The 72,089-nt window shown below is 43.9% G+C and overlaps 2 protein-coding genes and 1 pseudogene across 2 annotated transcripts; 1 reads left to right on the plus strand and 2 right to left on the minus strand.

The window, feature by feature from the left end:
* The first annotated feature begins 24,216 nt into the window (after nucleotides 1–24,216).
* On the plus strand, nucleotides 24,217–38,025 carry LOC133052902 (histone-lysine N-methyltransferase PRDM9-like). Its single transcript, XM_061137716.1, has 11 exons — nucleotides 24,217–24,285; nucleotides 24,690–24,813; nucleotides 25,122–25,229; nucleotides 29,201–29,250; nucleotides 30,991–31,147; nucleotides 31,980–32,081; nucleotides 32,297–32,568; nucleotides 33,108–33,175; nucleotides 34,252–34,445; nucleotides 36,129–36,567; nucleotides 37,833–38,025. The coding sequence occupies exons 1-11, from the start codon at nucleotides 24,217–24,219 to the stop codon at nucleotides 38,023–38,025; spliced, it is 1,776 nt and encodes a 591-aa protein (XP_060993699.1).
* Nucleotides 38,026–53,338: 15,313 nt separating this feature from the next.
* LOC133052362 (large ribosomal subunit protein uL11-like) lies at nucleotides 53,339–53,891 on the minus strand. Its single transcript, XM_061137202.1, has one exon. It carries the CDS (start codon nucleotides 53,874–53,876, stop codon nucleotides 53,379–53,381), a length of 498 nt encoding a protein of 165 aa, XP_060993185.1. The 5' UTR covers nucleotides 53,877–53,891; the 3' UTR covers nucleotides 53,339–53,378.
* A 10,863-nt stretch (nucleotides 53,892–64,754) lies between these two features.
* On the minus strand, nucleotides 64,755–69,206 carry LOC133052903 (PI-PLC X domain-containing protein 1-like; annotated as a pseudogene).
* Nucleotides 69,207–72,089: the final 2,883 nt, after the last annotated feature.

A 72,089-nucleotide genomic window follows, 5' to 3' on the forward strand; every position in this document is an offset into this window, starting at 1 on the left:
CACCAGGCACCGCCGTCCCTGGGATTCTCCAGGCAAGAACACTGGAGTGGATTGCCATTTCCTTCTCCAATGCATGAAAGTGAAACGTGAAAGTGAAGTTGCTCAGTCATGTCTGACTCTTTGTGACCCCATGGACTGCAGCCTACCAGGCTCCTCTGTCCATAGGATTTTCCAGGCAAGAATACTGGAGTGGGTTGCCATTGCCTTCTCCAAATGTAGGATGGATACTATGCAAATTTGAGGACAATATGGGGGGGGGGGCAGGCTGTAACATCAATTCTACCAAGTGTGCCCAGAATAATGAAAAATAAACCAAAACTAAGAAAACAGGACTGAATTAAACCTAAAAGCATTTGCATAGCAAATGAAACCCTAAATGAAAGAGAAATACAGTCCTCAGAATGGGAAAAAATATTTGCAAACAAAGACATCCATAAGGAATAAAGAAGATGGGGTACATAGACATGATGAACCGTCACTTAGCCACAACAATCAGGAAAGAATGCCATGGGCAGCCTCAGGGAAGAAAGTTGACATGATCATAGCAAGTGAGGTGAGGGGGACAGGGAGGGATATTAGCATAAGACATCTCTTGTAGCCGGGATCTAACAATGGATACAGATGATCTTCTTTAAAAAGAGAAACAGTCTCACAGACTCAGAAAAGAATCAGTGGTCCCCAGGAAGAAAAAACAAAACTGTGCGACAGGGAGTAATGAACTAATTCAGTCTAACATAGGGAGGCTAATATCATAAAAAAAAAAGTATCCACCAGAAACCACTGTGTAACACAGGAATCCTATCGAACACCCTGTAACATCCTATATTGGAAAAGAACCTGGAAGAGAAGATATACACATCTATGTACAAGTGAATCAAGTTGCTGTTGATCCAAAAGGAAAAAAAAAAATCCTCAAACCTTGTCATTCAACTACATATGCCAATTCAAATTAGGGAATAAAAGTACAAAAAAGGAATCAGAAAGGCTGACTCTATTGCTCTCAGGCCATGGTGACCCAGATGGTGTCACATCCCTGGAGCCTGAGCTGGTTTCAGTCCCAAGCCTGGAGGGTCTCATTGCACATGGAGCTGGGAACATGTGGCAGGAAACGTGACCCCAGAATGGACCTGGGGTGCCTCCTTCCCTCTGCATGAGCACCCAATCTCCAGATGCAGGTGGAACCTCCTGCAGAGAAACCAAGCCTACATCACCCAAGAACTGGTGGAGCCTCTGGGCTGGAACAAGTTTGCAAGGTCCCCTGGCCAGTCTATGTCCCCTAGGCTGGGGTTCCTACCTCCAGCCTCCATCCTTAGGGTCACCCCACCTACAGATGACAGCACCCTCTGCAGAGTGTGTTCCAAAAAACTGGAATGTGTCCTGGGGACACTGGGTAAGGGGGAAAGAGAAGAGACTCAAGCCTTGGGTGTTTCTTTTGGCACATTCCACACTAGCTGACAATACCATGAAACAGAGTTTTCCATGAGACTCAACGCCTGAGGACCACAGTGGGGCAGGAAGCAATGCTCTTTCCTTAGGGCCATCTTCTAGAACAACTGTAAACCTAGTGCTGTTGGGCTCTTCATATTCACAAGGCCTGTGGGACTGTAAAAGACCCCTCCTGTCCAGTCATGTCCTGGGGTAAAGCATCAGACAGGAATTCAAACAGGGCCACCATTCAAGAAGACAATTTCAAGAGGTAAACTCTACTCACACTGTACAATATCGAAAAGCATGAGGAAAATTCCTCCAGCTCACTATGTATCCAGTTCAGTTGCTCAGTTGTGTCCTACTCTCTGCAATCCCATGGACTGCAGCACAGCACTATGTACTGAATCCATGCAAATCAAAACCCCCATGAAAAATCCCCTCCCACAGGTCAGAGTGGCCACCGTCTAAAACATCTACAGAGAATACAGGCTGCAGAGAAGGGAGGCAAAAGGGAATTCTCCTACACTTTTGGTGGGGGTGTAAATGGGTGCAGGAACTATCAAAAACAGCAAGGAGGTTCCTTATCAGATAAACATCCAGAAACCACATGGCCTGACAATCCCAAGTCTGGGATCAGAACCAGAAAAAAATCACAAATCAAAGTGACCCATGCACCCTTGTTTTCAGGGCAGCTTGACTGACAATGGCCAAACTAGAATGGTTGCTGGCCAAAAACTTGGCTTTCTCTGCCCAGTGAAGCCAAATAAAAAATACAGAGACAGAGTTTGAAGAAAATACAAAGATGGCTTTTATTCTCCAGCCAGTGGAGAGGGGAATACAGTATGGTCATGCCTCAAGGACTGTGCCCCCCACCCCGCCCATGAAGAGTCTGGGGCTTATATAAGGCAAAGGCTCACATTCAGGAGTCAGTGATGAGTAACAAAGGGGATAGGATCTAGATTTCTTCCTCATGCATTTTTTTCAAAACAGTCATAGACTTAAGTCAGTAACCCAGGAACTGACTGGAAGCTGGGGTGGCTCTGCAGCCTTCTTTCTGATATGTAAGTACAAGGGGAAAGGTGTTGTAAGGGTAAACACCAGACAGGGGATGTATTTAGCATAGAGCAGAAGGAAAAAATGTTAACCATAGCTCCTGCAGAGTTAGGGGGCAGAAAAGCAAACTTAGTTACAGACATTCAGAGTTATGAGTAGTTAAAATAAAAAAAAAAACAAACTAGGAATATTCAGGCCTGCTCACTGTTCTCTTTATCCCCTTTGCTCTCAAAAAACAGAAAGAATAAAAAATCCATTTCTCTTTTTTTCCTTTGCACACGTTCTCAGGTGCTTCAGTCATGTCCAACAGTTTGTGACCCCGTGGACTGTAGCCCACCAGGCTCCTCTGTCCGTGGGATTCTCCAGGCAAGAAGACTGGAGTGGGTTGCCTTTCTCTTCTCCAGGGGATCTTCCCCACTCAGGGATTGAACCCGCATCTCTTGCATTGGCATGTAGATTCTTTATTGGCTGAGCCACCAGGGAAGCCCTTTTTTCCTTCTCCCTGCAACAAATTCAACCAAGTTATCCCCTGACAGGAAAATGAAGACAGAATGGTGCACCTCTACACTGCAATGCTACCCAGCTCCGAATCAGAATGGAATAATGCCAATAACAACAGTGTGGATGGATAAAGTGGTTACCATACTAAGTAGAGGAAGGCCGAGAGAGAAAGACAAATATCACAAGGTATCACTGACAGGTATCTTCTTGAAATTAATGCAAATGTAGGATATTACACAGAATAAACAGATTCACAAACTTAGAAAACTAACTTCTGATTATTTAAGAAAAAAGAGTTAGGGATGTGGGATAAATGAGTTTGCAAGGAACAAACAGACATTAATACACATCAAACAGAGAATCAGGGAAAAAAACTGTTGAACAGCAAAGGGCAGCATACTCGAGACACTGTAATCCTCTGGAGAAAAGTGAAAGTGAAGTCGCTCAGTCATGTCCAACTCTTTGCGGCCCCATGAACTGGGGCCTACCAGGATCCTCCATCCATGGGATTCTCCAGGCAAGAGTACTGGAGTGGGTTGCCATTTCCTTCTCCAGAGGATCTTCCCGACCCAGGGATCAAACCCAGGTTTCCAGCATTGTAGGCAGATGCTTTACCATCTGAGCCACCAGGGAAAATGAACCCCAAAAGAATTGATAAACGTCTGTGTATCACTGAATTAAGCTCCCATACTCCTGAAACAAACACAGTATCAGAAATCAACCCTACTCCAAAATAAAACAAGGAATGGATAGAAAAAGAAATAAAAAGTGGAACATGAAGAAATGCTGACGCCTTGTGGCCACTCTTTATAATGGCAATTCTACAGCTGTGTCCAGTGCAGGTTGGTTGTGTCTGACTCTTTGTGACGCCATGGACTGCAGCACACCAGGCTTCGCTGTCCATCACCAACTTCCAGAGCTTGGTCAAACTCATGTCCATTGAGTCAGTGATGCCATCCAACCATCTCATCCTCTGTCGTCCCCTTCTCCTCCTGCCTTCAATCTTTCCATGCACTTAATATTCACAAGGTCCGTGGGGCTGTAAGTGAAAAACAACTGCCCTCCAAAAGTCTCCCAGGGATGGTCAATGAACAAGAATTCAAAACTTGGCAGATGATCACAGAGCCAAGTTGAACAGGTACCTTTAACTCACATCCTTTAAGAAAAAAAATCACATGAAATGATGTCAACATTGCTAAATATTGGGGAAGTGCCTGTCAACCCTGCAATGAGGTGTTACCTCAAGCCGGTCAGAATGGCCATTGTCAAACCCTCAAGTGTTGTAGATGCTGTGGACAAAAGGGAACCCTCCTCCTCTAATGCAGGGAATATAAGTTGGAGATAGCCCCTCTGCAGAACAATGTGTGGGTTATTTGAACAATGAAAACGAGAATGAAATTTAAAAAGTCCCCAACACCGTACACAAAAATACACTCCAAAGAGAAAGATCTAAATGGGAAGATGGAGACTATGACATTCTTTTTTTTTTTTTAATTTTTATTATTATTATTATTTTTTTTCCAGTGGGTTTTGTCATACATTGATATGAATCAGCCATGGATTTACATGTATTCCCAATCCCGATCCCCCCTCCCACCTCCCTCTCCACCCGATTCCTCTGGGTCTTCCCAGTGCACCAGGCCGGAGCACTTGTCTCGTGCATCCCAGCTGGGCTGGTGATCTGTTTCACCATAGATAGTATACATGCTGTTCTTTTGAAATATCCCACCCTCACATTCTCCCACAAAGTTCAAAAGTCTGTTCTGTATTTCTGTGTCTCTTTTTCTGTTCTGCATATAGGGTTATCGTTATCACCTTTCTAAATTCCATATACATGTGTCAGTATGCTGTAATGTTCTTTATCTTTCTGGCTTACTTCACTCTGTATAATGGGCTCCAGCTTCATCCATCTCATTAGGACTGGTTCAAATGAATTCTTTTTAATGGCTGAGTAATATTCCGTGGTGTATATGTACCACAGCTTCCTTATCCATTCATCTGCTGATGGGCATCTAGGTTGTTTCCATGTCCTGGCTATTATAAACAGTGCTGCGATGAACATTGGGGTGCACGTGTCTCTTTCAGATCTGGTTTCCTCAGTGTGTATGCCCAGAAGTGGGATTGCTGGGTCATATGGCAGTTCTATTTCCAGTTTTTTAAGAAATCTCCACACTGTTTTCCATAGCGGCTGTACTAGTTTGCATTCCCACCAACAGTGTAAGAGGGTTCCCTTTTCTCCACACCCTCTCCAGCATTTACTGCTTGTAGACTTTTGGATAGCAGCCATCCTGACTGGCATGTAATGGTACCTCATTGTGGTTTTGATTTGCATTTCTCTAATAATGAGTGATGTTGAGCATCTTTTCATGTGTTTGTTAGCCATCTGTATGTCTTCTTTGGAGAAATGTCTGTTTAGTTCTTTGGCCCATTTTTTGATTGGGTCATTTATTTTTCTGGAATTGAGCTGCAGGAGTTGCTTGTATATTTTTGAGATTAATCCTTTGTCTGTTTCTTCATTTGCTATTATTTTCTCCCAATCTGAGGGCTGTCTTTTCACCTTACTTGACTATGACATTCTTGAGGAAAATATACGCAGGACACACTTTGACATTCATCTTGGGAAATTCATTTGGGCTCCAGATCTTAGAATAATGAAATATAAATCAAAAGTAACAAAACAGGACCTAATTAATCTCAAAGCATCTGCACAGAAGAGGAAACCCTAAACAAAAAACAACAACAAAAAAGACGACTCTCAGAAAGGGAAAATACATTTGCAATTGAACATACCCACAAGGAATTCATGTCCAAAACATAGAAAGGGTTTGTGCAGTCTAATGTCAAAAAACAAAAAAAGCAACCCAAGAAATCAAAGGGCCCAAGATGGAAATGGGTATGTCTTCCAAGAAGGCATACAGATTCCCATAAGGCACATGACAAGATGCTCATAATCTCGAATTATTACAGACAGGACAATCAGAAGTCCCTGGGTTTGGAAGATCCCCTGGAGGAGGACACAGCAACCCACTCCAGTATTCTTGCCTGGAGAATCCCATGGACAGAGGAGTCTGGCAGGCTACAGTCCATGGGGACACAAAGAGTCAGACATGACTGAAGCGACTTAGCATACACTTAGCAATCAGAATCCACTGACAGCATCGTGGATGGACAGACTGATCACGATACTAAGTGCAGGAGGTCAGAGAGAGAACGACAAATGTCATAAGATATCATTGACAATTATACTCTAGAGATTAAGGCAAATGAAGTATCTTACCCAGTTAGAGGGCTTCCCTGGTGGCTCAGAGGTTAAAGCGTCTGCCTGCAATGCGGGAAACCTGGGTTCGATCCCTGGGTCGGGAAGATTCCCTGGAGAAGGAAACAGCAACCCACTCCAATATTCTTGCCTGGAAAATCCCATGGACAGAGGAGCCTGGTGGGCTACAGTCGATAGGGTCTCAAAGAGTCGGACATGACTGAGCGACTTCACTTCAACCAGTTAGAAACACTCACAAACAGAAAACCAACTTGCGATTATCAAAAAGATGTTAGGGATGAGGGATAAATTAAGAGTTTGCTAATAACATATACATATTGGGGTATACTTAGTCGCTCATTCATGTCCAACTCTGAGATGCCATGGTCTATAGCCCACCAGGCTCCTCTGTCCATGGGGATTTTCCAGGCAAGAATACTGGAGTGGGTTGTCATTCCCTTCTCCAGGGGATCATCCTGACCCAGGGGTTGTAGCTGCGTCTCTTGCGTCTTCTGCGTTGGCAGGCGGATTCTTTACCTCTAGCACCACCCGGGAAGCACACGTACATGTTATTAATATACACATTATCATTTATCAAATAGGTGATTAAAAGGGACTTATTGAAGAGCACAGGGAATACACACTGTCATCACCTATATAGAACAAGAACCCAAAGAAAGAAGAGACAAACGTCTGAGTATCACTGAATCAAGTTCCTGTACATCAGAAACAAACACAGTTTCAGAAATCAACTCTACTCCAATGGAAAATAACAATGAATGCACAGAAGAAGGAAAAACAAAACAAAACAAAACTGAGCCCTGAAGAAATGCTGCTGCCTTGTGGCCACTTTTTTTTTTTTTTTTTAGGTTTTAGAGTAATTTATTATGCATAATAGAAAACTAATACAGAGAATTTCAATATAATTTAGGTCCATAAATATTATAGAAATCTTTTGCTAAAATCAATTGATAAATTGTTAACTTGATGGATGATGCTCTTTTTCTTTCTTTTTCATTTATTTTTGTTAGTTGGAGGCTAATTACTTTACAATATTGTAGTGGGTTTTGTCATACATTGACATGAATCAGCCATGGATTTACATGTATTCTCCATCCCGATCCCCCCTCCCACCTCCCTCTCTACCCAATCCCTCTGAGTCTTCCCAGTGCACCAGGCCCGAGCACTTGTCTCATGCATCCAACCTGGGCTGGTTATCTGTTTCACTATAGATAATATACATGTTTCGATGCTGTTCTCTCGAAACATCCCATCCTCGCCTTCTCCCACAGAGTCCAAAAGTCTGTTCTGTACATCTGTGTCTCTTTTTCTGTTTTGCATATAGGGTTATCATTACCATCTTTCTAAATTCCATATATATGTGTTAGTATGCTGTAATGTTCTTTATCTTTCTGGCTTACTTCACTCTGTATAATGGGCTCCAGTTTCATCCATCTCATTAGAACTGATAGCCAGGACATGGAAGCAACCTAGATGCCCATCAGCAGACGAATAGATAAGGAAGCTGTGGTACATATACACCATGGAATATTACTTAGCCATTAAAAAGAATTCATTTGAATCAGTTCTGATGATGCTCTTTCTGTCCAAGGTTCTTTGATGGTTGTCACATCGGGCTGTGACTTGTGATAGTTTGTCCAATAATAATCACAAACAAAAAACAGTAAGACTATTTGATAATCCTTTACAGAACATTCAAGTTATTTTATTACTACAAATAACATTAAAGGGACATTTCCAGACAGGCTAAGAATTTCTAATTCTAGAAGATAATATTGAAAATGTTTATTTTCTGTTTGTGCAAGAAATATCATTTTCTGAGAATTGTCTGGAAAAGACTTCATTACTTGGTGGTGGTGGCAGTAGCATTGTCACTAAAGATTTAATATTTGGAAATGCCACTTTTTCTAATAGCAACTCCAAGAGCTCTGTTGCCTGCGTACACACTAAGACTCTGTGACTGCATGGACTGTAGCCCACCAGGCTCCTCTGTCCATGGGATTCTCCAGGCAAGAATACTGGAGTGGGTCACCATTTCCTTCTCCAGGGGTTCTTCCTGATCCAGGAATTGAACCAGGATCTCTTGCATTGCAGGCAGATTCTTTACTGACTAAGCTACAAGGGAAGACCCTATTATTCTTAGAAGGAACATTATCCTTTTTATGGCAACTCTGATAATCCTGAACACACATTTCACCTTAGCTAGCACAATACCCATTGTATTGTTACTGTTTAAGGGCTACAGTGTCACTTGGGGAAAATGAAAAGATCTTGGAGATGAATGGTGAGGACATTTTTACTACAGTGTGAATGCAGTTAATGCTATAGAAGTGCATGCTTAAAATGACTCAAATGATAAATATCTTACATTGTTAATCACAATGAAAAAATAATATATGTTACAACATGGAAAAGCACTGAAAATATCCTCAGTGAAAGAGACCACACAGAAAAAGCCACCCAGATCATACTCTTCTTGTACACTTTAAATCCATGAAGGTTTTTTAACATGAGGGAAAGCCTCAGTGGTGGTCCCAGAAAAAGAAACCTAGATTAGATGAAAAAATATATTTGCACAAAGCTCAGGCAGCTGGTGAAAGCTGAAGTGGTCCTGTGGATAGGATTACAATGTGGAAACCATAATTATCCTTCCTTTTGGAGTCAAAAAGCGACAGTTTTGGGTAAAACACACGGCAGTATTTGGTGTGAATGTAGAAAACTTTGTACTGCTATTTAAAGTTGAAACAATTGAAATTTACTAGACAGTAAATTACCTTTCAATACAACCATGTAAGTCACATGCCAGAAAATCAGAGATAACATCAAACATTGCTATAGTGGCCAAGACTTAACCAGACCAAATGCAACTAAAATGGTGATGCCTTGTAGAAGTCCACGTGGTATTAAAAGGCACCATAGGAAGAGTGTATTAGTAGCCACCATTCTGGTGGCTCAGACTGTAAAGCATCTGCCTGCAATGAGGCAGACCCGGGTTCAATCCCTGGGTCTGGAAGATCCCCTGGAGAAGGAAGTGGCAACCCACTCCAGTACTCTTGCCTAGAAAATTCTATGGATGGAGGAGCCTGGTGATCTACAGTCCATGGGTCACAAAGAGTTGGACACAACTGAGTGACTTCACTTTCTTTCTTTTTTCTTTTCTTTTCTTATGTGTTGTGTGCTGTGGCTGACCCTGATAGAGCTGAAAACATGAGATTTCTGATTTCTACTTTCCCACATAAAACTACAAAACAACTATCAGAACTAAAAAGTGAATTCAGGGAGTCCCTGGCAGTCCAGTGGTTAAGACTCTACACTTCCAGTGCTGGGGGTACGGGACTGATCCTTGGTCAGGGAACTAAGATCCAACATGCCGAGTTGCATGGTCAAAAAAAAAAAGAAAAAGAAAATCAGTCGAACTGCAAGATCATTTGTGATTCTCTATATAATAATGAACTATCCCAAAACTGATGCCCCAGTGGGTCCAGAGGAGTCTAGACTCCTGTCAGCCTGAACCAAACTCCAAAATGTCCCAAAGCGGAAGTCTCAGTGGATTGTGAGGAGACCAGACTCCCATCAGCCTGAACTGAACCCACAGTGTCCCAAAACCAAAACACTGGCGGGTCCAGAGGAGACCAGACACCCATCAGACTTGACTGGACCCTACAGTGTCCCAATGCCAAAGTCACAGTGGGTCCTGAGGAGACTAGAATCCAGTCAGCCAGAACTGAACCCCACAGTGTCCCAAAGCTGAAGCCCCAGCAGCTCTTGAGGGACCATAGTCCTCTCTCCCTGCACTGGCCCCACAATGTCCCAAAGACAAAACCTAGCAGGTCCTGAGGTGACCAGGCTCCTGTCAGCCTGAACTAACCCCACAGTGACACAAAGCTGAGATCCTTCCAGAGTGCAGTAGCTAGCAATTCTGAGACCACTGTACATGTAATCTGAAGAGGAGAAAAGAACTGATCAATGCAGATGGTGGGGGCCAGTCTCCTCGCTGCAGGAGTGGGAAGTTACAGATAAGCAAAGAACAAGAGGATGAAGCTGAGCCCCTGACCACCACTCCTTCTGGTTCTGAGTTGTGTCCAACAGGACCACCATCACCTGCATGTAGGTGCTATAACCCGCTTGCCCCCTCCTGGCCTTTCCCCTTCCTCCCTGTGATGATTCCAGTGACATTTCCAGCCTTGTCCCCTCTCCCAGGCCAGTTGCATCTCTCCAAACACTGCCTCCCCATCTCACCCTGGGGGCTAACAGGCCCCTCGAGGACTGCAATCCTGCTGTTTCCCACAGCCAGGAGGCAGCCCGAACTTCTCTAGTTGCTGAGCCCAGACACCTGGTGTAAGTGAGCAGGAGCCTATGGGGCCTTCCCAGGACAGACCTCATCCCATATCCTCTGCTGTAGCTCCTCTCTGAAGTATGGAGATAACAGTATCTGATGCACACTCTGGGAGTTGTTTTACAGATGCTAAAAGCCCCACTGAGTGGAAGAAGTTAATTACCAGATGAGCATGAACACGTAACCCCAGGAGCTTCCATGCCTGAGGATTTGTGAGGTTAGCCACCTGTTACCTCACCAACCAGAGAAATGTGCACCAGCGGATCACATACTCTGTGACTCCTTCCCTCTTGTGGCCTATACAACTGCTTTCCTGAAACCCTTCAGGGATTTCAGGGTTTAGAGTACGAGTTACCTGTCCTCCACGTATTGGTGTCTTCACAATTAATGTTGCATTTTCCTTTACCACAACTGGTGCCAGGCGACTGGCTTACTGCACTCAGGTGTGTGGACTCAAGTTTGGTTCAGTAACACAGAGGCCCCCCAGGATCCCAGTTCCTTGTGCGCCAGTGACAGACAGTTCCTCCTCCAGGGCGTATGGCCAACCCCCACACTAATTCCCCTCTACACCCATGTCCCTGGCCCAAGCCTAACCCCTCCATCAGGCCCTAACAAAGCTCCCTGCCCCTGTGGTGCATTTCACATCCCACCCCAACCTGGTCTTTAGGAAGCCTGAACAAGACCATGCCCCTCTCCTCCCTGTGATTCCCCTCACCTGATGAAGCCAGGCCTTCATCCATTCCAGGGGACCCCAAGGTCCTAATTCTGTCCACAATTCACCTGTGTGGCCGCTGTCTGTGCCCATCTCTATGGGCATGTGGTGATCTCCTAAAATGAGGATTACCTTATACACAGAGAATGGGGTGAATGGTGGCCACCAAAGATGTGTCCCCCCAGAACAGAGCCATATCTGGGAAAAGGGTCTTTGCAGATGTAGTTAAGGATCTCAAGGTAAGGTCATCTAGGGTTAGGGTGACCTTCAATCCAACTGATGGAGTCCTTATAAGAGACGAAAGAGGACACAGATGAGAAGCCTTGTGAAGACGGAGGCAGAGATGGGAGGGAGGGGGCCGCCAGCCCAGGGACACCTGGAGCCCCCAAAGCTGGAAAAGGCAGGAAGGACCTTATCCTGGAGCCTCTGGAGGGACCTCAGCCCTGTACCACCTTGATCTCAGGTGTCTGGTCTCCAGGACGGGGGCAGCATGAACTCCTGTTGTTTTAAACCACCCAACATGTGATCATTTGTTAGAGAAGCAGAGAGAACTCACACAGTCCCTGCTCTGTAGGATCCTAGAAGTGTGGATCTCACTAAAGGTAGATGGAGGCTGGATTACGGAACCCTTTAGAGTCAGCACTGGGCCCTTAGAAATGCTAAAGTAGCGGCTGGACTCCAGAATGTTGAGGGGTCAAGTCTGAAGCCTGATACTAGGGGTACCGGCTGCACATGCCTCCCCAGCTTCTTACACCTGAACACGTGGCATAGTAAGTATCTAGTCCTGACTGAGGACATTTAATGCCACTGTTCACATTGCTCATTAACAACCCACCAGTTACACACGTAAAAACCCAATTAAGATGCTTGCTACACCAATGAGCAATTCTGAAGATGGTTGGGGGTGGGGACTTACATGCAGACAGCAGCCCTTCCACCATCCCACCCCTCGTCCACCATCTCCACCCCCTCCTCCACCCTCCCCTCCCCCTCCTCCACACTCCCCACCCGCTGCTCCACCCTCCCCCCCCCACTCCCACAAGGAGGGTCCTCAGTGGGAAGCTGGGGGACCACGCAGAGGCATCTTTAAGTAAATGCTGCCTGATCCCCAGGCTAGCTGCCCCTGAACATTCTCCATCCATCCCACTTAAAATACTCGAATATGTGCAAAGAAAATTAGAGATACCAAGGAACATTTCATGCAAAGATGAGCACAGTAAAGGACAGAAATGATATGGACCTAATGGAAGCAGAAGATACTAAGAAGAGGTGGTAAAAATACACAGAAGAACTATACAAAAAAGATCATACTGACCCAGATAACCATGATAATTTGATCACTCACCTAGAGCCAGACATCCTAGAGTGTGAAGTCAAGTGGGTCTTAGGAAACATCGCTATGAACAAAGCTAGTGAAAGTGATGGAATTCCAGCTGAGCTATTTGAAATCCTGAAAGATGATGCTGTTAAAGTGCTGCACTCAATATGTGAGTAAAATTGGAAAATTCAGCAGTGGCCACAGGACTGGAAAAGATCAGTTTTCATTCCAATCCCAAAGAAGGGCAATGCCAAATAATGTTTAGACTATCACACAACTGCACTGATTTCACATGCTAGCAAAGTAATGCTCAAAATTCTCCAAGCGAGGCTTCAACATTCCATGAACCAAAAACTCCCAGATGTTCAAGCTGGATTTGGAAAAGGCAGAGGAACCAGAGATCAAATTGCCAACATCTGTTGGGTAATAAAAAAGCAAGAGAATTGCAGAAAAACATCTACTTCTGCTTCATTGACTATGCTAAAGCCTTTGTGTGGATCACAGCAAACTGAAAAATTATTAAAGAGATGAGAATACCAGACCACCTTATCTGCCTCCTGGAAAACTTTATCCAGGTCAAGAAGCAACAGTTAGAACCTGACATGGATCCCTAGACTGATTCCAAATTGGGAAAGGAGTATGTCAAGACTGTATATTGCCACCCTGATTATTTAACTTACATGCAGAGTACATCACGAGAAATGCCATGCTGGATGAAGCACAAGCTGCAATCAAGATTGCCAGAAGTAATATCAATAAAATCAGAGATGCAGATGACACCACTCTTATGGCAGAAAGCGAAGAGGAACTAAAGAGCCTCTTGATGAAAATGACAGAGGACAGTGAAAAAGTAGGCTTAAAAGTCAACATTCAGAAAACGAAGATCATGGCACCCAGTTCCATCACTTCATGGCAAATAGATGGGGAAACAATGGAAACAGTGAGAGACTTTATTTTCTTGGGCTCCAAAATCACTTCAGATGGTGACAGCAGCCATGAAATTCAAAGACAATTGCTCCTTGGAAGAAAAGCTATGACAAACAGACAACGTATTAAAAAGCAGAGACAGTACTTTGCTGACCAAGGTCCATCCAGTGAAAGCTAAGGTTTTTCCAATAGTCACATATGGATGTGAGAATTGGGCCATAAAGAAAGCTGAGGGCCAAAGAATTGATGCTTTTGAACTGTGGTGTTCGAGAAGACTCTTGAGAGTCTCTTGGACTGCAAGGAGATCCAACCAGTCCATCCTAGAGGAAATCAACCGTGAATATTCATTGGAAGGACTGATGCTGAAGCTGAAGCTCCAATACTTTGGCCACCTAATGTGAAGAACTCACTCATTGGAAAAGACCCTGATGCTGGGAAAGACTTAAGGAGGGAGGAGAAGGGCACGACAGAGGATGAGATGGTTGGATGGCATCACTGACTCGATGGACATGAGTTTGAGCAAGCTCCGGGAGTTGGTGATGGACAGGGAAGCCTGGCATGCTGCAGTTCATGGGGTCACAAAGAGTCAGACACGACTGAGCAACTTAACTGAACTGAACTGAACTAGGGCACATTGAGTTAAAATCATGAGGTATCACACCACACTTATTGGGACCGCTGCACTCCATATACATGACACTATCAACTGCTGGAGGATGAGGAACAATAAGTCTCCCTCACTGCTGGTAGGATGTATGTACAGCCACTTGATAAAACAGCTGGGCAGTGTTTTCCAAAGCCAAAACACTGGGTCCAACAATCATGTGTTCAGTGTTGACAGCTGCTTTGAAAATTTATCCCAAATTCAAACAAAGATGCAATTATGCACAGCAGTACTATTCATAATAGCTTAAAAGATGAAAAAAATCAGGATATCCTTTAATAGATGAATGTATAAGCAAAGTGGAGTACATCCATGTCAAGATGAGTAGAATATGCCACCCCAAAATATGCCTCTCTGGCATAAGGATTATTTCGGTCTAATTTTTAAAAAGAAAAAACAGAAATCTCAGAAAATTCAGTAGCAATTGCCCTTTTGTGAAGGACATTTACAACAGAGAATTCTACATATTTAAGGGCTATCCCTCTTTGCATCAGAAGTAGATGACGAGTAACTCTCAAGTAATTCATATCAGTGGAGAGGCCCTGACTTAAATCTGCAACAATCATACACCTCTTCACTATCTTTGCATGATAACCTGTCATAACAGGCTTCCCCCTTCCCCAAGGTCTTTCTTTTATTTTTCTCTAAAGATCGTATTTGAGGTGATAGCTTTGGACATTTCAGGGAGTGACTCAGGTTTCCTGGATAGTTCCCCTATATACAGGAGGTATACAAGTTATAAAAAACGTGCTTTTCTGATGGTGATATCTCAAACTCACTGCTTTTATAAAGGAACCAGAGAATGAGGCTGGGCTCCTGACGGCCACTCCTCATCTAAGTTGCTTCTCTCAGTGTTGCAGTGAAAAGGAAAAAAGAGAAATGATTTTCTTTTCTTTCCAGAGAACAAAGAAGATAAAGAGAACAGTGAGCAGGCCTGATCCCTCCTAGATTTTCCTTTACTGCTCCTAATCTGTACTCTCTAACTAAGTCTGCTTTTCTGCCCCCTAACTCTGCTTGAGCTACTTCCTGCACCTATTCTCCTCTAACCCCATGCTACTTACACTCTGGTGCTTGCCTTTCCCACAGACCGCCCCTTGTAGTTTTCCTTTTTTTTTGCATTTCAGAAAGAAAGCAGCAGTGCAATGAACCAGAGGCAAACAGACCTAATTACTGGGCTACCTGATACCAGCTCTGATTTTTGTGGGGTTTTATTGCTGTTGTTATTTTATAATTTTATTTATTTATTTATTGTATATTTTTGGGTGTGCTGGGTCTTTGCTGCTGCATGGACTTTCCTCTAATTGAGGAGACTGTGGGCTTCTCCTTGTTGCACTGTGAGGGTTTCTCATTCAACTATTGAGCCTGTGCTCGAGAGCCTGGTAGCCACAACTGCTGAGCACATGTGCTGCAACTACAGAAGCCCGCACATCCTGGAGCCTATGCTCCACAACAAGAGACAACACAGCAATGAGAAGCCCTCACACCACAAGGGAGAGTAGCCCCCACTCACTGAATCTAGAGAAAACCCATGCACAGCAACAAAGACAGTGCAGGCTAAAATAGACAAATGAAATAAATAAGAAAAATCAACACTTTAAAAAACTAAAGTAAAATAGATAATCAACAAGGACCTACTATATAGCACAGGCAACTACACTCAACATTTTGTAATAATCTATAAAAGGAAAGATGGTGGAGTAGAAGGACATGCACTCATCTTCTCCTGCGAGAACTCCAAAATCGCAACTCACTGCTAAACAACCACAGACAGGATAATGTTGGATCCCACCAAAAAAAGATACCCCAGGTCCAAGGGCAAAGGAAAAGCCCCAACAAGATGGTAGGAGGGGAAAAATCACATTTAGAATCAAACCCCATGCCCACCAGAGACACTTGGAGGGCTCAAACAAAACCGTGTGTACAAGGACATGGAGGCCCCACAGAGAATGACCAGGCCTGCCTTTGAGTGTTTGAGTGTCTCCTGCGGAGTCACGGGTCAGCAGTGGGCTGCCACATGGACAGGGGCTCTGGCTGCAGCAGACTTGGGTCACGAACCATGTGGCATAAGCCCTCTTGGAGGAAGCTGCCATTGGGCCCATCACAGAGCCACCTAGCAGACGACCCAGAAACTGCAGAATAATTATACCAAAGAAATTCTTGCACTGTGAAGAAAGCTGTAGGACCCATAACAGATTTCTCAACCTGGAGATCTGGCAAAGGGACTGAGAACCTCCAGGGAATTTGACTTTGGAAGCCAGTGGGATTTGATTACAGAACTTCCACAGGACTAGAGAAACAGACTCTTGGAGGGCACAAACAAAACCTTGTGTGCAGCAGGAGCCAGAAGAAAGGAGCAGTGTCACCACAAGTGACTGAGTTAGACTTCCCTGTGAGAGTCCAGGAGTTTCTCGTGGAAGTGTGGGTCAACACTTTGGCCTCAGGCCAAACAACAGAGAGGGAACACAGCCTCCCCCATCAACAGAAAATTGGATTAAATATTACTGAGCATGGCTCTGCCAATCAGAACAAGACCCAGGTTCCCCCACAGTTACTGTCTCCCATCAGGAAGCTTCCATAACTCTTATCCTGATTCGTAAGAGGGCAGACAGAATGAAAACCACAATCACATAAAATTAACCAAACTGATCCCATGGACTACAGCCTTGTCTAACTCAATGAAACTATGAGCCATGCCAGGTAGGGCCACCCAAGATGGACAGGTCATGGTGGAGAGTTCTGACAAAACATGGTCCACTGGAGAAGGGAATGGCAAACCACTTCAGTATTCATGTCTTGAGAACCCCATGAACAGTATGAAAAGGCAGAAAGATAGGACACTGAAAGAGATGGAGATGTCAAGAGTGAACATTGACATTTTAGGAATCAGTGAACTAAAATGAACTGGAATATGTGAATTTAATTCAGATGATCATTACCTCTGCTACTGTGGGCAAGAATCCCTTAGAAGAAATGGAGTAGCCCTCATAGTCAGCAAAAGAGTCCAAAATGCAGTACTTGGGTGCAATCTCAAGAAGGACAGGATGATTTCAGTTCATCTCCAAGGCAAACCATTCAATTTCATAGTAATCCAAGTCTATGCCCCAACCACTAATTCCAAAGAAGCTGAAGTTGAATGGTTCTATGAGGACCTACAAGACCTTCTAGAACTAATACCAAAAAAAAAAAAAAAATGTCGTTTTCCTCATAGGGGACTGGAATGCAAAAGTAGGGAGTCAACCAGACTATACTAAAAAGCTACAGTCATCAAGACAGTAGGGTACTTGCCCAAAGACAGAAATATAGATCAACAGGACAAAATAGAAAACCCAGAGGCAAATCCACGCACCTATGGACACCTTATCTTTGACAAAGGAGGCAAGAATATACAATGGAGAAAAGACAATCTCTTTAAAAAGTGGTGCTTGGAAAACTAGTCAACTACCTGTAAAAGAATGAAACTAGAACACTTTATAAGACCATACACAAAAGTAAACTCAAAATGGATTAAAGATCTAAATGTAAGACCAGAAACTATAAAACTCCAGGAGGAAAACATAGGCAGAACACTCTCTTACATAAATCACAGGAATATCCTCTATGACCCACCTCCCAATGTAATGGAAAAAAAGGAAAAAATAAACAAACGGGACCTAGTTAAACTTAAAAGCTTTTCCACAATGAAGGAAACTATAAGCAAGGTGAAAAGACAGCCTTCAGAATGGGAGAAAATAATAGCAAACATAACAACTGACAAAAAAATCAATCTCAAAAATATACAAGCAGCTCATGCAGCTCAATAACAGAAAAATAAATGACCCAATCAAAAAGTGGGCCAAAGAACTAAACAGACATTTCTCCAAAGAAGACATACAGATAGCTAACAAACACATGAAAAGATGCTCAACATCACTCACTATCAGAGAAATGCAAATGAAAACCACAATGAGGTCCTATCTCAAGCCAGTCAGAATGGCTACCATCTAAAAGTCTACAAACAATAAATGCTGAAGATGGTGTGGAGAAAAGGGAAGCTTCTTACACTGTTGGTGGGAATGCAAACTAGTCCAGCCACTATGGAGAACAGTGTGGAGATTCCTTAAAAAAAAAACAACTGGAAATAGAACTACCATACGACCTAGCAATCCCACTGCTGGGCAAACACACTGAGGAAACCAGAACTGAAGTAGACACCCATACCCCAATATGCATTGCAGCACTGTTTACAATAGCTAGTACATGGAAGCAACCTATATGTCCACAGGCAGACGAATGGATAAGAAAGCTGTGGTACATATACACAATGGAATATTACTCAGCTATTAAAAAGAACACATTTGAGTCAGTTCTAATGAGGTAGATGAAACTGGAGCCTGTTTTTTTTTTTTCATTTATTTTTATTAGTTGGAGGCTAATTACTTTACAACATTGTAGTGGGTTGAAACTGGAGCCTGTTATTCAGAGTGAAGTAAGTCAGAAAGAAAAACACCAATACGTTATATTAACACATATATATGGAATTTAGAAAGATGGTAATGATGACCCTATACACAAGAGCAAAAGAGACACAGATGTAAAGAACAGACTTTTGGAGTCTGTGGGAGAAGGTGAGGGTGGGATGATATGACAGAATAGCATTGAAACATGTATATTACCATATGTGAAATAGATGACCCGTCCAAGTTCGATGCATGAAACAGGGCACTCAAAGTTGATGTACTAGGACAGCCCAGAGGGATGGGATCAGGAGGGAAGTGAGAGGGGGTGTTCAGGACAGGGAGACACATGTACACCTGTGGCTGACTCTTGTCAACGTATGGCAAAAACCACCACATTATTGTAACGTAATCAACCTCCAACTAAAATAAATATTTTTTTTTAAGTAGGAAGTTGAGATACCAGGAGTAACAGGCAAGTTTGGCCTTGGAGTACGGAATGAAGCAGGGCAAAGGTTAACAGAGTTGTGCAAAGGAAATGCACTGGTCATAGCAAACGCCATCTTTCAATAACCCAAGAGAAGACTCTACACATGGACATCACAAGATGGTCAATACTGAAATCTAATTGATTATGTTCTTTGCAGCCAAAGATGGAGAAGCTCTATACAGTCAACAGAAACAAGACCGGGAGCTGACTTTGGCTCATATCATGAACTCCTTATTGCAAAATTCAGATTTCGATTTAAGAAAGTAGGGGAAACCCCTAGGCCACTCAGGTATGACCTAAGTCAAATCCCTTATGATTATACAGTAGAAGTGACAAATAGATTCAAGGTATTAGATCTGATAAACAGAGTGCCTGAAGAACTAAGGACAGAGGTTCCTAACATTGTTTAGGAGGCCATGATCAAAACCATCCACCAAAGTGAAATGCAGAAAAGCAAAAGGCTTGTCTGAGGAGGCCTTACAAATAGCTGAGAAAAGAAGAGAAGCTAAAGGCAAAGAAGAAATGGAAAAAGATATACCCATGTGAATGCAGAATTCCCAAGAATAGCAAGGAGATATAAGAAAAACTTAAGTGAACAATGCAGAAAATAGTGGGAAACAATAGAATGGGAAAGACTAGAGATCTCATTAAGAAAATTAGAGACACCAGGGGAACATTTCATGCAAAGATGGGCATTGTAAAGGATAGAAATGGTATGGACCATTTCTGAAGCAGTAGATATTAAGAAGAGGTGGCAAGAATACACAAAAGAATTATACAAAAGAGATCTTAATGATCCAGATAACCACGATGGTGTTATCACTCACCTAGAGGCAGACATCCTGGAATGCAATGTCAAATGTGCTTTAGGAATCATCAACACGAACAAAGCTAGTGGAGGTGATGGAATTCCAACTGAGCTATTTCAAGGCCTAAAAGATGATGCTGTTAAAGTGCTGTACTCAATATGCCAGCAAATTTGGAAAACTCGGCAGTGGCCACAGAAGCGGAAAAGGTCAGTTTTCATTCCAATCCCCCCAAAAAAAGCACTGCCAAAGAATGTTCAAACTATTGCACGATTGCACTCATCTCACATGCTAGCAAAATAATGCTCAAAATTCTCCAAGTGACATTTCAACATACGTGAACCAAGACCTTCCAGATGTTCAAGCTGGATTTCGAAAAGGGAGAGGAACCAGAGATCAAATTGCCAGCATCCACTGGATTATAGAAAAAGCAAGAGAGTCCAGAAAAACATCTTCTTATTTACTGACTATGCCAAAGCTTTTGACTGTGGATCACAACAAACTGTTGGAAAATTCCCAAAAGATGGGAATACCAGACCACCTTACCTGCCTCCTGAGAAATCTGTATGAAGGTCAAGAAGCAACAGTTAGAAGCAGACATGGAACAATGGACTGGTTCTAAATTCAGGAAGGTGTCTATCAAGGCTGTATGTTGTCACTGTGTTTACTTATGTGCAGAGTACATCATGCAAAATGTCAGGTTGGATGAAGCACAAGCTGGAATCAAGATTGCTGGGAGAACTATCAATAACCTCAGATATGCAGATGACACCACTCTTATGGCAGAAAGTGAAGCAGAAGGAAAGAGCCTCTTGATTAAAGTGAAAGAGGAGAGTTAAAAAGCTGGCATAAAAGCATTCAGAAAACGAAGATCATGGCAACTGGTCCCATCACTTCATGAAAAATAGATGGGGAAACGATGGAAACAGTAACAGACTTTGTTTTCTTGGGCTCCATAATCACTGCAGATGGTTACTGCAGCCATGAAATTCAAAGATGCTTGCTCCTTGGAAGAAAAGCTCTGACCAACCTAGACAGCATATTAAAAAGCAGAATCATTACTTTGCCAACAAAGGTCCATCTAGTCAAAGCTATGGTTTTTCCAGTATTCATGTAGGGATGTGAAAGTTGAACTATAAGGAAAGCTTAGTGCTGAAGAATTGATACCTTTGAACTGTGGTCTTGGAGAAGACTCTTGAGAGTCCTTTGGACAGCAAGGAGATCCAACCAGTCCATTCTAAAGGAAATCAGTCCTGAAGATTCCCTGGAAGGACTGATGCTGAAGCTGAAGCTCCAATACTTTGGCCACCTGATGCAAAGAACTGACTCATTGGAAAAGACCCTGATGCTGGGAAAGATTGAAGGTGGGAGGAGAAGGGAATGACAGAGGATGAGATGGTTGGATGGCATCATTGACTCGATGGACATGAGTTGAGCAAACTCTAGCAGTTATTAATGGACAGGGAAGCCTGCCATACTGTGGTCCATGGCATCACAAAGAGTTGCACACAACTGAGCAACTGAACTGAACTGATAAGGGGAAAGAATATGAAGAATAATAGATATCTATATCTATACCAGACCAGCTGAAATGTAAAGGATGCTGATGGTGACTGGTTCTGACCCTCAAAATTTCAATCAACTGAAGCTTGGGGTCTGCCACAGCCCAAGACCCTTAATGAACATGTCTGTAAATTTAAAGTGTTAGTCACTCACTCATGTCTGACTCTTTGCAACCTCCTGGACCACCAGGCTCCTCTGTGTATGGGATTCTCCAGGTAAGAATACTGGAATGCATTGCCAGGCCCTCCTCTGGGGATCTTCCCCACCTAGGGATTGAACCCGGATCTTCTGCTATGGGCAGATTGCTTACTGTCTGAGCTACCACAGAAGCCTGAACATGCCTGTTCCCATAGATTAGAGCTTCCCCACCTTTGTGGTTTAGAGAGACACTGCTCTGGAAAGCTGCATGGTGTTCTCCATAGTTCTGCAAGTAATACACTTTTCCTTCCCATGAGCTTTGGCTGGGTTGTATCTTCTGGCTCAACACCCACCAAGATGTAAACTCACTTTTCTGGTAACATTTCTCCATCCAGAGTCCCAACCACCACTAGATACTAATTCTACAGTCAGTCGTCTTGCTTCCAATACATGGAAATTGCCTTACCTTTCTGTGAGCAAATCTACCTAACGGCCAGAAACAGTGTCCCTATTTTATCTTGTGAAGCCAGTATGTGTCAAGGAAACTCAGCTCTGTGGATTGATCCATTGTCCTCCAGTTCGATGCCTCGTTTTACAGAACACACTTGCAAGACTTTGAGATTTTATTTATACCTCATTTCTGAAGGCTTTTGATACCTACATTAAATACACAGATTACTCATCAGTGCCACTTCTACTTTGAGGTTAAAAATCCTCCAAGTTTTTTCTAACATAACTATTCCATGCATTGCATTTAAATATTTGACCATACGTTTATTTTGTGTCTCATCAGAGTTTAGTTAATCACACCGTTTTCCCCTGAATAATGCAGTACTCACCCCATAGGCGGAGAAGGCAATGGCACCCCACTCCAGTACTCTTGCCTGGAAAATCCCATGGACGGAGGAGCCTGGTAAGCTGCAGTCCATGGCGTCGCTGACAGTCGGCCGTGACTGAGTGACTTCACTTTCACTTTTCACTTTCATGCATTGGAGAAGGAAATGGCAACCCACTCCAGTGTTCTTGCATGGAGAATCCCAGGAACAGTGGAGCCTGGTGGGTTGCCGTCTATGGGTCGCACAGAATCAGATATGACTGAAGCGACTTAGCGGCAGCAGCAGCAGCACCCCATAGGCGATCTTGCCAAAACTGGATTTGACAAGGTAGGGCACAGGTGGGCCTAGGAGAAAGTCCCGGAGCATGACTGCCATCTGGTGGAGCCGAGATTCTAGTTGAGGGCACTGGAAGGAAACATCCAGCCTGAGGACAACCCGCCCACTTGAGGTTAGAAGCCTGAGGCAATGCCTGAAAACAAGCAAAGAAAATGGCCAAGATGCGCCTGCGCACTGGAGGCTTCTTGGCAGACATGCCCTCTGAGCAGCCAATCCCAGAGCAGTTGGGTGGGGCCTCCTTCTCTCTCCACACCCTCCCAGTGCCTATTGGCTGGACTGCCTCGGTCACAACGCTGATTGGTCGCTTGTGCCTGACAGGCTACAGGCCGGCTGCTTGCCCTTCACTTCGCCTCGACGCGGGAAGACTCCATGCCACTGAGTGCTGAACTAGCCTCGGGCCGGGGTTGGTAGCACCGCTGGACAGCTGGGAGACTGACCAGAACGCACCCTGCACAACCCTCACAAACCCTTATCCTGACGGCTTCAAATTCCAGGGTAAGAGGCCCCAAATCCCGTCAGCTTTGAAGAACCTGGGTCCTACCTGAACGGAGCTCGCGTCTCGTCAGCTTCAGGAACTACAAGTCCCTTCACCCCTGGAAACACCAAATCCCCTAGTGTTGTGACCCTCAAATACCTAGAGTAACCCCAGTTCCCCTCAGGCTGAGGCACCCTCAAAATAGCACCCACAGAGAGACCAAATTTCCTTAACCTCGGAGACCCTGAATACCTCAGCCTGGGAGCTCTTAGAACTTTCTCCTCAAGACTCCCACTGTCCTGCCTGTTAGAGTCCTAAAGCCCCTTAATAAGAAACCTCCGATTTCCTCAGCCTCAAAGATCCCAAGTTCTCTAACCCTGCACATTCTACATCAGCCGAAACATCCCCAGTCCCCTCTGTCTGAGGATCCCAGTTCCTTCAGCTCCTGTGTCGCAGTTCTCCTCAAGTGGAGCGACTTATCCCTTAAACGTAGAACCCATGTTATGACCAGATTTTTCCGAGTTCCCAGGCGGAGATCCTCAAAATCCTTCTTGGAGAAATATTCCCTCTCCTGCACTGGAACAGAGCCCTGATTTCAGCCTGACCCCAGTCCAGCAGTTAGTGGCTTCTAGGTCTTCTCAGGACTCCCTCTGTCACCCACAGACACGTCCCACCCAGTGCCTTTCCTCAGAGGGGCTGAATTGTAGGGGAACCATAGAAACCAAATCTAGTTCACATTAGGCTGGCCTGTCATAGCTGGTCAGGATCTGTCCATCCCATCAACACCCTCACTCTGACTTTCCCCACCTTCCTGCCCTGGGCACTCCACCCAAGGAAGACAGACCAGGCTCTGGACAGTGGTCTGGGCTATCTCAGCACTTTTTTCTTCCACAGGCACCTTGGCCTTGAGCACTTCAATGGCCATGAGGCCGAACAGGTCTCCAGAGGAGAGCACTGAGGGAGATGCCAGGAGAACAGAGCGGAAGCCCATGGTGAGAGGCGGAGGCGGCAAAGCTGGGCTCTAAGCCAGCGCTATAGGAAGGACATGGCGCCGGTCCCTGAAGGACCACAGACTGCTTGCCTGGGCAGCTGAGTGAACTTCCCTGTGACTGTACACAGGATGGGAATGCCTGGTCCTGTCTGAGACAGTGGGGTGGAGTGGGACAAAACAGGACACTAGCATCATCAACTGCTCTGTGTCCAGGGAGAGTTAGGAAAATGCTCAGAGTTTGTTCAGTTAAGCAGGACACAGGTGGGAAGAAAAGTCTTCATCCCTGTCTCACAGAGACCATCCAGTAGCTTCAGGCTACTCCCTGCACAAAAGGTGGAAGAGAAGTCAGCTCTAAGGTCTGACATATATTAGTAAGTCACTGATGGAATCTACAATTTTCCTTAGGCAAAAGATGCTTTCAAAGACATTTCCATATACTTCACCAAGGAAGAATGGGCAGAGATGGGAGAGTGGGAAAAAATTCAATATAAGAATGTGAAAAGGAACTACAAAATGCTGATTGCTATAGGTAACAGGAAGTGCTGGGTGCCTGTGAGCCTGGGAAACATGAAACAGGTCTTCACCCTTATTGTTTACTTGGCCCTCTCTTAGGTGGCTTCTTCTGCTCACAGTTACCTTTTGTGTGGAGACTAATCTGGAGGAAATTTTTATTGTTTTGTACCAAAGTGGGGTTGACCCTGGCAGTGCAGACATCACCTATTGCCTTATTCTACATTCTTCCAGCCCATCCTACTGATTTCCCTGACTTTGTGACACTTTCCATTTCTTCTGTGCTTTTTGCCTCCTTCTTAGAACATATATCTTGCTTCTTTTCAGGTTTCAGAGCCACAAGACTAGCTTTCATGCATCACTGCAAGCAGGTCATCAAACCCCAGGTAGATGACACTGAGGATTCTGATGAAGAAAGGACACCAAGGAAGCAAGGTGAGGGGCCAGAAGGATTTAGAGATGTCTTCAAGAAACCAGCCTGGGCTTAGGTCTCAACTGCATCTCGGCCATTAGCAAAGAAAACATAATTTTCGTCATTCTGAAGTGGTTGTGGCTGAGTATTGACATAAGCCTGAATGAAGGTGAAGGTATAGGTTTTCCAGTGTAATTCTAGAAAGTTTTATGTTTAAAATTTATCATTCTTTGTAAAAAGAATTATTTTTGCTGAACATCTTTAATGAAAGGCAATTAAACATACCCTAGGCTATAAATTCACCAAAGAGATTTCTAATACTAATCTCATAATAATTCGGTTATTGGATTAAATCTCTTGGAAGAGGAAATGATTAACATATTATGTCAAGATACATTATTTATGTGTGTATAAAAAATAACACCACTTACCCTAAGGTGAAACTAATTCTTTGTTTTGATTCTCGGAAAGGGTTTGAGAGAACTATTTATTCTCCCTGATCTTTCCCACATTTCACTGACCAGAGACAGCATCAGGTAAATAAAAAATGAAGTACAATCATTATAAAGTAGAAGTGGGCAGCTCACTTCCTCTTCCACTGCTCAGAGACTTTAGAAGAGTTAATCTGCCTAGAGTAGAGAAGACAATTTAGATAGTTCTAGGATTCTCCATCTATGGATTTCTGCTCTCCCAGATTTTAAAAAATTATTTATTTAGTTTTGGCTGCACTGGGTCTTTGTTGCTGTGCAAGGGCTTTCTCTGGTTGTGGTGACTGGCTTCTCGTTGCAGAGCACATTCAGGCTCAGTAGTTTGTGACACACAGGATTAGTTGCCCCGCAGAAAGTGGAATCTTCCCGGAGGAGCGATCAAACCCGTGTCCTCTGCATTGGCAGGCAGATTCTCATCCACTGTGCCACCAGGGAAGTCCATCTGTTCCCTTAGGTTATCAAAACTAGTGTAAGAAACATGAAAACCAAAGGTTTTGACATGAAGAGAGATCCTTCATAGGGAATAATATCTCACGGTTCACTGTGCCTCTACACATATTTACCTTGTTAATTTATGAGTGTATGGTACACTATTGCTAACTATGTACACATTGCTCTAGAATAAATCTGTAGAACTTTTTCATCTTGCATGCCTGAAGCCCTACACCTATTGAGAAACAATTCTCCAATTCTTCCTCCTCACAGACCTTTGCAACCACGATTATATTTTCTGTTTCCATGGATTTGATTAATTTAGATACCTCGTAGAAGTGGAATCTTGCAATATTTGTCTTTTTTTGATGGGTTCACTTCACTTAGCATAATATCATCAAAGCCCATCCTTGATGTGGCATATGACAAAACTCTATTTTAAGGCTTCAAAACATTCCATTGTGTGCATGTGTATATGATATATATATAAGATATACATAATCTTTACCTGCTTATCCACCAATGAACATTTAGATTGCTTCCACATCTTGCCAACTGGGAATAATGCGGCAATGACCATAGATGTGCACATGACTTATTCAAGATCTTGCTTTCAATTTTTATGGAAATATACTCTGGAGTTGGATTGCTAGATCATATGGCAGTTCTAATTTTCTGAGGAAACTCCATACTGTTTCTATAACGTTTGAAAGATTTTGCATTTCCAACAATAGTGTATAAGGGTTCCAATTTCTCCATATCCTTACCAAACTTGCTATTGTCTTTTTAGTCATATTGGCCATCACAGAATGTATGAGATAATTTCCACTGTGGTTTTAATTTGTATTTCCCTATTGATTAGTAATCTTCAGCATATTTTAATATGTTTGTTGGCCATTTGCATATCTTCTTTGGAGAAATGTCTATTCAATTCCTTCTCCCACTGTGTTAGTCAGCTCAGGCTGCCATAACAAAACAGACTACATGGCTTAAACCACAGAAATTTGTTCTCTTACAATGCTGGAGCATGGAAGTTTGATATCAGGGTGCCATCATGGTCAATCAGGTTCTCTCCCTGGCTTATAGGTAGCCTTCATATTGGTGTATGCTTATTAACCCCTTATCAGATAAATATTTTACAAATATTTTCAACCATCCTGTAGGATGTCTTTTCACTCTGTTCCTTTGTTTTACTCTGTTCCTCTGTTAAACTCTGCGTCCTTTGCTGCACAGAGGTTTTAAGATTAAGGTAGTCTCATTTGTCTATTTTTACTTTGTTACTAATACTTGTGCATTTGGTATTATATCTAAGAAATCATTGCTGATTCAATGTTGTGAAGCTTTACCCTTCTTTTTTTCTAAGAGTCTTATCAAGCCTTACATTTAGGTCTTTAATCCATTCTGAGTTGATTTTTCTTCATGATTTAAGATCTTCATTATTTTGCATATGGATATTTTGTTTCCCCAGCGCCATTCGTTACAGGGATTAAACTTTCCATGTTGTCTTGACACCCTTGATGAAGATCATGAGACCATGTATACAAGAGTTTATTTCTAGCTGTCTATTCTGTTCCATTGATTGGTATGTCTGTCTTTATGCCAGTGGGCTTCCTCAGCGGCTCAGCAGGTAAAGAGTCTGCCTTCAATGCAGGAGACATAGGAGATGTGGGTTCAATTAATGAGTTAAGAAGATCCCCTGGAGAAGGAAATGGCAACCCCCTCCAGTATTCTTGCCTGAGAAATCCCCTGGACAGAGGAGCCTGGTGGGCTACAGTCTAAAAGGTCGCAAAGAGTCAACATGACTGAGCGACTAAGCACGCACTTTATGCCAAAACTACACCTTTTGGTTACTGTACCTTTGTAATATGTTCTGAAATCAGAGGCCTCCAGCTTTGCTGTTCTTTCTAAGATTGTTTTGCCTATTTGGGGTCCTCTGAGATTCTGTATTAACTGTAACATGGATTTTTTCCATATCTGAAAAAAATTCCATTGGGATCTTAATAGGAATTGCATTGAATCTTTAAATTGCTTTGGGTAGTATGAACAGCTTAATAATATTAAGTCTCCAAATCCACAAATGTGAGACACCTTTCTATTTACTTCTGTCAGATTCCTTTCAACAATACTTGGTAGTTTTCAATGTATAAGTCTTTCATCTCCTTATGTTTACTCCCAATTATTTCATTCTTTTTGACACTATTATAAATAAGATTATCAGGACTTCTCTGGTGGTCCAGTGTCTTAGACTCCACAGTCCAAGTGCAGAGAACTTGGGTTCAATCCCTGGTCAGGGAACTAGATCCTACATGCCACAACAAAGACCTGGCACAAATCAATAAATAAATATAATTAAAAAAAAATTTAAACTTAGCTCTTGACTATAGCTTTAAAAAATAAAACATAAATAGGGTTGTTTTCTTATTTTCCTTTTTGGAATGGTTGTTGTTCATTCATGGAAAGATATTTGAATATTGATTTTGTACCATGCAACTTTCTGTGCAGGTTTTGTGTGTAATTTTAAAATTTTTCTGCACATAAAATCATGTCCTCTGTGAACAGACATAATTTTACTTCTTTCTTTCCAAATGGAAGTCTTTTGTTTCCTTTTCTAATCTAATGCCCTGGCTAAGACTTCTAATATTATGTTGAATAGAAGTGTTGAGAATGGGCATCCTTGCCTTTTTTTCTTGATCTTAGAAGTTTTCAGCTTTTCACTGATGACTATGATGTTAGAGATAGACTTTTCATATATGACCTTTATTATATTGCAATCACTTCCTTCTATTTCTACTTTGTTGAGTATTTTTGTCATGAAAGTCTAGTAAATTTATTAGATACTTTATGGACATCAGATGAAGCACAAATGAAGTTTCATATTTTTTTTAATTTTAATAAAATTATGTAATGCTCCCAGTGGAAGCATAGGAGTTGATGAAACAGAAATCACTTTCCATTTCTCCTTTGGTAATCCTTGTCCTTGTCACTCTCTGGCTCAGAATTCTGTGTCCTTAATTAGAATGCCCAGAGTTTGGAAACATTTACCAACCAAAACACTGATTCTCATAATTTTTCAGGTAAACCTTCTAGGATGGCCTTCAGAGGGAAGCACAGTAAACAGCAGAAGGTAAATGTTTCCCAAATCCTGTTGACAAAAAAATCCCTCCTCACGGATCCAGTCCCAGGTGAGAATAGGAGAAAACACAGAGATCCCGGAGACTGCTGCCTTCCTGTCCTGAATCTTGAGCACAATGTCTGATATCATCACCATCTTTATAGTCAGTAAGAACAGCAACGATAGTAGGCTATTCTATCATTACATTATTTTCACAATATTTCAGACTTTAAGCATTTTATGTGAATAAACTTACTTAAACCTTAAAACAATCCTACAGTACCTATAAGTAGGTATATAGCTATCACCATTATAGATCAAGAAACTGAGGTTAAAAAAATATTTGATTATATGCATGGGATCACAGTATGGTGGTACAATCTAATCCAAAGCACCTTCTCTAAACCCAATACAAACTGGTTAGAACTTCCATAGTTTTATAAAGTCTCTTTATACATCTTTATATCATTTATCTGAGAGTTGTTTTCAACCTCAGTTCTTTTGTGCTGTGCTAGTGAGGGATATCTGAGGGATATCTAAGGGAAGCTTAAGGACATGTTGGGCAGTTTGTAGAGTGGATGGTCCAAGATGCAGGTGACATGATCCCTACCTCAGAGACTCCTACTCCAATAAGAGGAAGTAACTTGCAGCTCTGACAAGCCTCAGGTTTATGACTCAAAAACAACAAATAAGAAAATAACTGAAGGACTTCACATAGGTTACCTGCTTTTGAGTAGAAACTCATCATCTGGACATGATTTCAAATGCTCATTCTTGTAGGAGGAAGTAACAAGTCCTTCCTCTGAGCTCTGATTTGACAACTCTCCTGTTTGGAATCATTTGTTTAGCCTGCCCCTATTTTGTAAGCTTTGAGAGCGTAGCCCATACCTGTTAATTCTCAGAAGTCCAGGCCCAGCTCAAAGCCCCTGAGGGCCCTCTGAATGTTTTGTGAATGAATGACTCCACATTTAAACATTCATCTAGGAATAAGAAGGTCAAGGAATACTGGAGATAGTATTTGTGAGCTAGACTTCAAATATAGAAGCAGTCGAGGGGATATATTGATGGCAGGGATGTATGTTCACATTCATACTGTATTAAATAGCTCACACAATGATTTGTTGAATGTTATTAAATTTCATGTCCACTATAACATTAAAAATTAGCATGTATACCAATTTATGAACCAGGAAACTGAGGAGAACCAGCTAGTTGTACAGCCTTCTTCAAGGAGAATTGATGAGGCCAGCTACTTTACTTCCAAACATTGTCTCTAGGACATGGCAACCTGCAACTTTCAGCTCATTTTCTTTACTGTTTGAATGTGTTTCTGCAGATCATCTTTTCTCTTCTCAATCTTACTGCTTTGTCACCTTATTTTCCAGATGTGTTTTGTCCCTTCTGTAATTTTCCATACTTCCTTGTCCATCAAAGGTCCACTAATTAATAGAAAACCTCACGGATTTCTCTATGAGCCCTTACGCTCTTCTTTCCCTGACTTCCAGCTATTCTCCCTGTGTTGCTTTCATTTTTATGCATAAAGTTGAAGGGAAAGAATCTTAAGATATGAATTCTAGTTTTGATTTACTACCCACTTAGGTCCTTTTTTACACTCCAGTGTTCAGAGCCGCCCCCCCCCCCCAGGTATTTCCAAGAATTGTCAAAGTATTAACTGAAGCCATGCATGTGAAAACACTTCATACAGTCCTAAAGAACTAAAGAAATGCATGTTATCTTTTACTCACATGTCAGAGAACAACCAGGGGACCATTAAATAAGGTATCTCGTTTGAAGAAATTGCCGGGAGCAGCAAAATTGCGGAAGAAAAGTGGCTCCAAACAGGCTCAGAAACCAGTGCCCCCTCCCAGAGAAGCAAGGACCCCTGGACAGCACCCCAGACACAAAGTCGGTAAGAGAAAATTTGGGGAGTTCCTCTAATTAGTTCCTCCAATCCCTGTAGAAAAGCTAATAAGTATGGCCTAGGTGTGGGGTGTGGACTTTGGGTAGGTGTGGGTTTAAGCTGGACTGATCTGAGACATGAAGTTAGCACTGGGGCCTTGGGAAAATCTTATACATTTTCTGAGGTCCTGATCGCTCATCTGTAAAGTGAAGATACGGACACATAACTCATACAGTGTTTGGAAGCATTACATTAAATGCAAAAGTGCTGACACCTACAAGTAGTTCAATAAATCCAGCTGTGATGATAGGGACCATGCTTTGTTAGTATTTATACACAGACCTCTGCTCAATGCCTTATGTGTCATGCCCTTAACATATATTTTCTGAGTAGATGTGTCAGTGAACTATTTCCTAAGTAAGAAGTTTGGTAAGTTAAACCTACTAACAGGAAGTGCAGGAAGCTAACACTGAACTGAGCATCTGTGGTCAGTGTGGAGCCTCAGTCTCCTGAACCTGTAGTTAAAGGGAGAAGAAACAAAGTATAGAGAAGGGACTTCCTGGTGGTTATGTGGTTATGACTCCACACTTCCACTGCAGGAGGTGTGGGTTCTATTCCTGGACAGGGAACTAAGATCCCACATGCCATGCAGCATGGTCAATAAATAAATAATGTATCATTAAAACATAAAAATATAAAAGTAATAGTTTGAAAAATAAATGTGAAAAAGTTTTAACAAACTGTATAGATGGACAAGTAGGAGATCTCACACTTTCTGATAAAACAGGGACTAACTCTCCAGACCCCACCAGTCTTGCTTAGCTTCCGTTCTCCATCTTAGAACTCAAAAGAAAGGAGACTGAAGTGAAGAGGTACAATCTGCGAGAGAGAAAGGGCCATGTGTACCAAGAGGACAGCGAGCCCCAGGATGATGATTACCTCTGTGAGTGACCCTGCTGGCCCACTCATGGAGAAGGGGTTATGAGACCTTGGCACAATAACCTTACCTCACCATTTGGTCCCCCAGTCATCCCCTTCCTGTATGACTTGGGGTACAAGATTAAGGCCAAAGGCCGTGAATGCCCCAGTTCTTTCTGAAGGTCTTTACAAACAGCAACATCACCATACCTCTCTCATCCCTGTTGCTCTCACCTCCAGATTGTGAGGAATGTCAGAACTTCTTCATCGACAGCTGTGCTATCCATGGGCCCCCAACCTTCATAAAGGACTCTGCAGTAGAAAAGGGGCATGCCAACCGTGCAGCCCTCACTCTGCCCCCTGGGTTAAGAATCAGACGGTCGGGCATCCCTAAGGCTGGGCTTGGAGTGTGGAATGAGGCATCTGATCTGCCGCTGGGCCTGCATTTTGGCCCCTACGAGGGTCAGATCATAGACAATGAAGAGGCCTCCCACAGTGGATACTCCTGGATGGTGAGAAATAGCCCTCTTTCCCTGTCCTCTGGCTCTAATCACTTGTGTGTGGTAGGGGGGTACTTATATCTACATGCAAGGATATGGATGGTAATGATGGTCAAGCAATGACACAGTCAGCCCTGTGTACTGTGTGCACTGGGCATGAACACAGGACTTCTATCCAAAGATCAGAGGAAGGTGGGAGACAGTGGTACAGGCACACAGGACTTCTATTCAAAGATCAGAGGAAGGTGGGAGACAGTGGTACAGGCACACAGGACTTCTATCTAAAGATCAGAAGAGAGGTGGGAGACAGTGGTACAGGCATACAGAAGTGACTCCTCACTTGTGGAGCCCTTGCCTTCAATGTGCTAATAGACTCAGACTTGAAATGATGATTAAGGAGCTTACTGTGTGGCCCAACTGGCAGTTGAATCCATGCCGGCTGAAGAGCACCAATGACAGCAGAGGGAAAGTTCTTCTATTACTTCCTACCAAAAAATAAATAAATAAAATAAAAGAGAGAAGAAAGCTTGTATCTCTTTTCTGACACTCAGGTCAACAAAGGGAGAAACAGCTACGAGTATGTGGATGGGAAGGACAAGTCTTTGGCCAACTGGATGAGGTGAGTGCAGTGAGTCTGCAGTTTGTAGATGTCGCTCCTCCCTCAAGTCCACACCCCTTTCCTTCTCAGCCCATCTCCCTCAATAGCTTTCACATCTTCTTTCCTCTTTTCCCGCCATATCACGCTCTTTCATTTCAAAAGACATTAGAAAGAAAGAAAGAAAAATATAGCATGTGCTCTTAAAATATAAATCTATGCTCAACAAAACCGAGGTACTTGAAAACAACTTGAGGAGTCTAGATTCACCAGGGAAACTTTAACTCACTTAATTGACACTTACCAAGCACTCTATGTCCCAGTTTAGACAGTGAACTTCGTGACTGAAGCAGATCACACAACCCATGTCCTTTTGGAGAACATACTGAAGACAGACATTAACCAATTGATTTTAGGAATAGTAACCTTAATTTTTCTATTTTTGAATAATTGCACAGCACCAGGATAACCTAACATGGGAGACCTTGAGTCCATGTGGGCAACAACCTCCCCAGGCTCGGTTCCAGTGAGAAATGGGCCCTGAGCCTGAGAAGGAATGGGGGGCAGGATGGCTGTGAGCATGGCCGTTCACTGAGGGCCTCTGCTTTCATCAGGGCAGGCAGAAAGTGAATAAACTATTACTGTTCTGTGTCTCAAGCTATGTCAGAGCACTCTCCATTTTTCCATGGGAGGGGGTGGGCAAGTGAATAGGACCCTGGATACAGGTGGGGAGATTGGAGAAAAGCCTCTGGAGAGAAGGCAGGCTGGGGTGAGTGCTGAGGGCTGCATGCTAACCTAGGAGTACCAAGTCCTGTGGAATGAAAGAGAATTTAATTTAGAGTTTAGAGGAACTGGAGGTCACCAGTCTTACAGACAGTCCAGGTGGAGACAAAAGCATTCCAGCCAGGGAGAGGACCAGAAATAGGATCTGGAAATAGGAATTCACACAGCCAGGTTGAAGGTGTGAACAGAAGGTCCCCATGAGGGGCGGTGGGAACCATGGTGGCCTCAGAGCCTGAAGGCAAGGAGTTGGGCATGGTCCGACAGTGGAGGGGTCTCATCACCTGTGGTTTCTTTCCCTTTCCTGGCCTTGACTCTAGGTATGTGAACTGTGCCCGGGATGACGAGGAGCAGAACCTGGTGGCCTTGCAGTATCATGGGCAGATCTTTTATCGAACCTGCCAGGTGGTCAGGCCGGGCTGTGAGCTGCTGGTCTGGTATGGGGACGAGTATGGCGAGGAACTCGGCATCATTCGGGACAGCAGCGGGAAGAGCAAGCTCTCGGGCAGGAGAGGTGAGCACCACCCCGCTTCCAGTGCCCCACCCCATCCTGGGGAGCTCCCCTAGTCCAATCTTGAAGTAGAGTCCAATCCAGTCTAAAGTCAGTCAAGTTGCAATTAAAATGCCTCAGAATTTGATTCATTTCATAAGACTGTTAGGAAAATATTTATATTAAAAATATTAGTTCTAATTTTCAATATTTCATGCAAAAAACTGTAACATCACCTTCTGCTGAAAGGCTTAGAAGCAAAAAGCAAGTTTTCTGGCACCTACCAGCTCTCTCCCCTTTATCAGTTTCTTCCTCATTTCCTCCATATTTCTAAGTGACATGCATACAGTGATTTGCACTCAGTTACTGTTTCAGCTTTTTGTCATGTGAGTTCATACTCTGACACAGGGCTCCATGCACTGAAACATACAGAACCACTGCCTTGGGGCAACATGGGCTTCATACCAGACAGGGGCTGGTGCTCTGAGGAAACCAGTGCAGGAAAAGTGCCTTGGATCAGCATTAGCAGAGAGTGGGGTGTGATGGATGATGGTGGGGCAGGGTCTCTGTAGAGATAACACCTGTGGATTCCAGGATTCCAGACAGGGGAGCAGCCAGTGCTGCAGCCTCAGGGCCGGGAAGAGAGGCCATGCCAGTGGTTGCAAGAGGAAGCACAGAGGGAGAGAAGGAGGCTGGATGGAACATGGAAGCCTCAGAGCTCATGTCCACGTGCAGGCCCCAGGGGTCCTCCTGGGTGACACAGAACAACCATGCGGCTATCAGCTGCAAGCAGCATGTTCTCTGTGCTAAGATGATGCTTCAGTCATTTTTGGGAGGAGACAGCAGCAGGGAGTCCCCTCAGAGGTCAGTTCATTGCCAGACATGAGGGGAGAGTGGGCTGGGTGAAGATGCATGGGAGTGAGGGTGGGAAGAGTCTGGCTGGAGATGTATTTTTTAAGCAGGACTTCCTAGTGCATGTTAAGTGGACTAAGACTGAGTGAAACAAAAGAGGTATGAATACTGGTGAGGCTTGAGAAAGGACATGTCTATTATTTTATGATGTATAGAAAACTGAGAAAGGAGCAATTTGTGAACCAACTGGGGCAGCAGGAGCCAGAGACCTGTAGTCAGTGGGACCTGGGCCTCTTGGTCTCATCCAGTCTCAAACTCACTTCCTGCAGAGTAGTTTCTTTGAAAGGTTGCTCTTTGAACAAGGAGCCTCAAATTCAACTTTGCTCACACCTGCTCTAACCACCCCTGTGCTGCCTCCCATATGCAGAGAGCTCCAGGCCAGGTGCCCCAAACTCAATAGACCCTTTCCCCTCACAGGGAGCCATTCAGGAAGATTCCACCTAAGTCATCAAGAGTCTTATCTCTCAGTAGGGTAAAATACCTGTGACAACTGTGACATGACTTTCCATATACTTACACACAGGGAAAGGTCCCTGCAGATCCACCTCTATCAGGAGAGATGCTGCCTCTGATGCTACTGAAAGGTCCCTAGTCTGGGTGGTATGTAGAAAAGGCCCTTGATGCAAGCTTCCTGGATTTCTGTAGATGTAGAGAATAAGAATGGAATGGAAAAGTGGACTGGAAAGACCCATTTGATGGGAGACAAATCGTGCATTGTCAACACCAAGATGATTACTGGGGCAGGCTTTACCATGGCAAACCAGCTACCTGACTAAAATCTTCCTCTTTCAGCAGAACCAAAGCCCAAGATCCACCCATGTGCCTCCTGCTCTCTGTCCTTCTCCAGTCAGAAATTCCTCAGCCAACATGTCCAACGCAGTCACCCCTCTAAGATCCTCCTGAGGCCACCTTCAAGAGACCACCTCCAACCAGAGGATCCCTGCCCAAGCAATCAAATTCAGCAGCAGCGATATTCTGAGCCACACAGCCCGAGTGACAAACCAGAGGGTCGAGAGGCCAAGGAAAGGCCCCATCCTTTGCTGAAAGGCCCCAAACTTTGCATAAAGCTGAAGAGGATTTCAATAGCCTCTTTCTACTCACCCAAAGGACAAATGGGGAGTTCTGAGGTGCATGAGAGAATGGCAGAAGAGCCCAGCACAAGCCAGAAACTGAATCCAGAGGACACAGGCAAATTATTCATGGGAGCAGGGGTCTCAGGGATTATAAGAGTCAAGTATGGACAGCATGGGCAAGGCTCCAAGGATACGTCAAGTATAATCACATGTAAGAGGACACACACAGGGGAGAACTCCTATGTTTGCAATGAGTGTGGGCAAAGCTTCAGTGTGAAGTCAAATCTTGGTAGACATAGGAGGACTCACACTGGAGAGAAGCCCTATGTGTGCGGGGAGTGTGGGAAAAGCTTCAGTCAGAAGACCCATCTCATCACACACCAGAGGACACACACAGGGGAGAAGCCCTATGTTTGTGGGGAGTGTGGGAAAAGCTTCAGTCAGAAGTCAAATCTTGGTCAGCACCATAGGACACATACAGGGGAGAAGTCCTATGTTTGTGAGGAGTGTGGGACAAGCTTCGGATGGAAATCAAGTCTTATCACACACCAGAGGACACACACAGGGGAGAAGCCCTATGTTTGCACGGAGTGTGAGTGAGTCATGACCAATAAACCACATCCTAGCCACAGGAGGATTACTGCAGCCACCCCATGCTTCATGCTTCAGCTCTAAGGGGGCCTCAGAGCAGGTTTATGACCCATTACTGTCCCCAAAAGTATGAGGAGAAACTTCCCAGGTGGTCCAGTGGCTTCTATTCCAATGCATAGACCCACGTTCAATACCTGACTGGGGAACTACCTCCCACATGCGGCAACGAACACACAGTGCAGCCATGTAAATAAATACATAAACAAATATTTTACAGAAACAGTGTGATGAGCACAGAATTAATTGATTAAATAGACCTTCCACTTTCATGACAGGAGAGGAGGTAGATAAACAGCAGATGGTTTCTTAAGTGTTCTGGACATATTCATGCCAATTGCCTTCATGGTTTTTTGTACTCCTCTTCTAACAAATTTTGTCTCCAAACATATCTGAAGCCCAGACTACGTACTCATTCCCCCCTTATTACTGACAGCAGTGGGGTCCAGTGGTAGCTGAACCCTTGGGAAGGCATTATTCTGGAGCCAACTCAGTTAAGTCACCAGACAGTCATCTTCCAGGGTCCAGGGAGAGGAATCTAGGGTTTGAGACAGATTCATCAGGGAAGAGAAAACTCTGGCTTCCTGGGAAGTGTGGCCTCTCCTCCTTATAGATCTAGACTCTACTTTTTGGTCTCTCCTGGTTGACCTCTGTCTTCCTCTGACTTCTGTGGCCTCAAAAGTGAAGGCCAAGTGCACATGTATGTGTGCATGTGTGTGTGCTTCACTCAGCCTGGGCCATTCTGGTCTCCCTTACTCTGCCTTTGCCACTTCATCAGGGTCATCACAGCATCTGGACTCCAGATTCAATCACAGGGGTCCAGTTCTCAGCCCTGCCCTCAGCAGCTGTGTGACATGGGCAAGATGCTCAACCTCTCCTGTGTCTCTATTCTCATCTGTGATACAGGGTGGGAGCACCAGCATTTTGGTCTGTTGCATAAGCACAGGCAGAATCTGGCAGAGGCTGGCTGAGAACGCAAGCCCCGCCATTGCTGTTATTTGTGTTTTTTTCTTTAATCTTTTTAAAATTTTAAATTGAAGGATAATTGCTTTACAGAATTGTTTTCTGCATGTCTTTCAGCCCCCACACCTTCCAGGTCTTTAGAGCTAGACGAGGAAGGGGCCATTTAGGCACTTGGCTGCCCTGATGAGGACATGTGAGGCCAGGGTTGCTAAGGGAGTGCGACCTCCCTTCCCACCATTGCCGTTCCTACTGAGCTGGGCAGCCCCAGAACCCCTCCACACAGACAGGCAGTGCCAACAGTCATCCACCCTGCAGACAACAGAGCCTAGAGCCGCGTGTGCAGGAAACTCCTGTCCAGACCCCATCCCACCCCCCACACAGAGGGTCCTTGAAGCCCACACAGTGGCTTCCTAATGCACAGGGCTTGTACCTGTGCCCAGGTGCTTTGGTCAATGCTGTCGCAACCTTGAAATTCTTAACTATGGAATAGCTCATCCTTACACTTCCCTTTTATGAGTGAAGTCTGATGGACCTTGGGGTGCACTGTGAGCAGAGCAGATGCACACAGCACAGGCCCCAGGGGTGACTAGGCTGCATGTGGGGACAAGGTGGACACAAAGTCCGCCCATCCCCCAGGTGAGTGAAGGTGGTGACTGTACCAGGAAGCCATGCTTGCTTAGACCCAGAACTGAATTCCAACACAGAGTGGAGGCAATGGCATTCTTAAGAGTTGACCACACCCTCCCCTCTGTGAATGACCTCTGCTCTGTCCTGATCCTTCCAGAATGGGTTCAGGAGGCTGAAGTCCCCCCAGTCACCAGAAGACACCAAGGGGTGAGTGGGCTATGGGGTGGTGGGGGAGGGAGGTGGTAACTCCAGGACTGGGGGCAATGGCCCTCAGTTCCCTCCCTGTGCCAGGCTTGTAAGGTGTCTCTACATGAACTGTGTCAGTAATAACCATCCACTATTATTTTCTCGTTTCTTTCGTGCTTTCTTAAAGGAACACATTTGTCTGTAGCTTGGTTTCCCTACAGGAAGGGAAGCCATGTAAACTCCCCATCTTCCATGGCTTGTGGTTGGGGCCACACGAGTGAGAGAGAGTTAAGGGTGAGGCAGGCAGAGGGGCTTCAACTGAAATACGGTGGGGACCCAGAAACTTTCAGGGGCTTCTCACCTGCATCTCCCACCAGAGCAGGGCCTAGAATCCCCTGGAAGCCTGAACAGGTCGAAGCTTCTGCCTCCCCTCCCCTCCCCTGCCCTCCCCTCTCCTCCCCTCAAAAAGCTGGCTCCTGGCCCAACCCACAACACCCCCAAATCCCCCATCAACCACAGCCCTTCACAGGCCCTCCCTCACAGAAGTGGGATGGCCTGCACAGTGGCAGCGATGGTGTGTGACCCCAGAGCTTGGGGTCTCAGCTGACCGTGAGCAAGGGGGCTGGTGCTTTACACACCTTCCCAGGCCAGGGAGATGCCAGCAGCCACAAGCCATGATCTGAAGCAGAGTTGGGGGGGGTGTTGATGTGAGCTGTCTGAGGTCCCATCCTGTCCCCATGACAGCAGCCAGGCCTCACCTGACACTGTGATTGCCCTGCATGGGCATGCAAGACAGCAGCAGTCACGGTGACAGGACAGCCAGCTGACTCCACTGCATGCTCCACTCTGACCACAGAGGCCCCGCAGCTGTACCTGCCCCACCTGGGCACTGCTCTGCTTGGCTGCCAGGGCTTGGGGACCCTGGGTGTGTAGGTGAGGGCAGAGCATCAGAGGTCAAGCCTGCTTTCAGCCTCCAGACCCACCCTGGTCGCCAGACCCAGGAGCCCAACCAGTATCTGAAGCCAAGAGGTCTTTGGGAGAATGACACCACAGACGCTGACCTCAGAGCTCAAACTCCTGGAAATATACTAAACAGGTTTTTTTTTAGTCTTTTTTTTTTTAAAGTAGGAGGTTGGCAGGAAGAGGGAGGGGAATGACTTCTTTGGTGCTGCAGTGGTTAAAAATCTGCCTGCCAATGCAGGAGACATGAGTTCAATCCCTGATCTGGAAAGAGCCCACATGCCGTGGAGCAACTAAGCCTGTGCACAACTACTGCAGCCCAAGTGCCTAGAGCCCATGCTTCCCAACAAGAGAAGCCACCACAGCGAGAAGTTCAAGCACAGAAACTAGCAAGTAGCCCCCACTCCCTACAACCAGAGAAAAGCCCACATAGCAACAAAGACCCAGCACAGCCAAAAATAAATAACTTATTTTTAAAAAAGGAGGATGCTGCAGCATTCCCTGCTGGTCCAGCGGCTAAGACTCTGAGCTCCCAACACAGGGGGGCCAGGTTCAACCTCTGGTCAGGGCACTAGATCCCACATGCCACAACTGAAGACCCTGTGTACCACAACTAAAACCCAGTGCAGCCGATTAAATAAATATTTAAAAGTAGGAGGCGGGGCGGTCCTAAGATGGTGGAGGAATAGGAAGAGGAGACCACTTTCTTCCCCACAAATTCATCAAAAGATCATTTGAATGCTGAGCAACTTCCACAAAACAACTTCTGAAAGCTGATGGAGGACACCAGGCACCCAGAAAGGCAGCCCATTCTCTTCGAAAGGAAGTAGGACAAAATATAACAGACAAAAAGAGAGACAGAAGAGTTAGGGAAGGAGACCCATCCTGGGGAGGGAGTCGTGAAGAAGGAGAAGTTTCCAATCACCAGGAAACCCTCTCACTAGCAGGTCTGTGGGAAGTTTTGGAATCGCAGAGGGCAACATAACCAGGAGGGGGGAAAAATTCCACAGAATACGTGCCTTAACCACAACTCCCAGCTGAGAAATAGCCCAGACACTCACATCTGCCACAGCAAGCAGGAGAGGAATGGGTTGCATGTTTGGGGAAAGGACTGGGCCTGAATGCCCTGAGGACAATCTGAGGGAACTAAGGTGAGATAGCAACCCAAACTGTGGGATAGCCAGAGAGAGAGAGAACTTTCCTATGAAAGCTCTAACCTAAGGCACAGCCTGGCAGGCTTACAGAACAAAGGACTAAGCGAACAGCAAAGGAGAGCTAGCTAGCTGTGGACTGGCCCCTCACCCCGCTGGAGGCAGAGAGGCAGGCGGGCGACAGCCAGAGCTGGAAGGCGAGTGGCAATCTTGGCCCCAGAGATGGCATCCTCCACCAAACTGTGAGCAGGCTCCCAGTTGCTAACCACATCTTCCTGGGATCCTGGATGGTTGACATCTGCCAGGAGGGTGGCAGCCTGAGATCAGCCACCCCAGAAGAGACACATGGCACACCTGAGACAGTGCTCTTCTGGCACACATGGGACATCAAGCGGCTGGGACCAGGGAGGTGATTAAGACACCCAGCCCACCTGGGGCAGTGCGCTTGCCAAGCACCTGGTCGCCTGAGTTGCTTGGACCTGGGAAGGGCACAAAATGCAGGTCCAACCCAGTCTGTGCCTTTTTGGAGTACCCGAGAACCTGAACCTGAGCAGCTCAGATCAGGGAAGTGCACAAAATGCAGGGCCAGCTTTGGACAGTTCCCCTGCAGAGCAACCTGGAGCCTGAGCAGTGTAGACTGGGAAAGCACAGGCCATCATGAGCTGGGGCAAACCCCTTGTGGTCCATACACCACCAGCACTCCCCACACATGCCAGTGATACTTGTTTGCAGTGTTCCCACTCCCCACAACACAACTGAACAAGTGAGCCGAAATAAGTGACCACCTTCACTCCCTTGTGTCAGGGTGGAAATTAGACACTGAAGAGACTTGCAAACAGAGGAAGGTAAAAGAAACAAAGAAGAGGGAGCCGCTCTGGAAGTGACAGGTGCAGCAGATTAAAACCCTGTAGTTAGCATTGACTAAGCATTGGAAGGGGCCTATAGACCTTGAGAAGAAGTATAAGCTGGAACAGGGAACTATCTGAAACTGAACTGACCCCACACTGCCAGCAGCAGCTCCAGAAAAACTCCTAGATATATTTTTACAATTATCATTTTAAAATTATTTTATTTTTAAGCTCTTTATTACTCCTTTAATTTTCATTTTTAAAACCTACTATTACTTTGCAAAAAAGACCCTATTTTTAAAGCAAATTTCACATGTACATTTTTTATAAGTTTTTGTTACTGATTTTGTTTTGTATTTTTAATATTATATTTTTGAGAATCTAACCTCTACTCTAGATTTTTAATCTTTGCTTTTTGGTATTTGTTACCAATTTTGTACCTTTAAGAATCTAATCTTTAGTACCCATTTTTACTTAGGGCTGTGATTACTGGCTTGATTGCTTTCTCCCCTTTTGACTCTCCCTTTTCTCCCCCAGGTCACCTCTATCTCCTCCCTCCCCCTTCTCTTCTCTACTTAACTCTGTAAGGTGTGTTCTGGACTGTGGAGAACACTTAGGGAACTGGTTACTGGCTAGATTGTTCTCTCCCCTTTTGACTGACCCTCTTCTCCTGATCACCTCTGTCTCCCTCCTCCCTCTTCTCTTCTTCATATAACTCTGTGAACCTCTCTGGGCATCCCTCACTGTGGAGAATCTTTTCACCATTAAGCTAGGTGTTTTATCATCAGTGCTGTATGGATGGAGAAGTCTTGAGGCTACTGTAAGAATAAGACTGAAAGCCAGGGGCAGGAGGCTTAAATCCAAAACTTGAGAAAATCAGAAAACTCCTGACTCCAGGGAACATTAATCAACAAAAGCTCATCCAAAAGCTTCCATATCTACACTGAAACCAAGCTCCACCCAAGAGCCAATAAGTTCCAGGGAAAGACATACCATGCTAATTCTCCAGTAACGCAGGAACATAACACTGAGCTTTAATATACAGGCTGCCCAAAGTCACACTAAACCCATAGACACCTCAAAACTCACTACTGGACACTTCACTGCACTCCAGACAGAAGAGATCCAGCTCCACCCACCAGAACACTGATGTAAGCTTCCCTAACCAGGAAACCTTGACAAACCACTAGTCCAAGCCCACCCACAGGGGGAACCTCCACAATAAAGAGAACAAAAAACTTCCAGCATACAGAAAGGCCACCCCAAACACAGCAATCTAAACAAAATGAAAAGGCAGAGAAATATTCGACAGGTAAAGGAACGTGGTAAATGCCCACCAAACCAAACAAAAGAAGAGGAGATAGGGAGTCTACCTGAAAAAGAATTCAGAATAATGATAGGAAAGATGATCCAAAATCTTGAAAACAAAATGGAATTAAAGATAAAGAGACTGGAGGCAAGGATTGAGAAGATGCAAGAAATGTTTAACAAGGACGTAGAAGAAATTATAAAGTGTCAATCAATAATGAATAATGCAATAACTGAGATCAAAAGCACTCTGGAGGGAACCAACAGTAGAGTAACTGAGGCAGAAAACAGGATAAGTGATGTGCAAGATAGAATGGTGGAAATATATGAAGCAGACAGGAATAAAGAAAAAAGAATTAAAATAAATGAGGACAACCTCAGAGACCTCTGGGACAATGTTAAATGCCCCAACATTCGAATCATAGGAGTCCCAGAAGAAGAAGACAAAAAGAAAGGCCATGAGAAAATACTTGAGGAGATAATAGTTGAAAACTTCCCTAAAATGGGGAAGGAAATAACCACCCAAGTCCAAGAAACCCAGAGGGTCCCAAACAGGATAAACCCAAGGCGAAATACCCCAAGACACATATTAATCAAATAAATGAAGATCAAACACAAAGAACAAATACTAAAAGCAGCAAGGGAAAGCAACAAATAACATATAATGGATTCCCATAAGGATAACAGCTGATCTTTCCATGGAAACTCTTCAGGCCAGAAGGGAATGGCAGGACATACTTAAAGTGATGAAAGAAAAAAAACCTACAACCCAGATTACTATACCCAGCAAGGATCTCATTAAAATATGAAGGAGAAATCAAAAGCTTTACAGACAAGCAAAAGCTGAGAGAATTCAGCACCACCAAACCAGCTCTTGAACAAATGCTAAAGGATCTTCTCTAGACAGGAAACAGAGAAAAAGTTTATAAACTTGAACTCAAAACAACAAAGTAAATGGTAACGGGATATACTTATCAATAATTACCTTAAATGTAAATGGGTTGAATGCTCCAACCAAAAGACAAAGACTGGCTGAATGGATACAAAAACAAGACCCCTATACATGCTGTCTACAAGAGACCCACCTTAAACCAAGGGACACATACAGACTGAAAGTGAATGGCTGGAAAAAGATATTTCATGCAAATGGAGACCAAAAGAAAGCAGGAGTAGCAATACTCATATCAGATAAAATAGACTTTTAAATAAAGGCCATGTAAAGAGGCAAAGACAGACACTACATAATGATAAAAGGGTCAATTGAAGAAGAAGATATAACAATTATAAAGATATATGCCCCCAACATAGAAGCATCACAATGTGTAAGGCAAATGCTAATAAATATGAAGGGGAAATTAACAGTAACACAATGATAGTGGGAGATTTTAATACCAAACTCACATCTATGGATAGATCAACTAAACAGAAAATTAGCAAGGGAACACAAACTTTAAATGATCTAATGGACCACTTAGACCTAATTGATATCTATAGGACATTTCACCCCCCAAAAACAAATTTCACCTTTTTCTCAAGTGCACACGGAATCTTCTCCAGGATAGATCACATTCTGAGCCATAAATCTAGCCTTGGAAAATTAAAAAAATTGAAGTCATTCCAAGCATCTTTGCTGAACATAATGCGGCAAGATTAGATGTCAACTATGGGGAAAAATTTAAAAACACAAACACCCTCTTCCAAAAACACAAGATAAGACTCTACACATGGACATCACCAGATGGCCAAAACCAAAATCAGATTGATTACATTCGTTGCAGCCAAAGATGGAGAAGCTCTATACAGTCAGCAAAAATAAGACCAGGAGCTGACTGTGGCTCAGATCATGAACTCCTTATTGCCAAATTCAGACTAAAGTTGAAGAAAGTGGGGAAAACCAATAGACCATTTAGGTATGACCTAAATCAAATCCCTTATGATTATACAGTACAAGTAAGAAATAGATTTAAGGGACTAGATCTGATAGAATGCCTAATGAACTACGGACAGAGGTTTATGACATTGTACAGGAGACAAGGAGCAAGACCATTCCAAAGAATAAGAAATGCAATAAAGCAAAATGGCTGTTTGAGGAGGTCTTACAAATAGCTGTGAAGAGAAGTGAAAAGCAAAGGAGAAAAGGAAAGATATACCCATTTGAATACAAAATTCCAAAAAAAAGCAAGGAGAGATAAGAAAGCTTTCCTCAGGGATCAGTGCAAAGAAATAGAGGAAAACAATAGAATGGGAAAGACTAGAGAGCTCTTCAAGAAAATTAGAGATACCAAGGGAATATTTCATGCAAAAATGGGCACAATAAAGGACAGAAATTGTATGGATCTAACAGAAGCAGAAGATATAAGAAGAGGTGGCAAGAATACACAGAAGAACTGTACAGAAAAGATCTTCATGAGCCAGATAATCACGATGGTGTGATCACTCACCTAGAGCCAGACATCCTGGAATCTGAAGTCAAGTGGGCCTCAGGAAGCATCACTATGAACAAAGCTAGTGGAGGTGATGGAATTCCAGTTGAGCTATTTCAAATCCTGAAATATGATGCTGTGAAAGTGCTGCACTCAATATGCCAGCAAATTTGGAAAACTCAGCAGTGGCCACAGGACTGGTAAAGGCCAGTTTTCATTCCAATCCCAAAGAAAGGCAATACCAGAGAATGTTCAAACTACCACACAATTGCACTCATCACATGCTAGTAAAGTAATGCTCAAGATTCTCCAAGCCAGGCTTCAGCAAACGTGAACCGTGAACTTCCAGATGTTCAAGCTGGTTTTAGAAAAGGCAAAGGAACCAGAGATCAAATTGCCAACATTCTTTGGATCATCAAAGAAGCAAGAGAGTTCCAGAAACATCTATTTCTGCTTTATTGACTATGACAAAGCCTTTGACTGTGTAAATCACAATTAACTGTGGAAAATTCTGAAAGAGATGGTATACCAGACCACCTGACCTACCTCTTGAGAAGCCTGTACGCAGGTCAGGAAGCAACAGTTAGAACTGGACATGGAACAACAGATTAGTTCCAAATAGGAAAAGGAGTATGACAAGGCTGTATACTGTCACCCTGCTTATTTAACTTATATGCAGATTACATCATGAGAAATTCTGGGCTGGATGAAGCATAAGCTAGAATCAAGATTGCTGGGAGAAATATCAATAACCTCAGATATGCAGATGACACCACCTTTATGGTAGAAAGTGAAGAAGAACTAAAGAGCCTCTTGATGAAAGTGAAAGAGGAGAGTGAAACAGTTGGCTTAAAGCTCAACATTCAGAAAACTAAGATCATGGCATCTGGTCCCATCACTTCCTGGCAAATAGACGGAGAAACAGTGGAAACAGTGGCTGACTTTATTTTTGGGGACTCCAAAATCACTGCAGATGGTGATTGCAGCCATGAAATTAAAAGACAGTTATTTCTTGGAAGGAAAGTTGTGACCAACCTAGACAGCATATTAAGAAGCAGAGACATTACTTTGTCAACAAAGGTCCATCTAGTCAAGGCTATGGTTTTTACAGTGGTCACGTATGGATGTGAGAGTTGGACTATAAAGAAAGCTGAGTGCTGAAGAATTGATGCTTTTGAACTGTGGTGTTGGGGAAGACTCTTGAGAGTCCCTTGGACTGCAAGGAGATCCAACAAGTCCATCCTAATGAATCAGTCCTAGATGTTCATTGGAAGGACTGATGTTCAAGCTGAAACTCCAATACTTTGGCCACCTGATGTGAAGAGCTGAGTCATTTGAAAAGACCCTGATGCTGGGAAAAATTGAGGGCAGGATGAGAAGGGGATGACAGAGGATGAAATGGCTGGATGGCATCACCGACTCAATGGATATGAGTTTGGGTAAACACCAGGAGTTGGTGATAGACAGGGAGGCCTGGCGTTCTGTGGTTCATGGGGTCACAAAGAGTCGGACACGACTGAGCAATTGAACTGAACTGAGGGCTCTTTCCCTCTCTCTGGATCCCCTCCCTTCCCTGATTAGCACCTCTTCCAATCCGCCCTTTGGAGCAGTAGGTCATGGAGCTGGGAGTCTATTCCCAACTAGAAACAGGGGACATGGGAAAGTCTTCTGTGCCCAGGAGCCCCACAGTGTCCTGCTCGATTTCACTACTAGGCCCTGACCCTACACTGACTATGGCCTTGCGCTGTCTGAGATGGCCTGAACTTTCCCAATCTGTCCTCTTAACTCTCTCGCTAACTAAGGCCCTGAGCTGTCTGTGATGGCCTGAGCTTTCCCAAACTGTCTTTTTAAATCTCTCTCTAACTAAAGCCCTGATGTTGGTCTTAACAAACACACTGACAGTGTCCCTGGGACACTAAAGTGTCTTTCTCTAAGGTCTTCCAGTTTTCTCTGAGGCCCTGACACTCTCCCTAATTAATCCCTTAACTCCACCTTTAAGTGAAGGCCTGATGCACTCCCTCACTCAGGCACTGATGCTCTTACTAAGGCCTTGAAGAAGCCTCTACTTGAGGGCTGATACTGTCTGTAACCAATTCTCTGACTCTTTCCCTAACAAACATCCTCATTTTGCCTCTAAATAACACCCTGAGCCTCGTCTTAATGCACTGATGATGTCCCTAATAGCCCTCAATATGCCTGCTTTTGCCATGATCCTGTCTGTAGCTAAGGCCGTGAATATGTATCAAAGTAGGTCTCTGATGCTGTCCCTAACTAACACCCTGACGCTAGCCCTATTAAGGTCCTGAGATGCTGCTAAGTAACAGCCTGAACTTCTTTAAGGCCCTCAAGTTATCTCTAACTGAAGCCTTGAAACTGTCTTTAACTAAGCCCCAGAACTGACCCTAGCTAAGGCCTGAACTATATTTTATGAAGGCCCTAAACCCTTCCCTAACCCTGACACTGCCCCTAATTGAGGCCATGATACTGTCCCTTATAGCCTAAGCTGTCACAAAATACACCTGATCCTAGTACTAAGGCCCTGATTATGTCCCTAAGAAAGTCACAGAAGTACATCTAACTAACAGCCTGAACTATCTCTTACTCAGGCCATGAAGTTATCTTTGAGGTCCTAACACTGTTCCTAATTAAGGCCCTGTTGCTGGCTCTAAGTAATGTCCTGCTGCTGAATCTGAGTTCCTGATACTCTTCCTGTTAACCTTTGCCCTGCTAACAGAGTTTTGCCAAGAGAACACACTGGTCATAGCAGGCACCCTCTTCCAACAACACAAGATAAGACTCTACACAGGGACATCACCAGATGGTCAATACTGAAATCAGATTGATTGCATCCTTTGCAGCCAAAGATGGAGAAGCTCTATACAGTCAGGAAAAACAAGACTGGGAGCTGACTGTGGCTCAGACCATGAACTCCTTATTGCCAAATTCAGATTTAAGTTGAAGAAAGTAGGGAAAGCCACTAGACCATTCAGGTGTGACCTACATCAAATCCCTTATGATTATCCAGTGGAAGTGACAAATATATTCAAGGAATTAGAGCTGATAGAATGCCTGAAGAACTATGGACGGGTTCATGACTTTGTGCAGAAGGCAGTGATCAAGACCATCCCCAAGAAAAAGAAATGTAAAAAGGCAAAATGGTTGTCTGAGGAGGCCTTACAAATAGATGAGGAAAGAAGAGAAGCTAAAGGCAAAGGAGAAATGAAAGATATACCCATGTGAATGCAAAGAATAGCAAGAAGAGAAAATAAAGACTTCCTCAGGGATCAGTGCATAGAAAGAGAGGAAAACAATAGAATGGGAAAAACTAGAGATCTCTTCAAGACAATTAGAGATACCAAGGGACTATTTCATGCAAAGATGGGCTTCATAAAGGGCAGAAATGGTATGGACCTAACATAAGCAGAAGATATTAAGAAGAGGTGGCAAGAATACACAGAAAAACTATACAAAAAAGATCTTCATGATAACAACAATGGCGTGATCACTCATCTAGTCCTACATCTTGGAATGCAAAGTCAAGTGGGCCTTAGGAAGCATCACTATGAACAAAGCTAGTGGAGGTGATGCAATCCCAGTTGAGCTATTTCAAATCCTCAAAGATGATGCTGTGAAAGTGCTGCACTCAATATGCCAGCAAATTTGAAAAACTCAGCAGTGGCCACAGGACTGGAAAAGGTCAGTTTTCAAATCAGGAAAGGTGTACATCAAGGCTGTATATCATCACCCTGCTTATTTAAATTCTATTCAGAGTACATCATGCTAAATGCCAGGCTGGATTAAGCACAATTTGGAATCAAGATTGCCAGGAGAAATATGAATAACCTCAGATACACAGATGACACCAGCCTTATGGCAGAAACTGAAGAAGAACTAAAAAGCCTCTTGATGAAAATGAAAGAGGAGAGTGAAAAAGTTGGCTTAAAACTCAACATTTAGAAAAGTAAGATCATGGCATCTTGTCCCATCACTTCATGACAAACAGATGGGAAAACAATGGAAACAGTGAGAGACTTTATTTTCTTGGGCTTCAAAATCACTGCAGGTGGGGACTGCAGCCATGAAATTCAAAGACACTTGTTCCTTGGAAGAAAAGCTATGACCAACCTAGATAGCATATTAAAAACCAGAAACATTACTTTGCTGACAAAGTTCCATCTAGTCAAAGGTATGGTTTTTCCAGTAGTCATGTACAGATGTGAGAGTTAGACTATAAAGAAAGCTGAGTGCTGAAGAATTGATGCTTTGGAACTGTGGTGTTGGAGAAGACTCTGGAGAGTTCCTTGGGTTGCAAGGAGATCACACCAGTCAATCCTAAAGGAAATCAGTCCTGAAGATTCATTGGAAGGACTGATGCTGAAGCTGAAGCTCCAATATTTTGGCCACCTGATGCAAAGAACTGACTCATTTGAGAAGACCCTGATGCTGGGAAGGATTCAAAGGAGGGAGAGAAGGGGATGACAGAGGATGAGATGGTTGGATGGCATCACCGACTCAATGGACATGAGTTTGAGCAAGTTCTGGGTGTTGGTGATGGACAGGGAAGCCTGGCGTACTGCAGCCCATTGGGTTGCAAACTGTTGGACATGAAAGCCACTGAACTGAACTGAAGCTCTTCCTAACTAAGGTCTTGATGCTGACTCTACCTAAGGCGCTGACACTGTCATTAATAACCTAACTCTTTACCTATATAACAACTTATTTGTGGGCCTAATTCATGACCTGACAATGGTCCTATTTCCCTGATCCTGTCCCTTCATAAGGTCAAGAAGCTCCTCCTCACTAAGGCCCTGACAATCTCAGTAATAATGACCTGACTTTCCCCCTAAGTAACACCCTGATTTTGTCACTAAGTAATGCATTGACATGGGTTCTAACTACAGCCCTGATGCTGGTCCTATTGAAAGCCCTGAGATATCCATAAGGAACAAACTTAACTGAAGCCTTGACACTGTCCCTAGCTTAGGCCTTGATGCTGTCCCTCATAGTCCATGTTGTCACTAAATATCCCTCTGATCCTGTCCATAACTAAGGCCCTGAATATGTCCCTAAGAAAGTCTCTGAAGTGTCCCTAATGAACAGCCTGAACTGACTCTTGCTAAGGCCCTCAAGTTATCTCTAAGGTCCTGACACTGTCTCTAAGGTCTTGATGCTTGCTCTAACTAACGACCTGACCCTGACCCTTACTAAGTTCTTGCCCGGGAGTTGTCCCAGGTTGCTGGGCAGCTTCCTGTTTTCCTCATCTCTTGCCAGCTGCCTGCCATTGGCCAATCTAAGATTCTGTGGTGCAGTGGTCCCACACAGGATGTGCCTGAGGAGGCTTACCTACAGGAGGATGGTCTCAGCCATTCCACCCTCCAAGGGACAGTGGCTCAGGGTGGTAATCTCTCAGCCAGTGTCTGACCTCAGGTTCTGTGTCCCTATTTGGTGTAAAACCCTTGGAGTTACTTCAATAACATTTTAAAATGGATCTCCCCCTCAGTATATTTATAGGATAAATTTTTACTGAATTAAAATTCAAGAACATTATTAGAATGAGCAGGAAGACACAGGATGCCCCCCAATGATCTATTACTTGGAGGATTTTACAATTCTCATGAGAAAACACTCACTCTCATCACCCTCTAGGCATCAGCGTGAGGTAGGAATCATCTGCATACTTTATTTATTCCTCTGATTCTTATAGAACTTTTCCTTCAGGAGAAATCTCTGGGCTCTGCAGGAACTGTGAGTGGTGACTATCAGGTAAATCTGAGATTGAAAAGCAAGAGGAAAAGAGAAGGTGAGGAGATGAGAATTCTTGATGGAGAAGCAGGGGCATCCATGTTCAATCTCAACCTGAGAGTCTGAGTTAGTATCCAGTGAAAAGAAGGACCACCAGGACCTGGCCCCACTGTCCTTGTCACCTGGTATGGGGACTGGAGACACCTAAACTGCCCTGACCACTTTCAGAGAAATAAAATGGTGGGAGAACACAGGAGCCACATTGGAAAAGGTCACTGCTATGAAGTAAGATGCACTTTTCAAGAAAGTGGAGGGTGGTCTCTTGGTTCTCAAAGACTTGCAAAGACTCTGTGTTCTTCTGGATACATGTTGAAGCCTCCAGTCTTTGAGGGCAGTGATGAGAAGGAACTGGACTCAAAACCATCCAGAACTCACTCCTTGAGGGTGCTGAGGATGACCAGTGTCCAGCCCAAGGTTGTGGGGCCTGAAACCCCCTTATCACCTGGGACGGGAGGGGCCCCACAGGCACCCCACTCGACCAGTGGGGTCTTGGCTTGTAGGCTACAGACCTTTATCAGGTACATGATCTGCAAACATCTTGTGCCATTTTGGATGGCGGATCTTTTTCCTTACTCCTTTTGTGCACAACAGCTTTTGTTTTGAAGAAGTCTAACTCATCTCTTTTGTCTTTTATTGTTTGTGCTTTTGGTAGCAGATCTAAGAAATCGTGGCCAAATCCAAGGTCATGAAGTTTTTCTCTCATGTTTTCTTCTATGGGGTGTATAATTTTGGTTCTTACATCTAGGCCTTTGATCCATTTTGAGTTCATTTTATATAGAAAGGGAAGTAGGGGTCCAACTTTGTTTTTGTGTGGGATTTGCTTGTCCCAGCACCTGTGCTAATTTTTGGGGGAACATATTTGCAAACGATGCCACCTAAAAGGTGTAATTTCCAAAATACACAAACACCTAATGCATCTCTAAATAAATAAATAAATAAATAAATGGGCAGGTCTAAATAGACATTTCTCCAAGAAGACATACAGATGATCAACAGGCACATGAAAATACACTCCACATTGCTAATTATTAGAGCAATGCAAATCAAAACCACAATGAGCTATCACCCCATAGTCATCAGAATGGCATCAATAATATGTCTACAAATAACAAATGCTGGTGAGCGGGTGGAGAAAACGAAGTCTCCTACACTATTGGTGGGAATTGGTGCAACCACTGTGGAAAACAGCATGGAGGATCCTCAAAAAACTAAAGAGTGTTGCCATATGAATGAGCAATCCCATTCCTGGGCATATATCCAGACAAAGCCATAATTCGAAAAGATACATTCATCACTATGTTCATAGCAGCACTATTCACAACAGCAAAGATGTGAAAGCAACCTACCTATCCAACAACTGGTGAATGAATAAAGATGTGTGTGTGACTCTGGTGTGTTTATATATATATATATGTGAGTATCTCCCATGCACACATGAGGTACACACATTATTTAACTTATTTGGGCAACTATGTGAAAGTAATTAATATCACAAAACTGTATACTTAAAATGAATTAAATGGTTAATGCCATGTTTTGTATTTTTAATGACAATGAGAAAAAAGTGTAGTGGTCATAATTGTTACAACTTAAATGAATATTAAAAACGTCCTTAATGAGAAATGTCATATCATAAAAGGCCAATCAGATCCCACACTCATCTTGTCTGGTTTAAATCCATCAAGGCTGTTCAAATGAGGGGAAAACTCAGTAATGGTTCCAAGAAAAGCAAACTGGATCAGGATGGAAAAATATATCTTCACACAGCTGGGATAGCAGGTGAAAGTAGAAGTGGGCCTGTGTATTAAATTATAACACAGAAATCATGATTTCCTCATGCGGGGTGGCGGGGGGGGGGGGCTAGGTGTTGGGTCCTCAGGAGAGTGTCACTGTTTTGGGTAGAACACACTGAACATTTTGGGTGAATTGGCAAATATGAATATATTTTTTGCCATTATTAAAAGCTTTCTATACATTTTATTTTGAAAATTTTATTTATTTATTTATTTATTTGGTTGTCAAATGATCCTTTATTTTTCTTTTTCCTTTGCAGTTCTTAACTAGCTGGGCACTCCACTGCACCACTGTTGATATCATCTATGATGTCATGAGGGTGGCGGCCATCGACATTGCAGCCCACAGACTGGGCGGTCCCCAGGATCTCTTTAATGGTTCCTGAAAGTTCTCTAGCTAGAGACCGATGCCACATCTGCCGGGCAATGTTTATGATCTCATCAAAAGTGATGTTTCCACTGTGCTTAATGTTTTTTTGCTTCTTTCTCTCCCTTGGTGGTTCCTTGAGGGCTTTGATGATCAGGGTAGAAGCAGAAGGTACCACCTCAATCTGGGCTTGTCTGTTCTGAATGGACAGTTTCACTGTAATCCTCAGACCCTTCCAATCACCAGTTGCCTGGGTGATGTCATCACCGACCTTTTTTGGAGACAGGCCCAAGGGGCCGATCTTGGGGGCCAGGGCAGACGTGGCACTGACTTCCCCACTGGTGCACCTCAAGTACATGACTTTGATCTCGTTGGGGTCTAACTTAGGCAGCATGGTGGAGGTGGCTGGTGTCGGATGAACCCGGATTCGGGACGACCGAAGAAAGTTGCACCTTTGCCTCCTCCTAGCCGAAAGCCGAAAGCTAAAAGCTTTCTATACATTTTAAATTGGTGGAAAGTGAGTTAATTTTCAAAACAACCATGATAATATCATTCAAGAAATCAGGTAAGACAGGCATCAAAATTTGTTAAAGAGGCCAAGACTTATCAGACCAAGTTCAACTGAAGTTGTGACACTTATTTCCCTTGTAGGAGTCCATATGGTATTAGTACTAAGAAGCACTGTGGGAAGAGGGTGTTAGTAGCCACTAAGTTTTGGGACCTGTGGATGATCTGGATTGCAGGAGAAACAGTGAGATTTTAGCTTCACGATCTTCTACATTACTTCAAAAATATGTTAAAAGATAAATTCAGTAAAGTTGCAAAAATGGAATACACACAAATCAATTTTGTTTCCATACATGAATAACAAACCATCAAAAAAACTTACATGCAGAGTACATCATGAGAAATGCCAGGCTGAATGAAACACAAGCCACAATCAAGGTTGCCAGGAGTAATATCAATAAACTCAGAGATGCAGATGACACCACCCTCATAGCAGAAAGTGAGGAGGAACTAAAGAGCCTCTTGATGAAAGTGAAAGAGGAGAGTGAAAAAGTTGGCTTAAAAGTCAACATTCAGAAAATGAAGATCATGGCATCCAGTTCCATCACTTCATGGCAAATAGATGGGGAGCCAAGGGAAACAGTCAAAGACTTTATTTTCTTGGACTTTATTTTACAGGAAGGACTGATGTTGAAGCTGAAACTCCAATACTTTGGCCACCTGATGTGAAGAAGTGAGTCATCTGTAAAGACCCTGATGCTGGGAAAGATCGAGGGCAGGAGGAGAAGGGGATGACAAAGGATGAGATAGTTGGATGGCATCATCGACTCAATGGACATGAGTTTGGGTAAACTCTGGGAGTCGGTGATGGACAGGGAGGCCTGGCGTGCCATGGTTCATGGGGTCGCAAATAGTTGGACATGAATGAGTGACTGAACTGAACTGAACACAACACTGTTAATCAACTATACTTCAAGAAAAAGTAACGTCACTGGGAAAAAATGACTGGTATATTTCATTATATGTAAGGTTTATATCCAAAGAAAATTGTTGTAAACAAACATGGCTCAATACTTAATGGCTGCTGTTGCTAAGTCTCTTCAGGCATGTTCACCTCTCTGTGACCCCATAGACGGCAGCCCACCAGGCTCCGCCGTCCCTGGGATTCTCCAGGCAAGAACACTGGAGTGGGTTGTCATTTCCTTCTCCAATGCATGAAAGTGAAAAGTGAAAGTGTGCTCAGTCATGTCCAGCTCTTCGTGACCCCATGGACTGCAGCCTACCAGGCTCCTCTGTCCATGGGAGTTTCCAGGCAAGAGTACTGGAGTGGGGTGTGAATGCTTTTTCTGCTACTTAATGGCAGGCTTGCTGAAATACTTATGGAGAGACATACTGATGTCTGCAATTTACCAGAAAATGCACCAAGGAAAAAGGTCCATTGATGATTGGCTAGAGGGATGGACAAATGGATAGATACATGACAAAGGAAGTATTGTAAAATGGTTACAAAACCAGACCCCTACACATGCTGTCTACAAGAGACCCACCTCAAACCAAGGGACATATATAGAGTGAACACTAAGGGTTGGAAAAAGGTATGTCATGAAAATGAAAACCAAAAGAAAGCAGGAGTAGCAATACTCATACCAGATAAAATAGACTTTGAAAGAAAGACTGTGAAAAGAGACCAAGAAAGACACATGATGATAAAAGGATCAAATGAAGAAGATATAACAATTATAAATATATATACACCCAACATAGGAGAACCTCAATACATAAGGCAAATGCTAACAAGTAGGAAAGGGGAAATTAACAGTAACACAATAAGAATAGAAGACTTTAATACGCCACTCACACCTATGGATAGATCAATTAAACAGAAAATTAGCAAGGAAACACAAACTTTAAATGATACAGTGGACCAGTTAGACCTAATCGATATCTATAGGACATTTCACCCCAAAACAATGAAATTCACCTTTTTCTCAAGTGCACATGGAACCTTCTCCAGGATAGATCACATCCTGGGCCATAAATCTAGCCTTGGTAAGTTCAAAAACATCAAAATCATTTAAGCATCCTTTCTGATCACAATGTAGTAAGATTAGATGTCAAATTCAGGGAAAAAACTATTAAAAATAAAAACATATGGAGGTTAAACAACATGCTTCTGAATAACCAACAAATAACAGAAGAAATTAAAAAAGAAATAAAAATATGCATAGAAACAAATAAAAATGAAAACACAACAACCCAAATCCTATGCCATTCAGTAAAGCAGTGCTAAGGGGAAGGTTCATAGCAACAAGAGCTTACCTCAAGAAACAAAAGAAACATCAAATAAATGACTTAATTTTACACCTAAATCAACTAGAAAAAGAAGAAATGAAGAACCCCAGGGTTAGTAGAAGAAAAGATATCATAAAAATTAGGGCAGAAAGAAGTGAACAAGAAACAAAGGAGACTATAGAAAAAATAAACAAAACTAAAAGTTGTTTCTTTGAGAAGATAAATAAAATAGACAAACCATTAGCCAGACTCATCAGGAAAAAAGAGTAAGAATCAAATCAACAAAATTGGAAATGAAAATGGAGAATTCACAACAGACAACACAGAAATACAAAGGATCATAAGAGACTCCTATCAACAGCTATGTGAAAATAAAATGGACAACTTGGAAGAAATGGATGAATTCTTAGAAAAGTATAACCTTCCAAAACTGAACCAAGAAGAAATAGAAAATCTTACCAGACCCATCAAAAGCATGGAAATTGAAACTGTAATAAAAAAAAATCTTTGAACAAACAAAAGCCCAGGACCAGATGGCTTCACAGGTGAATTGTACCAAACACTTAAAGAGCTAACACCTATCCTACTCAAACTTTTCCAGAAAATTGCAGAAGGTAAACTCCCAAACTCATTTTATGAGGCCCCCATCACCCTAATCCCAAAATCAGACAAAGATGTCACAAATAAAGAAAACTACAGGCCAATATCACTGATGAACATAAATGAAAAATCCTCAACAAAATTCTAGCAGACAGAATCCAACAACATATTCCAAAGATCAGACATCATGACCAAGTGGGCTTTATCCCAGGGATGCAAGGATTCTTCAATATTTGCAAATCAATCAATGTGATAAATTGCATTAACAAACTGAAAGATAAAAACCATATGATTATCTCCATTGATGCAGAGAAAGCCTTTGACAAAATTCAACAAGCATTTATGTTAAAAAACGCTCCAGAAAGCAGGCACAGAAGGACCACAACTCAACATAATAAAAGTCATATATGATAAAACCACAGCAAACATTATCCTCAAAGGTGAAAACTTTAAAGCATTTACCCTTAAGTCAGGAACAAGACAAGGGTGCCCAGTCTCATCACTACTATTCAACATAGTTTTGGAAGGTTTAGCCATAGCAATCAGAGAAGAAAAAAAATTAAAGGGAATCCAAATTGGAAAAGAAGTAAAACACTCACTGTTTGCAGATGACATGATCCTGTACACAGAAAGTCCTAAAGACACCACCAGAAAATTACTAGAGTTAATCAATGACTATAGAAAAGTTGCAGGATATAAAATTAATACACAGAAATCCCTTGCATTTCGATACACTAACAGTGAGAAAACAGAAAGTGAAATCAAGGAAACAGTCCTTTTCAACATTGAGAAGAAAAGAATGAAATACGTAGGAATAAAACTACCTAAAGAAACAAAAGACCTATATGTAGAAAATGTTAAAACACTGATGAAAGAAATCAAAGATGACACAAATACCATGTTCATGGACCTGAAGAATCAATAGAGTGAAAATGAGTATACTACCCAAAGCAATCTATAGATTAAATGCAATCCCTATCAAGCTATCAACAGTATTTTTCGCAGAACAAGAACAAATAATTTCACAATGTGTATGGAAATACAAAAAACCTCGAATAGCCAAAGCAATCTTTAGAAAGAAGAATGCAAGAGCCGGAATCAATCTGCCTGACTTCAGACTATACTACAAAGCTACAGTCATCAAGACAGTTTGGAACTGGCACAAAGACGGAAATAGATCAATGGAACAAAATAGAAAGCCCAGAGATAAATCCAAACACCTATGGACATCTTATCTTTGAGGAAGGATGCAAAAATATACAATGGAGGAAAGACAATCTCTTTAACAAGTGGTGCTGGGAAAACCAGTCTAGCAAATGTAAAAGAAGGAAACTAGAACACTTTCTAACACCACACACAAAAATAAACTCAAAATGGATTAAAGATCCAAATGCATGACTAGAAACTATAAAATTCTTAGAGGAAAACATATTCAAAACATTCCCTTACATAAATCACAGTAGGATCCTCTATGACACAATTGCCAGAGTAATGGAAATACAAGCAAAATTAAACAAACGGGACCTAATCAAACTTAGAAGCTTTTGCACAATGAAGGAAACTATGAACAAAGTGAAAAGACAGCTTTCAGAATGGGAGAAAATAATAGCAAACGGGGCAACTGACAAAGAATCTCAAATATATGCAAGCAGCTCCACACCAGAAAAATAAATGACCCACTCAAAAAATGGGACAAAGAACTGAAGAGATGTTTCTCCAAAGAAGACATACAGATGGCTAACAAACACATGAAAAGATGCTCAACATCAATCATTATCAGAGAAATGCAAATCATAACCACAATGAGGGATCATCTCCCACTGGTCAGAATGGCTGCTATAAAAATGTCTACAAACAATAAATGCTGGAGAGGGTGCAGACAAAAGGGAACCCTCTCACACTGTTGGTGGGAATGCAAACCACTCTGAAGAACAGTGTGGAGATTCCTTAAAAAACTGAAAATAGAATTGCCATACAACCCAGAAATCCCACTGCTGGACATATACACTGAGGAAACCAGAACTGAAAAAGACATGTATACCCCAATGCTCATCGCAGCACTGTTTACAATAGCTAGGATATGGAAGCAACCTAGGTGTCCTTCGGCATGCAAATGGGAAAGAAAGCCATTTCTTTCTTGTGTATATGTGGTACATATACACAATGGAATATTACTCAGCTATTAAAAAGAATGTATTTGAATCAGTTCTAATGAGGTGGATGAAACTTTAGTCTATTATACAGAGTGACGTATGTCAGAAGGAAAAACACCAATAGAGCATATTAATGCATATATATGGAAATTAGAAAGATGACAATGATGAACACATATATGAGGCAGAAAAAGAGACAGAGATATAAGGAAGAGACTTTTGGACTCTGTGGGAGAAGACCAGGGTGAGATGATTTGAGAGACTAGCATTGAAACTTGTTATTACCATATGTGAAATAGATCACCAGTCCAACTTTGATGCATGACATAGGGCAATCAAAGCCAGTGCACTGGGAAAACCCTGAGGGATGGGATGGTGAGGGGGATGGCAGGGGTTCCAGAATGGGGAAGACATGTACACCCATGGCTGATTCAACTCAGTGTATGGCAAAAATCACCACAATATTGCAAAGTAAGTGGCCTCCAATTAAAATAAATAAATTAACTTAAAAGAAAAAGACCCACATACATGCTGTCTACAAGAAACCCACTTCAGACCTAAAGACACATATAGATTGAAAGTGAGAGGATGGAAAAATATATGCTATGCAAATGGGAATCAAAAGAAAGATGGAATAGCAATCCTCATATCAGACCTTAAACTAAACAAGATTATAAGAGATAAGGAAGGACACTACATAGTGATGAAGGGATCAGTACAAGCCAAAGACATAGCAATTTTAAATATCTATGCCCCCAACATAGGAGCACCTCAATACATAAGCCAAATATTGCTGCTGCTGCTGCTGCTAAGTCGCTTCAGTCGTGTCCGACTCTGTGCGACCCCATAGACGGCAGCCCACCAGGCTCCACTGTCCCTGGGATTCTCCAGGCAGGAACACTGGAGTGGGTTGCCATTTCCTTTTCCAATGCATGAAAGTGAAAAGTGAAAGTGAAAGTGAAGTCGCTCAGTCATGTCCGACTCATAGCGACCCCATGTACTACAGCCCACCAGGCTCCTCCATCCATGGGATTTTCCAGGCAAGAGTACTGGAGTGGGTGGCCATTGCCTTCTCCAAAGCCAAACACTAACAGACATTAAAAGAGAAATTGAGAGTAAAACAATCATAGGAGAGTTTAACACCCCACTCACACCAATGGACAGATCATCAAAACAGAAAATTAATACAGAAACACATGTCTTAAATGATACATGAGGAATCTCATTGATATCTTTAGGACATGCCATCCAAATGGAGAAGAATACACCTTCTTCTCAAGTGCACATGGAATACTCTCTAGGATAGACCACATCTTGGGTCCCATATCAAACCTCAGTAAAATTAACAAAATTGAAATCATATCAAGCATCTTCTCTGACCACAACATTATGAGACTAGATATAAATTCCAAGAAAAAAATTGTAAGAAACATGAACACATGGAGATTAAACAAGATGTTTCTAAATAACCAACAGGTTACTGAGGAAATCAAAATGGAAATCGAAAATTTTCTAGAAAAAAATGACAATGAAAACATAACAACTTAAAACATATGTGATGTAGGAAAAGTAGTTCTAAGAGGGAAGTTTATAGCAATACAATCCTAACTCAAGAAACAAGAAAACCATTGATTAGACAACCTCAATTGACTCCTAAAACAGCTGATAAGTAAGAACAAAAAATGAGCAAAAATTAGTAGATGGAAAGAAATCATAAAAATCTGAGCTGAAATAAATGAAAAAGAAATCAAAGAAATAATAATAAAGATTAATAAAACTAAAAGCTGGTTTCTTGAGAAGATAAACAAAACTGGCAAACCTTTAGCCAGACTCATCAAGAAGAAAAGAAGAATCAAATCAACAAACTTAGAAATGAAAAAGGAGAGGTTACAAAAGAAAATGCAGAAATACAAAGGATTATAAAAGACTATTTTGAGCAACTCTATGGCAACAAAATGGATAAACTGGAAGAAATGGACAGATGCTTAGAATAGCTGAATCTTCCAAGACTGAAGCGGGAAGAAATAGAAATTAGGAACCACCCAATTACAAGCTCCAAATCGAAGCTCTGATCAAAAAATTCCCAAAAGACAAAAGCACAGGACCAGATGGCTTCACAGGTGAATTCTAGATGAGCAAATGCCTATCCTTCTAAAACTCTTTCAAAAAATTTGCAGAAGAAGGAACACTTATGAGGCTACCATCACCTGATACCAAAACCAGACAAAGACAAGACCAAATAAGAAAACTACAGGCCAACATCACTGATGAACATAGATGCAAAACCTCCTCAGCAAAATTTTAGCACACAGAATTCAACAACACATCAAAAACCATGATCAAGTTGGGTTTATTCGAGGGATGCAAGGATTCTTCAATATTCGCAAATCAATCAATGTGACAGGCCATATTAACCAAAGGAAAGCTAAAAATCAAAACCCAAATCCATGCAGAGAAAGCCATTAAATCTAAAAGTTTTAAATTATTAAATTAAAAATAAATAAAGTTTAAAAAGAAATAAACTAAAAAAAGGAAAAAACGTTGAAATAACTCAAAGTCCATCAACTGGTAATTGAATAAATAAGACATGCAATGCAAAATTATTTGGCCATCAAATGAATGGAGTTCTTACATAAGCTATAACATGCTAGAGCTCTGAAATGATTATGTTAATTAAAAGAAGCCAGTAGCAAAAGGCTATGCATTGCATTATTCTGTTCATGTGATTGCTTATGTCCCAGATTAGGTAATTCTCTAAAGGCCGAAAACAGAGGAGTGAATGCAAAGGCCCAGATGAAGGGGGAAATGGAAAGTGTCTGCCAACTGGAGAGTGTTTCTCATTGTAGTGATGGAAATATTCTAGAATGAGGCAGTGATTAAGGTTATTCAACCTATGAATAAGTTACAAATCAGTGAATTATACAGCCTAACTGGTAAATAAATGGTACAGGTACAACATGTCAATAAATAAAATGCTGTTTTTTTTTTTTTTTTTAAAACTACTGAAATTAACTTCTATGTCCAGGAATATTATCCTTCAAAAACAAAGGAGAAGGAGATATTCTCATATGAACAAAACATTGGGGAATTCATTCTTAGCAGATACCTTGTCTGTCAGAAATGTTAAAAGAAGTTATTTACACAGAATAAGATGATATTGATGAGAAACTATGAGTTAAGAAAGACTGTTATGTTGAAGTTTGACAGAAAACAACAAAATTCTGGAAAGCAATTATCCTTCAATGAAAAATTAATTGAAAAAATAAAAGAAGGCAAATTGAAATGAAGGGCTTTTTTCTTATTATTAATTGGTAAAAGATAAATGCTTGTTTGGGTTTCTCCATCTTTGCTTTTCACTCATTATGAATCTTCATAAATAAAGTGGGTTTCATGTATACAAGACCTATTTTCGCTCAGCGGTAAAGAATCCACCTGCAATGCAAGAGCTGTAGCAGATGCGAATTCCATCTCTGGGTCAGGAAGATCCCTTGCAGGATAGCATGGCAACCCACTCCAGTATTTTTGCCTGGAGAATCCCTGTGAACAGGAGACTGGTGGGCTTGGGGTGGCAAAGAGTTGGACATGATTGTGCAAGTAAACAACAGCAGACACATGTGTCTAACAGAAACTCTGAAGATATAAGAAATAGATGAGAAAATTCTCAGCCTAAACAAAGCAAAACAAACAAAAAACCTAGATAGTAGAGTTGAATTATAGAAGGTTTTAGGCAATAAAATGACTCCCAACAGTAGTGTAAACTGTGTTCCACACAAGAGAAAGGAGTAATTTTTAATACTCACTCAACAGAACAACATTCTAGTTACATTCATAAATTAAAGGAAATAAAAATGTCAAGAAAACATACATAGTATAAAATCTATTGATCATTTTATATCTAGTTAAGACTGTAAAACTGTAAGGGAATTTTTAAGAAAAACCATCTGTGAAAGTTTAAGCAGCCCCTAATGAAAAGAGCTGGACATGACTGAGTGACTGAACTGAACTGAAGCAGCCCCAATGAACATAATTTTATTTTCTTTTCCCATAGTCTCAAAATAACTGACAATTAAGAATGAATTTCACTTTAAAACATATTTTTCAATTTCAGCAGGATATTCAAATATAAGATTTTTCAAGCTAAAAAAGTTTGTACCTTGCAGTGAATATTTTGTTTCACTGATTTAGACATAAATCAAATCATTGTGTGTCTGTACCTTGACCATCTTTGTGGTATCACTGTGCATTTAGAATCAACTGTTAAACGTGGGGTCTGTGAGGTTCTCAGGTCACATACTGTTGGAGCCTAGCTTGAAGGATTTTGAGCATTACCTTGCTAGCATGTGAAATGACTGCAGCCATGCATAGTTTGAACATTGTTTGGCACTGCCCTTCTTTGGGATTGAAATGAAAACCGACCTTTTCCAGTCGTGTGGCCACTGCCAAGTTTTCCAAACTGGCTGGTATTTTGAGCACAGCACTTTAACAGCACCATCTTTTAGGATTTGAAATAGCTCAACTGGAACTCAATCACCTCCACTAGCTTTGTTCCTACTGCTGCTTCCTAACACCCACTTGACTTTGCACTCCAGGATGTCTGGCTCTAGCTAAGTGATCCCACCATCGTGGTTATCCAGGTTATTAAGATTTTTTTTTTTTTTTACAGTTCTTCTGTGTTTTCTTGCTACCTCTTCTTAATCTCTTCTGCTTTAGTTAGGCCTATAACGTTTCTGTCCTTTATTGTGCCTGTCTTTGCATGAAATGTTCCCTTGGCATCTCTTTCTTGAAGAGATCTCTAGTCTTTCCCATTCTATTGTTTTCCTCTGTTTCTTTGCTTTATTCAAATCCCTTGTGATTATACACTGGAAGTGACAAATAGTTTCAAGGGTTAGATCAGGCACACAGAGTACCGGAAGACCTATGGATGGAGGTTCCTGACATTGTACAGGAGGTGGTGATCAAAACCATCCACAAAAAAAGAATTGCAAAAAGGCAAAGCGGTTGTCTGAGGAGGCCTTACAAATAGATGAGACGAGAAGAGAAAGGCAAAGGAGACACGGAAAGATGTAGCCACATGAATGCAGAGTTCCAAAGAATAGTAAGGAGAGATAAGAAGGCCTTCTTAGGTGAGTCACCAGGGAAGCCCCTTATCTAATAAAAGGGATTTCTCAGTGGGATTGCAAAGTGCTCAATCCCCTCCTATGGACAATCTCTCATAGTGCTTCCTCCCCTCCCCAGCTGGGAATCACTGTCTGCTGCTCTCAGTGCCCAGGGGGAGGGGGCACCCCAGCCATGGGGAAGCCACAGACCTGAGAACCAGGTGTGTCTCCCTGAGGCTGTCATTGTACAAATCATGCACTCACCTTTAATCACCTCACACCCTGCATCTGCCGAGAGAGACACGGAGGACCGAGGAGACCATGCACCCTGCCACCTGGCCCCACCTCTGCAGTCACCCACATTCAGTGGACGGGTGGACGAATGATCAGCCCCGCAGGACAGGGCTAAGAATAGCCTCCGCGATGCTCAGCTCCTCAGCACGCCATCCGTCAGCACCCAGGTGGCCTCCAGTTTAGGCCCGTGATGTCACAGGACGCACTGAGACGCAGCCTCCGTGATACCCAGCTCCACCCATGTGCCATCCATCAGTCCCAAGCAGCTTCCGGTTCAGCCCAGTGACGTCACAGGATGCGAAAGAGGAGCGGCCTCCGCGATGCCCAGCTCTACATGCGCTGTCCCTCAGCCCCAAGGAGCTTCCGGTTCCACCCATTGACGTCGCCAACAAACCCGTCAGCCGGGATGAAGTCGCCCGCGATGATGTTGGTGCATCCGGTGGCCGACCCTGGGCACTGGCCCCTCACCCACGTGCACAGGTAGGGGAGCCCCCGCAGGGTCACGTTCTCCAGGGACCAGGCCGGGTGGATGAGGACAAACTCCAGGTTCTCTGTGAGGTTGATGCCGGCCAGGAACAGCCTGCCTGGGATAAGAGAGGGGCTGCTGTTCATGGTGCAGACTATGGGGTCAGCCACCCACGTGTGCGGTCACTAACCCGTGGAGTCATGTGGCCAACTAACCCATGTGGTCACTGACTCACATGGTCACCTGACCATGGGGTCATTACCCCATGTGGTGATCCCTCCACGTGGCCACCAACTCACGTGATCACCCACCCATGGGGTCACCATCCCACCCGGCCACCAAGCCACATGTTCACCCACCCACAGGGTCACTAACCTGCGAGGTCATGCGGTCACCTGTCCACATGATTACCCACTCACACTGTTACCCACTCACGGGGTCATCAACTCACACAGTTACCACCCGTGTGGTCATCAACTCATATCAACCCATCCTGGCAGTCAGCAACTCAAACTGGTCACCCGCCCACAGTCACCCACCCACATGGTCACCCACCCATGCAATCACTAACCCATGCAGTCTCCCGCTCATGTGACCAGTAAACCATGGAGTCAACCACCCATGCAGTCACCCACCCATGTGACACCTAACCCATGGGGTCACCTGCCCATGCAGTCACCAAGCTGTGCCATCACCCACACAGACTCTGGCCTCCTCCCCCGTCAAGAGATTCAGATGTCCAGCAGAGGCCAAAGTTCAGACAGCAGGGGCTCACAGGATTCTTGACTCATGAATTTCTCCTGTTACAGAGGGCAGGTGGGCTGGACAGTGACCCCAAAGATGTCCACATCCTGACCCTATGTGGTGGACACAATAATGTCCGCACGGATGTTCAGGCCCTGTCTACATCCTGACCCCCTGTGGTGGACAGATTGATGTCCCCAAGGATGCCCACGCCCATGTGGTGAACAGAATAATGTCCCCTAATACGTCCTGTTCCATTTCTCCACTTGAACCCAAGGCCAGCCCCATGTGCTAGGACATGCATGTGACCAGGTGTCCCAGTGTGAAGGTGGCACTCACTTGGGTGGCTGCAGCTTTTCATGTGCTCCAGGTAGTGGACGAGGTCTGGGTGCTTCACCTGGTTCCCCCACCAGTAGGGAATCCTGGGCCACAGTTCTGCATGCTGACTCATGGACACCTCATCCTTGTACCACAGGATGACCTGCTGGCCCTGTGACCACAGCTGGCATAGAGTCAGCACCTCCTGGGTGGGAATCATCCGGGTGCCCATGAGACATGTGCACAGGGGTTATTGGGCTGCTTTGTGAAACAATGTGTAAGTTATTGGGGGTGTCCGAGAAGCTACAGTGATGTGTGGATTATTGTGGTGTTTATGAGCAGGATGGGCTGGTTACTGGATTCTCTGTGAGAGGAGGCAGTCATGGGTGGATTATTGTCTGAATAGACACTGGTGGGTAGATTACTGGGGTGTCTGAGTGGAGACGGTGATGGGTGGGTTATTGGGGTGTCTTGAGCAGTGACTGGTAGATTTTTGGGGTGTTTGAGTGGAGACAGTGGTGGGTAGATTACTTGGGTGTCTTGAGCAGTGATGGGTCGATTATTGAGGTGCCTGAGTGGAAACAGAGGTTTCTGATAGGAAACAGCGGGTGGATTACTGGGGCATCTTGAGGCATAATTGATGGATTTTGGGGGTGTCTGAGTAGAGACCAGGAAGGGTGGATTATTGGGGGTGCCTGTGACCAGTGATGGGCTGGTTATTGGGGTGTTTGAGTGGAGACAGTGGTGGGTGGATTACTGGGGTTCTGTGAGCAGCAGCATCTGGTGCCTGAATCAGCCTCATGCAGCCAGTGGATAGTCTGATTACAGTGAAGCCTAGTGCTCCCACCGCCCCTGCTGCAGAGAGCATGGGGAGCCTGTGGCCCCTGCTCACCCCACGGGGACACAGCATGTCCCTAAAGATGCTCTTGATGCAGCCCATCAGGTGCTTGCGTGGGTCCTCCATCATGCCCTCGAAGTTCCTGCACGCCAGGATAACCACCTCCTGGGGGTGGTTCTCCAGCCACTCCGAGATCTCCGTGAGCATGTCCTGGGTGGGGGTGGAGGAGAAGGGCCTTGTAGTGAGAGACAGAGGGGCGTGTGTGGGGACTTTCCCCAGCACAGCCACTCTACAGACTGGTTGGGGGTTCCTGACACACAAAGACATAAAGCGTGGTGCCTGCTCCCAAGGGACCCAGCCTCTCCTGAGTGGCAGTGGGGAGCTGTGGCATTGCTCTGGTGTGTGTGTGTGTGTGTGTGTGTGTGTGTGTGTTTCTGTGTGTGTATGTACACGCTCCTGTAGGTACAGGTGCACATGCATGTGTGCATGTGTTCAGGGTCTGTGTGTGCACAGATATGCATGTGTGTGTGTGTGCACAGCAGCAGAGAGCAGTGCTTATAATACTGTGTGAAGTCTGTACTCCAGGGAGCGTGGGAGGCCAGCAGGGTACATTCACAGTGAGGCTCAGGCCGGAACCTCCAAGGGTCATTAGGTTCTGTGGTGGGGCACCAGGCGCCGAGGCCAGAGTGAAACATTAAGTGACTTGGCCAGCAGCTGAGAGAATGGATTGGACACCCTAAAACTGGACACAGGAAAAGACATGTCAGGGACTTGGTTTAGTCAAATTCTGGGAGACACCCCAGAGGCCAGGGGTAGAGGTGTGAGTTCTGAAATGCATGTTGGTTGGGAATTCTGAGTGCCTGATGCCAGAGGTCAGCCCTCTCCTGCCAGGAGGAGTGTGTCCGTCACCTTAGAGATCAGTGTCTTCTAACAGGAGTGGACCTGTGTTGTCCCCATAAAGGTCAGCCACTCCTGCCTGGAGTGACCGTGTGTCCATCTTAGTGGACGTGTGTCTGTCTGAGTGGACATGTGCCCATCCCTTCAGAGGCCCTCCCCGTCGTGCCTGGACCAGACGTGGGTGTCCCTGGCTGGCGGACCCCCCGTCCATACCCTCTGCCCCCGCCCCCACCTCCACGAGGGCTGTCATGTACACTATGTGGCCAGAGTGCAGGTTCCCCTCGGTGCCCTCCTCTGTGTGTGCCATCTGCAGGTCCTCACGCTGGCATCCAGCTGCTTTGTGATGCTCAGCACCTGCACACAGAGGTCGATCACCTGTGCTGGGCACAGAGGGTGGCCCCCTGCTCAGGGGCTGGGCATGCACTGAGGACGCCCAATGAGGGCCATATCATCCACTGTGAAATCAACAGTGTCGGTGCTGCCGGGGTTGAGGCCCTGCTTCTGGGAACAGGGTCTCCAGGGTCACTGGTCACGTGGAGCACACAGCCCGGATCCAGATTGTGGTCTTGTGGGGGTGTTCCTGCAGAGTCCAGCCTCATCCTCCTCTCAGGCAGTCCCTGGGTGAAAGCGCCCTGTGGGTTCACCAGCCCAGGCTCCAAATACCCAAGCTGGACCATTGGACATGAGGACACACAAGACCCATGGCATCAGAGTCGTCCTATTATAACTTTCCCCCCTCCACAGTAATAGTCCCCCACTACAGTAAAGGTCCTCCTTGATTATGAATCCCCTCTCCACAGTAGGGCTTCCCTGGTGGCTCAGCTGGTAAAGATTCTGCCTGCATTGTGGGAGACGTGGGTTCAGTCCCTGGGTTGGGAAGATCCACTGGAGAAGGGAAAGGTTATGCACTCCAGTATTCTGGCCTAGAGAATTCCATGGCCTGTCTAGAGTCAGACATGACTGATCAACTTTCACTTTCTCCACAGTGACATCCCCCCTACATGGTCATAGCCCTATTTATTGTTGTATCTCCCCTCTATCATATTAGTCAGCTCTCTACAGTAATGTTGCCCCTTGTACAAATAAAGTCCTACCTCTATGTAATCACCCCCTCTCTAGAATAATAGTCCTTCTCCCTGAAGAGCTCATCCTCCTGTAATACTCCCCTTTCCTCGTCACAATAACCTTTCAGAATAAAAGTCTCTTCTCTAATCCGAATAGTCAACGAGATGCAAGTAGAACACACAGCAAAACAGTATGTCAGAACCCCAAGCACCATGCCATGGGGACCCCTGTGGATGTGTGTGCCCCGCCACATAGGGCTCCTTTGGTGTGTCTGTGTCACCATCCTGGGGACACCTGAGGGTGTGTGTCTGTCTTCCCCTCACAGAGGAGACCTCCCCATAATACAGGTCACCTGCCTCCTGGGTGTCCTTTCCACAACTCTCCACCTAGCACAGGTCACCTGCCCACCCCTGAGCCGTCCTGTCTCCACATCGCTGGACCTCTGTTCCATCATAATCCGGGTCAGGGTGTCACAAGCGCTTCATCTTCCCATTTGCACTGGCCTGAGATGGTGGTGGGTTCACTGTGATGGGAGGAATAATGTCCCATCGCCTGTGGACACCAATCTTGTACTTGCAAGACACTCTCCCATCTCCCAGGCACACAGGTGTGGGTCACCTGTCCTCTCTTCCTTGTCTCTGAACCCCAGCTGTCTGGTTTCCCAGTGCAGATTCAGGAGTGCTCAGCAGTAGTGCCACCCAGCCGCGAGGCCTCGGACAGCACCCCAGGGAGCAAGCCGGGTGCCCCTGCACACCCTGATGGTGCTTCCTCCTGTGAGTCAGCCGCCCCCTCTGAGTTCTCAGCCCACTCAGGTGACCAGGTGGGGCGCGTGCCAGTGAGGTCAGGTTCTGCCCCCGCCGGCCCACAGTGAGACACTGGAGGAGGCCCCGTGTGACCTCATGCACGTCTGTGGGTGGGGATGGAAACAGAGGTGCTCAGGAAATAGTACTCAGGTGAATGAATGGATGGAGTAATGCAGGGCCAGCAAACCCAGCACATAGCTGGTCCTGTTGTCCTGCTCATCCGGCTCCCTGAGTGGTCAGCAGGCTTCATGAATACCAGGGTCCTAGACCTTTGCTCAGGCTCCCAAACTCAACAGCTCCACGAAATGCTCACTGGCTCCCCCAGATACTTACTGATCCCCTGAAATGCTCACTGTGTCCTCCAAACTTGCCAGCCCCCTGAAACGTTCACTGGGTCCCCCAAACTCGCCAGCCCCCTGAAATGCTCACTGGGTCCCCCAGATACTCACTGGCCCCCTGAAACACACGCTGGGTCCCACAAACTCGCCAACCCCCTGATACACTCGCTGGGTTCCCCTAACTCACCAGCCCCCTTGAAACACTCACTGGGTCCCCCAAGCACTTTCTAGGCTACCAAAGTGTCCATCCACTCTGACCAGCCTATGGCCCTACCCCCTCAATGCAGGGACAGGACACAAGACCTGGGTCATCAGGTGTCCTCCCCCAGTGGCACTGGCCAGAACATGGGTCAGCACCAGCTCAGGACTTGTGATGGGCTTGTCACTGTCCCCATGAGCCTCAGTCCAGGGGCTCCCTCAGGCTCTGTATTCTGACCTAGAGGGACTCAACTTCCATGTGGAGATCCTGGGTGGGTGCCTCCCTTCCCCCAGGTGGTCCTGGCCCTCCAGCCCCTCCTGTGCACAAACACACTCACACATACATATATGATGCTGGGAAAGATTGAGATCAGGAGGACAAGGGTGGTGACAGAAGATCAGATGGTTGGATTGCATCACTGGCTCAATGGACATGAGTTTGAGTAAACTCTAGGAGTCAGTGATGGACAGGGAGGCCTGGAGTGCTGCAGTCCATGGGGTCACAAAGAGTCAGACACGACTGAGCGACTGAACTGAACTGAACACAGCTTTTAGAGTTGCTGTTACAAAAAATGGCCACAAGGAGTCAGCATTGCTTTTGCTTCACACTCCACTTGTAAATTTCTTTTCTTTTTTTGAATTAATTTATCTTAATTGGAGGCTAATTACGTTACAATATTGTAGTCGTTTTTGCAATTCTTTGACATGAATCATCCGTGGGTGTACATGTGTTCCCCACCCTGAACACTCCTCCCATCTCCCTCCCCATCCCATCTGTCAGGGTCATCCCAGAACACCAGCCCTGAGCCCCCTGTTTCATGCATTGAACCTGGACTGGTGATCTGTTTCACATATGGTAATATACATGCTTTGATGCGAGTCTCTCAAATCATCCCACCCTCACCTTCTCCCACAGAGTCCAAAAGTCTCTTCTTTCTTTACATCTGTGTCTCTTTTGCTGTCTCACATATAGGGTCATCATTACCATCTTTCTAAATTCCATATATATGTGTTAATATACTGTATTGGTGTTTTTCTTTTTGACTTACTTCACCCTGTATAATAGGCTCCAGTTTCATCCACCTCATTAGAACTGATTCAAATGCATTATTTTTAATAGCTGAGTAATATTCTATTGTGTATATGTACCAGAGCTTTCTTATCCATTCATCTGCTGATGGACATCGAGGTTGCTGCCATGTCCTGGCGATTGTAAGCAGTGCTGTGATGAACATTGGGGTACACATGTCTCTTTCAATTCTGGTTTCCTCGGTGTGTATGCCCAGCAGTGGGATTGCTGGGTTGTATGGCGGTGCTAGTTCCAGTTTTTTTAAGGAATCTCCATACTGTTCTCCATAGTGGCTCTACTAGTTTGCATTCTCACCAACAGTGTAAGAGGGTTCCCTTTTCTCTGCACCCTCTCCGGCGTTTATTGTTTGTAGACTTTTTGATAGCAACCACCCTGACCGGCATGAGATGCTACCTCATTGTGGTTTTGACTTGCATTTCTCTGATAATGAGTGATGTTGAGCATCTTTTCATGTGTTTGTTAGCCATCTGTATGTCTTCTTTGGAGAAATGTCTGTTTAGATCTTTGGCCCATTTTTTGATTGGGTCATTTATTTTTCTGGAATTGAGCTGCAGGAGTTGCTTGTATATTTTTGAGATTAATTCTTTATCAATTGCTTCATTTGCTATTATTTTCTCCCATTCTGAAGGCTGTCTTTTCACCTTGCTTGTATTTTCCTTCGTTGTGCAAAAGCTTTTAAGTTTAATTAGGTCCCATTAGTTTATTTTTCTTTTATTTCCATTACTCTTGGAGGTGGGTCCTAGAGGATCCTGCTGTAAATTTCTTTTTCTGTGCATTCATTGTTGTTTTATTTTGAAGTAGGGTTGATTTCCGATACTGTGTTTGTTTCAGGTGTACATGAGCTGGATTCAGTGATAAACAGACATTTATCAATGCTTTTTTGAGTTCATCTTCCCCAGAGAAGGAAT

This window comes from Dama dama, chromosome X, assembly GCF_033118175.1.
Source record: "Dama dama isolate Ldn47 chromosome X, ASM3311817v1, whole genome shotgun sequence".
NCBI classification, from domain to species: domain Eukaryota; kingdom Metazoa; phylum Chordata; class Mammalia; order Artiodactyla; family Cervidae; genus Dama; species Dama dama.

Excerpts from the sequence above, each read along its gene's own strand:
- LOC133052902 (XM_061137716.1), top strand. The coding sequence starts at position 24,217 with ATGAGGCCGAACAGGTCTCCAGAGGAGAGCACTGAGGGAGATGCCAGG. Across the intron at positions 24,286-24,689 it reads GAACAGAGCGGAAGCCCATG|GCAAAAGATGCTTTCAAAGA; the intron begins GTGAGAGGCGGA and ends AATTTTCCTTAG. Across the intron at positions 34,446-36,128 it reads CAAGCTCTCGGGCAGGAGAG|AACCAAAGCCCAAGATCCAC; the intron begins GTGAGCACCACC and ends CTCTTTCAGCAG.
- LOC133052362 (XM_061137202.1), bottom strand. The coding sequence starts at position 53,876 with ATGCTGCCTAAGTTAGACCCCAACGAGATCAAAGTCATGTACTTGAGG.